Source organism: Acanthochromis polyacanthus, chromosome 10, assembly GCF_021347895.1.
Source record: "Acanthochromis polyacanthus isolate Apoly-LR-REF ecotype Palm Island chromosome 10, KAUST_Apoly_ChrSc, whole genome shotgun sequence".
NCBI classification, from domain to species: domain Eukaryota; kingdom Metazoa; phylum Chordata; class Actinopteri; family Pomacentridae; genus Acanthochromis; species Acanthochromis polyacanthus.
This window is the reverse complement of record NC_067122.1, coordinates 35,218,810-35,290,898: the sequence shown is the minus strand read 5'-3', so window position 1 is coordinate 35,290,898 and position 72,089 is coordinate 35,218,810.

Genomic DNA, 72,089 nt, shown 5'->3' with positions numbered 1-72,089 from the left:
CACAACAGTGACACAATTCATGAAAGTGGCCATACTTTAATCTGACATCCATTTTCCACTGCTTGCAGGTTTGCATTTGTGTGGCACCAACTTTTCATTTAACTTCTTACTGTCCTTCTTTTACCACAGCAAGCCATCACTCTTTTACTGTCTATCCATCTCTCTGTCGTTCTATCACCCCTTATTTCCATCCTCTGTTCTTCTAGTATTCCTCTGCAGCAGTTGGAGCTCATTTGGAGGATGGAGGTGTCGTGTTGCTCTGTCATGATCAGGATAATGCCTCTGGCATCACTTACCATTAATCACACTCTGAGGGGAATAGATGGGTTACAAACACACACTCTCTCACACACATTCGCACACACTCAAATGTGGATAAATGAGACCAACGCAGGTTGCAGTGCTTTCAAAATCACTAGAGAGGAAGGCTGTAGGGACGCTGTGAGCCTGCACAAAGGGCAACAATGACGATACATCACCACACATCATACTGTCTGAGAGCTGCTTTCTGTGGAGCTATTAGGACTCTATATGTCTGGTTTTACTGTAACGTGTATGGTGATTTTGCATATTTTTAACAAAGCAAGTGCAAAGATTGTGACTGAGGCAGAACAAAAGAAAAAAGTTGTAAAACTGTTTGCTGTTTGCCTTTACTGCTGATTCTAATGATTAAAAAGCTGTCTGTGCAGCAAACTCGGAACAAGATTTATTTTCATGCAGGAGGAGCCGTTGCAGGTCCCCTGAGCATGGTTCTTCATACAATTTATCACATCTGTAGAGGAACAGTGAAGCTAAAATATAACACTGTGTGAGACGTTTGGTGAGGACATTTTGCAGATTATTAGTTTCTGAACAGGTTGATAACTAATCAGCTGTGCTTAGAACTGCTGTCCATTTGTCAGGAGGAGTTCAAGGCTGCTCCACATAACTCTTATCTTAGATGATTTAGATGATAAATCTCAGCTGTGGTACCTGACTTTGACTGATTTCAGCAGATTACCACTGGTTATGTCTCTTCGTAATATGGTTTCTGTGCTCTGATTGCAGAGCTTTTTTCTATTTTCCTTTGAAACATGAGCTCACTCAGTATCCGTGTTCTACCAGTGGTGATGGTGTCAGGCACCACCATGTTTGGAGAAGATCCTTCAAGTTGTGTCTGCTCTACAGGTTCATGGTTTTTCTTTCCTTGGACCACTCCTGGTAGGAAGTCACCATGGTGATCTGGAGCATCCTGTAAGCCTTCCTGTTCTGGAAAGCCTCTGACCCAGTTGTCTGTCCATAACAATATGGCTTTTGTCACAAAACCTGCCCATTTCTCCCAGATCTTAACAAGAAGAACCACATGCACATTTCCAACTGGATATATTCCAAACCTTGACATAGGATTTCTTGACATGACGCCCTGCATGGAGATCTTTTGTATGGCATCATCACATCCTGAATGACAACCTTATATGTCATTTTAAAGCACAAAGCCTCATAATTTGAAATGTGTAGACCACTTTTAGATACCAATGCCACAGTGAAAATGGTTGAGTACTTTGTGCTATCATCTACAGGGACACATGCTCCTCGGCTGTGTTCAAGAACAAAATGCTGATTGGTGAAAAGGATATAAGATGGAAATTTCCCATCAAGATTTTTGCTATGGCTTGAAAATGAAGTCAGGGGATTGTGCAGAAGCGCAGAGTCGTGGAATATTTTTATTATAATGTGTTTAACTTTAACTTTAAGATGCAAATGTGGCAATTATCTCACAGAAGGTGATTTTAAATAAAAATTACAATCCAGAATTTTATATAGTTTTTCTACTATTTTGTTCTACTGTCATTGTTCGAGGAAATAAAATACACGTTTTTATGATTTTCTAAAGCATTTAAAACACACACACACACACACACACACACACACACACATGCAGAGAGAGAGAGAGAGAGAGAGAGAGAGAGAGAGAGAGAGATGAATAAATTGACAGTTAAACTTTACTAAAAGACTTTTCAGAATTGTTAGATCCCTGCCATGTGAACAAAACTTTTCATTAGTCAGACACACAAACTCTGTAATCGTTGAGGGGAAAGAAGTTGTCATACAGGAGACATTAAAATAGTATTTTTGTTGTGATGATTGTCGATCTTATAATTGGCCGACAATGTCCTGTGTTAGTGTCCCATGTTCAGGCACTGTGAGATTCACATCTTATTATTTTTATTTCATTTTGGTCCTTATCTGAGCTTCTTCCTCATTTTGCTTTGAAGCGTTGCTGGATTCTCAGCAGCAGCAGCTAAGCTCAGCATGTGTTGTTTCATAATTGATGTGTTAGCCACTCATTAACAAACAATGGGAGTTTGTGTGCAGAGCATAGCAAGCAGACGGATGCTGTCAGGAGGTGACAACCAGGACGGAGCTACTAGCTCTCCTTTCATGTTCGGTTTGTCTTTTTGTTTTGAGTTGTTTGTTTGCACTTTTCCACTGCTGTCCCTCTGTCTTTTTCAAACAGGTCACCCAGTATGACCAAACTGTTTCATCTCTGCATACACTACCAGTCCAAAGTTCGGACACATCTTCTCATTTAATGGTTTTTCTTTATTTTCATGACTGTTTACATTGCAGATTCTCATTGAAGGCATCAAAACTATCAATGAACACATCTGGAATTATGTAGTAAACGAAAAAGTGTGAAATAAGTCAAAACATGTTTTATATTTTAGATAATTTGCTTTGATTACTACTTTACACACTCTTGGCATTCTCTGGATGAGCAATCAAGTAAGTAAAGAGAAAAGACAGTCCATCATTACTTTAGGAAATGAAGGTCGATCAGTCTGGAAAACTGCAAAAAAAAAAAAAACTTGAAATGTATCCTCAAGGAACCATCTGGGAACTACCCAGGAACCTACCAAGAACCATCTAAGAACTGCCCAGGAATCATCTGAAAACTACCCAGGAATCATCTAGGAACTACTCAGGAATCATTTGGAAACTACCCAGGAACCTACCAGGAACCATCTAGGAACTAGCAAGGAACCTTCAAGGACTCTGAATGTATCCCCAAGTGCAGTCGCAAAAACCATCCAACACTAAGCCCAAACTTGCTCACATGAGGACCGCCTCAGGAAAGGAAGACCAAGAGTCGCCTCTGCTGAAGAGGATATGTTCATTCTGTCACCAATCTCAGAAACTGCAAGCTAACAGCAGAGTAGATTAGAGCCCAGATAAATGCCACACAGAGTTCTAGTAGCAGACACATCTCAACATCAACTGTTCAGAGGAGACTGACCAATAAGACCTTTATGGTCCAATAGCTGCTGAGAAACCACTACTAAGGTAACGCAACAAGCAGACGAGATTAGTTTTGGTCAAGAAACGCCAGAAATGAACATTAGATCAGTGGAAATCTGTGCTTTGGTCTGAGTCCAAATTTGAGATCTTTGTTGCCACCCACCGTGTCTTTGTGAGACCAGAAAAGGTGAAAGGATGGTCTCTGCATGCATGGTTCCCATCGTGAAGCATGGAGGAGGAGGTGTGATGGTGTGGAGGTGCTTTACTAGTGACACTGTTGGGGATTTATTCCAAACTGAAGGAACACTGAAGCAGCATGTCTACCACAGCATCCTGCAGGTTCCATATGTGTTCATTCATAGATCTGATGCCTTCAGTGTGAGTCTAGAATGTAAATAGTCAAGAAAATAAAGACAAACCATCGAGAAGGTGGTTCCAAACTTTGGACTGGTAGTGTAGAAACAGAACAAAGAATCCAGAAAATGAAAGGGAACAGTCATTTATCATGTGCTGCTTTAATATGTGATCAGTGGACTGAAACCGTTGGATCCAGGGATTCCTGAGTGGGAAGAAAAAATAATGAATAGTTTTATCTCTCTGTCGTTGAAGCTGTTCCTCAGAGCACATGGGAATAAAATGTGTAGTTCTAAGTATAAAATGAAGATAAGTGGTGCCGAAAATAAGAGAGCTATGAGGTGTGGAGGTGAGTAAGCCCACTGATTAACAAGACTTCTAACATGACATGCAAACATACAACTCTGAATTTTATTGATTGAATTTTGTTTAGCATGATGTGTATGCATATGTAGATGTATGTACATATAATTGTATGCACATGTGTGAATGTGTATACTTTGTTGTGTCTCCTGTAACCAATAACAGGCTGCTTTAAATGAACTGGTCCAAAAGGGATTATTAGGTTGTTTAAATTGAACTGAACTAAATTGAACTGAACTGAAGTCAAATGAATTCAACTCAACTAAATAGAATTCTTTGGGTCACTTCAGAACTGGAGGATATTTGGGCTTCAAAATGTTTTAAAAATAAACCTTCTTTTTCCAGTTTTCTGCTCCATATTAATCAATAATAGGTAATAAACTATCAAAGGCTTGATTGGCTCAGCTTACACATCAATGGTAGCATTTTTATTCCGTGTTTTATGTGTTGTTTGCTAACCCTACTCTAATCACAGTAACAGGGTTTCTATTCCATGCTAATGCTAGCTTTTTCTCAGCAGTAGAAGCTAGATATTTAGCTAGCTGTTACTGCTGACCAAGAGGACAAACTGACTGATGGAAAACAGTCCAAAGATTTGGTCTGATCCTGATAATATGAGGCAGAGTGAGACATTCAATCAAGGCTGACAATGTGATGAAAATTGAAGAGAGAACACAGCTTTGTTCTACCCATTCTTTAGAAAAACTGATGATGTTCATTCCAGCATTTCATAAGATTCACTGTTTTCTCCTTCTACCAGCTAAAAAGTTATGATAAGATGTTGTGGGACACACGCTCCATCGTAATAATTATTATATAAAATATTGTGTTGATAAAAATTTTTCCCACAATTACAAGAAACATCAATGAAAAAATAAAACTAAGAAAAGGAGATATTTTAACAGTTTTATTCGAGATTCAATTTGGTCATCAGATTTTTTGGAGATTTTTCTGAAGATGAGCGGAAACCTCACCAAGGATTCATTGATGAATGTTTCTGTAAGATTTTACAGCCCGCAGTGGTGGAGATATCTTAGTCTGAACCTAAACTGACAGACCTGCATCAACATCCCTTGAAACATGTTCAAAAATAATGCTCAGATTTACTGACTTCAGCTAGGAACTCCTACCTCCAACTTTGCAAGTCATATCTCCATAACTCTGATGCTCACGTCCACATTAATCAGTCTCATGTGGAAGTTTCATTCTCAAGCTGTTTCCTTTTCCTTTGTCACACAACTATTTGTTGCACTTTGCATGTGAGACTGTTTGGAAATACGTACGGTTATCCACACATCAAAGCAATTCCGAGCAAAAAATCTGCTTTTCTTGAGCAAATACCAGTCATTAACTTTTAAAGAAAGGATTTGATCAAGTTCAGCTGCTTCCAGAATGGTTCTAGATGGATAGTAAATGCTAATATTTGGTCTTTTCATTTACTTCTGATAAAATAAGCTGACAGTGAGTGCCTGTTTTCCCTTTGCTGTTGCCCTGGCAGAGACTGTATACAGAACATACCTACCTAATGCTGCTGCTGCTGCTAAGCTGCTTTTGACTCTCTACTTTACTCCACTGCTTTATTTGTGCTGTATTCATGTCTGGATGAGTCAGCAGTCATCCAGCTGATTATTATGTCTCTGAACGTCTGTTCTGTGACGTGACATCTGTCTAATGTTTTATTAGAGTGACTTTGTGACAAAAGAATTTGACAAACTGCACTATTTGCGCATTATCATTAAAGTCAGTGCTGTAATGCTGGTAAACAGTGCTGCTTTGGCCTTGAAGCGGTTTTCTGACATCTGCTTTTCTCTTTTTTTTTTTTACTACAAAATCAGTTCTAACACTTTGTGTCAGATCGTATGAGTGACACACTGCAGCGCCGTTGTCATCAGGCTTTCCTCACAGTTGAGGTCCAGAGTCTGTCAGCTTCACATGCATCACTAATCATCTCATCAACGTGGCTGCTGTGGTCTGTTAGGGATCAAGATACAGTCAAAGCAACAGCAAACACTTATTTTATGAATTTCTGGGTGGATAAATGATCAATTGGACCGCTACAGATAAATGTGATTTTCATTGCAGCAGTAACATAAATGAAGTGTTGTAGGTTATAGAGAGTAGGAGATGTGCTGTATATGCATATATGTACTGTAAGGATTGTTGTATTCATTTGAACAAACTAGACATGCCTTCTTAACCCTTATTTACACAGTAAAGTGTCAGCTCCATGATGTAAATGACAGTGCTATTTCCAATGAATGAACTGTATATACTGTTTTCATGTCTTTGCTGTGACCATTTGGACACTCGTTTGACAGCTGTAGGCCTTTTCAGTACTGAAACATTTAAAATACAGACTCATTAGATCTTATTTGTGGCTTTTAAAGTTGTAGGAGATGAAGCAGTTTACCATTCAGACCTTACATTTGGAAATGACTGAATCTGGGGTTGTGTCTTTCAAAAACGGCTCACGATACGCACCACAGCTGCCATCCATCTGTCCTGCAGTCTACAGCTCACCAGGCTATGTTTTGTTCTCATAACTTGTAACTCCAGGGGTACATCTGCTGTTTCCAAAGGAGAGAAAGATTAGTCTGGGGGCAAAAAAGATTCAATTTAACTAAAAAACTAACTGCACTGAGGCATGAAGACTAGGCACGGAAAAGGAGGAGAAGTCAAAGAGTTAAAAATAAGAAATAGATGTGTTCAGTCTAGGTTCACATGAAGAACATTATTACAGTGGTGCTTCTTTACTGAACATCTAGAGCTGGACTGTCAAACATACGGCCCACAGCCTAAAACCGGCCCACCACAGGGTTCAACCTGTCCCACAGGAAGACTTTACAAGGTATAAAAATTACAGATGTGAAAATAAATCCTTTCTGTGGGAATATTTAGAGACATTGAACATTGTGCAAAATAATGTGAGTCAGCAGCTGCAGTAGACACAGTTTGGTTTGGTGGAACCTTGTTGTTGCTCTGCCACAACTTGTATGTATTTTTATAGATAATTTTTATCCACTTACATTGCAGGACACAAACTTAACCTTCTCCTTCGTTGTTCCCTCCTTAGTTTGTCTGATGTCAGGCTCACTACACAGATGTGGAAATTAATTGGAATTTAAAAGAATTTCTAGATATTGACAAGTTGTAAAATCCTCTGTGGTTCAGTTCCAGATAGCTATGACTAAATGTTGTGTTCCCTTTGTAGTGATCTGGAAGTTGTAATGTGGAAATGGTAAGCGGAGGTTGAATGTTCACTTATTTTTAAAAACTAAAATAAAATCAGGTTGTTCATGATGTTTTGTAAAAAGATAGCTCATTAAATACAAACATTTTCAGAATGTACTTTTTGCCCTAAAGCAAAGGAAATCATTTGGAGTTGTCATTATTTACAGATTTTTATGTCATGATTTAACTTTTTAAAGTGAGCTGAATGTGGAACCTGAACTAAGATGAGTTTGACACTCCTGATCGAGAGGATGACTTTAATGAAGCATCGTCATTAAACCTGGAATTTACATGAACGATATCAGACTGAAAGTAACAACATCACCTGATTGTCACTATCAGTCACGAATACATTTAGCTCATGAATATGTTGTTTATTTCCCTAAAAAATACTAAAATTCCTGAATAGAAGGAGCCTCTAGTGTATTAACAGAAGAACAGCAGGTCAGCTGCTTCAGTATTTTGGATGGTGGAGGAAACTTTTATTGATCAGAAGCTGTAATCTGTGTTTCCATAGATGCTGCAGGTCTTTGAATTAGACTTTACACCTGTATTTTGTTCATTTGCTGATCTGTCTTCAACATTTTTCTTTATTTTTAGCTAACTGAAATAAAACAAACAAGTAAATTATAGTTCTCTATTGCAAACATTCCTTTGTCTTTAGCACTGGTTACATCTACTTTATGAGAAACATGTCAGAGTTGGCTTGTATGCAATCAGACAAACATCCAAGTGCATTTTTATCAGTCAAAAAAATTCTAGCTTGTGTAGGCTTGTTTTTTTTTGTTTTGTTTTTTCAAATAGGTGAGGGGGAAAAAAGTACAACATAAGACGACAATCATCCAAATTGTAGATCTATAACTGCACAAGGTGTATAATCCCCCCGAATGAGCCTATAGTAAGTCCACACAAATGAAACAAATGCTAAAATCATACATTTATGAAGGACAAACTGTATATATATATATATATATATATATATATATATATATATATATATATATATATATATATATATATATATACACACGTGGACAAAATTGTTGGTACCCCTCAGTTAAAGAAGGAAAAACCCACAATTCTCACTGAAATCACTTGAAACTCACAAAAGTAACAATAAATAAAAATTTATTGAAAATTAAATAATCAAAAACAGCCATTACTTTTGAATTGTTGATTAACATAATTATTTAAAAAAACAAACTAATGAAACAGGCCTGGACAAAAATGATGGTACCTCTACAAAAGATTGAAAACTATTTGACCAGAGTGACATGATTAACTCAGGTGTGTCATTTAATTGACATCACAGGTGTTTCCAAACTCATAATCAGTCAGTCTGCCTATTTAAAGGGAGACAAGTAGTCACCCTGCTGTTTGGTGAAAAGGTGTGTACCACACTGAACATGGACAACAGAAAGCGAAGGAGAGAATTGTCCCAGGACATCCGAAAAAAAATTATAGACAAACATCTTAAAGGTAAAGGCTATAAGACCATCTCTAAACAGCTTGAAGTTCCTGTGACAACAGTGGCTCATATTATTCAGAAGTTCAAGACCCACGGGACAGTAGCCAACCTCCCTGGACGTGGCCGCAAGAGGAAAATTGATGACAAATTGAAGAGACGGATCGTTGGAATTGTATCCAAAGAGCCCAGAGCAACCTCCAAAGAAATTAAAGGTGAACTCCAAGGCCAAGGTACATCAGTGTCAGATCGCACCATTCGTCGTTGTTTGAACCAAAGTGGACTTCATGGGAGACGACCAAGGAGGACACCACTGCTGAAAAAAACTCATAAAAAAGCCAGACTGGAATTTGCAAAAATGCATGTTGACAAGCCACAAAGCTTCTGGGAGAATGTCCTTTGGACAGATGAGACCAAACTGGAGCTTTTTGGTAAGGCACATCAACTCTATGTTCATAGACTCAAAAACCAAGCATACGAAGAAAAGAACACTGTCCCTACGGTGAAACATGGAGGAGGCTCAGTAATGTTTTGGGGCTGCTTTGCTGCATCTGGCACAGGGTGTCTTGAAAGTGTGCAAGGTACGATGAAATCTGAAGACTATCAAGGCATTCTGGAGAGAAATGTGCTGCCTAGTGTCAGAAAGCTTGGTCTCAGTCGCAGGTCATGGGTCTTCCAACAGGACAACGATCCAAAACACACAGCCAAAAACACCCAAGAATGGCTGAGAGAAAAGCGTTGGACTATTCTAAAGTGGCCTTCTATGAGCCCAGATCTGAATCCCATTGAACATATGTGGAAGGAGCTGAAACATGCCATTTGGAGAAGACACCCATCAAACCTGAGACAACTGGAGCTGTTTGCTCATGAGGAGTGGGCCAAAATACCTGTTGACAGCTGCAGAACGCTCATTGACAAATACAGAAATCGTTTAATTGCAGTGATTGCCTCAAAAGGTTGTGCAACAAAATATTAAGTTATGGGTACCATCATTTTTGTCCAGCCCTATTTCATTAGTTTGTTTTTTTAAATAATTATGTTAATCAACAATTCAAAAGTGATGGCTGATTTTGATTAATTTTCAATCAATTTTTATTTATTGTTACTTTTGTGAGTTTCAAGTGATTTCAGTGAGAATTGTGGGTTTTCCTTCTTTAACTGAGGGGTACCAACAATTTTGTCCACGTGTGTACATGGTCTTTACAAATGTATGTTAAGTTTTGTTCACAACTACACACGGCTAAGTAAGCCTCTTAAAAACTTTTGCAGAGTTTTTTCAACTTCCATCTTGTTTTTTTTTTTTTAATTTTATTTGCAGATGTACGTGGCAACAGGAGTGAACTGCTCTGTTTCTGCTGTGACCTTCTACGCTGGTGTTTGATAACTTTCCACAGCCGAGAGCTTTGCATTTGACATGAGTTGTTCTGTGAAAATGATCTTAGTTTATGCAGACTGGATGCTTTTTGTTTTTTTCCGATGAGGGAAAGGATGTCAAGGGAGAGTGTGAGTGTATTTGGTGGCTGTCTGAGCTTGCTGAACTCTCGCTGGTGATTTCCAGTCAGGGTGAAGCTGCGGTCAGTGAAGTCTGTTCACCTTCAGGGCTGGGATTGAGCCCTGTCAGTCATTGACCAACAACAACATCGCTGTACGGCGCATCGCACACTCAGACTGGCTTTCATATACTGATCATCACAAACACACATGTGCACAACCACTATCACACTCAGGGTCACTGGTTGTAACACTGGCAGTGATTTAATTGGTACAAATAGGCTTTAGGCAAGAATCCCTGGCCCTGATGAGAAGGAGCTCAGTGTCATATTTCGTCCCAAAACAACTGAACTAAAAATATGGACAAAGTAAACTGCCTGTAAAATAGATTAAATTAAATCATGCTACACTGTCAACAATTCTTAATATTCTCTGAATCAGTATTCTGGTCTGTAAGAGTAAGACTTCAAGGTCAGCTTAAAAAGCAACGGATTCAGTGACATCCCTGCTGCATACTGACTGCAACAGTTTCATTAATGTGTTTTGCGATCATAAACTAAACAGATGTTACACAATAAAGCTTAAACATTTAATATTTCATCACAGGACTGCTTGATAAACCATAAAGATCCCTTAGATAGAATCCTGACAAAGTCAAGAGGATGGAAGGGGGAATCTAACATGGTGTGTCTGAGACATGTTAGCTTTCATGGTGTTCTGGTCAAAGGGTTTCTGTCCTCTGAAACAGGACTAGACTTTAAAGCTAAAGACTGTTAGAATCAACAACAGCACTCAGTAACACAAGCACTTCAGATGGCACATTTTTTCAGGAAACACATTCAGATTTTGTGTATTCAGATCAACTTTAATGAAATGCTAGCACAGTTAGCATGTAGCTAACTGTCCTAACGGTGTTGATGTTGGAGAACTAAGAGGCAAAGAGTCCTAAGTGGAGAAGCTATTGCTGCACTTGGATTTATAGTGGCTCTATTATCCAACCTTACTTTTCATATGTGTCTGTTTTGTAAGATTTGTGATCTCTGATTTCTGATTTTAAATGTGTATATGGACAGTTATATACACCACTGTTCAAAATTTGGGGTCACCCAGACAATTTCATGAACACAGGAGTGATGGTTGCTGTAAATGTTCCTCTGTATCCCTATGGAGATATTCCATTAAAAATCAGCTGTTTCCAGCTAGAATAGTCATTTACCACATAACAATGTCTTGACTGGATTTATCGTTCATTTAATCTTATCTTCATTGAAAAAAAAATGGCTTTTCTTTCAACTAAAAGAGATGTTTCTAAGTGACCCCAAACTTTTGAACAGTAGTGTATATTTAGTATATATACACACGGACAAAATTGTTGGTACCCCTCAGTTAAGAAGGAAAAACCCACAATTCTCACTGAAATCACTTGAAACTCACAAAAGTAACAATAAATAAAAATTTATTGAAAATTAAATAATCAAAATCAGCCATCACTTTTGAATTGTTGATTAACATAATTATTTAAAAAAACAAACTAATGAAATAGGGCTGGACAAAAATGATGGTACCCATAACTTAATATTTTGTTGCACAACCTTTTGAGGCAATCACTGCAATTAAACGATTTCTGTATTTGTCAATGAGCGTTCTGCAGCTGTCAACAGGTATTTTGGCCCACTCCTCATGAGCAAACAGCTCCAGTTGTCTCAGGTTTGATGGGTGTCTTCTCCAAATGGCATGTTTCAGCTCCTTCCACATATGTTCAATGGGATTCAGATCTGGGCTCATAGAAGGCCACTTTAGAATAGTCCAACGCATTTCTCTCAGCCATTCTTGGCTGTTTTTGGCTGTGTGTTTGGATCGTTGTCCTGTTGGAAGACCCATGACCTGCGACTGAGACCAAGCTTTCTGACACTAGGCAGCACATTTCTCTCCAGAATGCCTTGATAGTCTTCAGATTTCATCGTACCTTGCACACTTTCAAGACACCCTGTGCCAGATGCAGCAAAGCAGCCCCCAAAACATTACTGAGCCTCCTCCATGTTTCACCGTAGGGACAGTGTTCTTTTCTTCGTATGCTTGGTTTTTGAGTCTATGAACATAGAGTTGATGTGCCTTACCAAAAAGCTCCAGTTTGGTCTCATCTGTCCAAAGGACATTCTCCCAGGAAGCTTTGTGGCTTGTCAACATGCATTTTTGCAAAATTCCAGTCTGGCTTTTTATGAGTTTTTTTCAGCAGTGGTGTCCTCCTTGGTCGTCTCCCATGAAGTCCACTTTGGCTCAAACAACGACGAATGGTGCGATCTGACACTGATGTACCTTGGCCTTGGAGTTCACCTTTAATTTCTTTGGAGGTTGCTCTGGGCTCTTTGGATACAATTCCAACGATCCGTCTCTTCAATTTGTCATCAATTTTCTCTTGCGGCCACGTCCAGGGAGGTTGGCTACTGTCCCCGTGGGTCTTGAACTTCTGAATAATATGAGCCACTGTTGTCACAGGAACTTCAAGCTGTTAGAGATGGTCTTATAGCCTTTACCTTTAAGATGTTTGTCTATAATTTTTTTTCGGATGTCCTGGGACAATTCTCTCCTTCGCTTTCTGTTGTCCATGTTCAGTGTGGTACACACCTTTTCACCAAACAGCAGGGTGACTACTTGTCTCCCTTTAAATAGGCAGACTGACTGATTATGAGTTTGGAAACACCTGTGATGTCAATTAAATGACACACCTGAGTTAATCATGTCACTCTGGTCAAATAGTTTTTCAATCTTTTGTAGAGGTACCATCATTTTTTGTCCAGGCCTGTTTCATTAGTTTGTTTTTTTAAATAATTATGTTAATCAACAATTCAAAAAGTAATGGCTGTTTTTGATTATTTTAATTTTCAATAAATTTTTATTTATGTTACTTTTGTGAGTTTCAAGTGATTTCAGTGAGAATTGTGGGTTTTTCCTTCTTTAACTGAGGGGTACAACAATTTTGTCCACGTGTGTATCATGATGGCAGCAATGAAGTCCATTGAGTCTGTATGACTGAAGCACATGTATTTTGCTTCTTTCATCCATTTTTTGCAGGTCTTTCGGAAATATGCCAAAATTTTCTGGGTAAAAAATATACAAACAGCAATACAATAATTGGTTCAATGTCCCTTTGGCCAGTTTCATCTCATTTATTATCCCTTGTGGCAGCCGTCCATAAGCTTCCAGTTGTAGCTTTAATCCTCCTCTTGACTGGATTGGTGCTGTTCAACTAAATTTGTTGTCTTTCTGACACAGACACTTCATCAGTCCACAGGTTCCTGATGGAGTTTGCGTCAGGACTTTGGGGTGACCAGTCTAAAACCTTAATTCTGCCAGATTTAACCATTTCCACCTTTAATGTGTCTAGGTCATTGTCTTGATTAAACATCAAACTGCATCCATGACCCAACCTTCTGGTTGATGGTTTTAGGATTTACTGAAGAATACAGAGGTGATCCTCCTCTTTCATTCCATTTACTTCATGTAGAGCATCAGTTCCACTGGTACCAAAACAGCTCCAGAGCATAACACTGTTGCCACTATGCCTGACAGTAGGTTTGGTGTTCTTGGGGTTTGTGGGAGCCAAAGTGTTGTTTTGCTTGTTCTTACTTGTTTTAGTCACTTGTGTTGGTGTTACTGTTTCTTTAAGAGTGGGATCGGGGAAAAGGCAGAGGCCGTTGAGGCAAGTTGAGGCTTGTCTATTGAGGGAGCTACACGGTTTTCATACCGTAGCATTTTTTGTTGATAAAAAATTTGTTTGGAATACTCCTCTAAGTTACCCTGGAAAGTTTTAGAATAAATACGTCTTTTTGTCTTACATCGGAGTCTGTGGATAATTTTTTATCATCAAGGGAAGTGCACGAGTAAAGGACGGTAGCTTCAGCTCTCGCAGGGTTGAAGGCCTCACCTTCTATACTCCAAACATATTTCTGTTCATTGTGGCCAAGTAGCTCAGTTTTTGTTGCACCTGACCACAGACATTTCCCCCAAAAGGCTTTTTCTTTGTCCATGTGATCAGCAGCAAACTTCTGTTGAGTTTTAAGGTTCTGCTTCCAGAGGAAGAACTTCTTTCTTCATGGATCCTCTCAGCTCATGTTGATGTAAACCCTGTGGACAAACCCGGTCTCACGGGGATTCGTGAAACTGTCACGTAAGTTTTAGTTTCGGTTTCGTGCGCACCAACACGATTTCGTCATGTTTTTCGTGCCGCTCACCACGAAATGTTTTTCGCTGTGGTAATCACATCTGAAAGTGGTTTATACCGGCGGATTCATGACGATCTAAGCTGTCCATCGGCGTATACTGCTTGTGTGATCGCGTTTGCGGCCGCCGACATTCTTGAAATTCCTATGCAAATTGGTAAGTGTACCACCGGCTTATGGTTAGGTTATGGTTATGGTTAGGGTTATGGTTAGGGTTATGTTTAGGGACGATGTCATGCAAAATATAGCGTTGGATTCGCCGCGGTTTTACATTAAAAATATAATATACACATTCTTTTGAAATACGTTCTGAGTGGCACGAAAAGTCCGCCGTTTAAAATACATTGGTGCGCATTTCGTGGTGAGCGGCACGAAAAACATGACGAAATCGTGTTGGTGCGCACGAAGCCGAAACAAAAATTTACGTGACAGTTTCACGAATCCTCGTGAGATCGGGCTGGTGGACACTGACAGCTGTGTTCCAGCAGCTTCTCATTCATTCAGACCCGCTTTTTCATAATTCTTGGTTGACTCTTGATCATCCTGACCAACTGTCTCTCAGCAGCAGCAAATAGTTTGTATTTTCTTTCTGTGCCTGTAACACAACTGAATCACACACTTTAGACTTGATGATTTTTGGATCTGAAACTGAAAGGACTCCAAGCCCCTTTTCTGACTTGCTCAAGTCAACGATTTGCTTCTTCAGATCTGTACTCAGCTCCTTAGACTTTCCTACTGTAGTGTTGTAACCTTATTGTCAGTACAATGAGGCTAGAAATGAAGATATAATAAAAAAAATACACCCCAGCTAGCAGCACATTTATGTTGACGTGAATATGTACGCTATGTTTTGGTTCAATAACTGTTGAGACATTTTATTGACATTATGTTGCAAACATCGGTCCGCAGTGTATTTTCAGAATCAGAATCAGAATCAGAATCGGTTTTATTGCCAAGTAGGTTTTTACACTTACAAGGAATTTTCTCTGGTGCTCTTGGTGCAAGTACAAATAACATAAAATAAAATAAAATAGTAAGTAAAGAGATGTAGGAAATACGGATAAAATAGACAAGGTATGTACAGTTACTACGCAGTAGTAATTAATATAGTCAACAGAGCTGATTAGCAGTGGCTCGGGCAGTGTTCATCAGCGATGCAGCAGAGGGGAAGAAGCTGTTCTTGTGGCGAGAGGTTTTAGTCCTGATGGACCACAGCCTCCTGCCTGAGGGGAGGGGTTCAAAAAGTTTGTGTCCAGGGTGAGAGGGGTCAGCCAGGATCTTGGTTGCACGCCATAAAAGCCTAGAGGTGTACAGATCCTGGAGGGATGGCAGGTTACATCCAATCACCTTCTCAGCAGAGCGGATGATGCGCTGCTGCCTGCTCTTGTCCTGAGCAGTGGCTGCAGGGTACCAGACGGTGATGGAGGAGGAGAGGATGGACTCTATGATGGCCGTGTAGAAGTGCACCATCATAGTCTTTGGCAGGTTGAACTTCTTCAGCTGCCTCAGGAAGTACATCCTCTGCTGTGCCTTTTTGGTTATGGAGGTGATGTTCATCTCCCACTTCAGGTCCTGGGAGATGATGGATCCCAAAAAGTGGAAAGACTCCACGGTGAGCACTGTGGAGTCAGAGAGCTTGATGGGAGCGGGGGGCTGCGTTCCTCCTGAAGTCCACCAGCATCTCCACTGTCTTCTGGGCGTTGAGCTCCAGGTTGTTCCTGCTGCACCAGGTCACCAGGTTGTCTACCTCCAGTCTGTAAGCAGACTCATCCCCATCAGAGAGGAGTCCAATGAGGGTGGTGTCATCTGCAAACTTCAGGAGTTTGACGGACTGGTGCCTGGAGGTGCAGCTGTTGGTGTACAGGGAGAACAGCAGTGGGGAAAGAACACAGCCTTGGGGGAGCCAGTACTGATGGTCCTGGTCTCAGAGACTTGCTTCCCCAGCTTCACATGCTGCTTCCTGTCAGACAGAAAGTCTGTGATCCATCTACAGGTGGAGGTAGGCACACTCAGCTAGAGGAGCTTGTCCTGGAGCAGGGCAGGGATGACCGTGTTTAAAAGCAGAACTGAAATCTACAAACAGGATCCTGGCGTAGGTTATTGCTGAGTCCAGGTGCCGCAGAATGAAGTGGATAGCCAGGTTGACGGCGTCGTCTATAGACCTGTTGGCTCTGTAGGCGAACTGCAGGGGGTCCGGAAGAGGGTTTGTGATGGCTTTTAGGTGGGGAAGCACAAGGCGCTCAAAAGACTTCATCACCACAGAGGTCAGAGCGACACTTGTGTACAGCATACAGCAGGCTATTTGTGAGTTAAAATGTTGCAAATCAGAAATAAAAATCAAATCATTAAGGAATCACAAAACTGATTAGGGCACATCATCAGGGAACCATGACTGTCTGTCATTTTAGGCATTCCTCTCAGTAAATGTTGAGCATTTTTGAGAAAAAAAAACAAATGCAAATGTTGAACAAAAGGCAGTGAATTCCAACAGTCATAGTGTTTATCCTCTGATCTGTGGATCTTTGGAACAGATTGAAAAACTTCAGAACTGGAGCAAAGTGGTGAACCATCCAACTAACATACTGACATTTACAACCCAGAGTCCCTCAGTTTTTATGGCTAAACACAGCACAGACAGACAGACAGACAGACAGACAGACAGACAGACAGACAGACAGACAGACAGACAGACAGACAGACACACACACACACACACACACACACACACACACACACACACACACACACACACACACACACACACACACACACTGTCTGTCTGTTGCATGACAGTAAGCACAGCAATCCCATTTATTTCAATGAGGAAAAAACATGCAAATCACACAGTAGGTCAGCAAAAGAAATGAATGTGGTTTAACTTTTAGGGACGATTTTGAGGTTAGCATGAACCTCAGCTCCTTTAACAAAACAATGATTTGCTTCAAAAAAACGTAAAAAACATTCAAGCAACCTATTAATGTTGAATTGACTGACATTTATGAGTGTGTTTGAGTGTTTCTGAAATTATTATATCATCATCTTGGACTGTAATTGTAGCATGTGTGCAGCAGTTTAGGGCTGTTCAGTGTGGAGGCTGACTTTCCTTCACCTCCTGACAATAGCAGCATGAAGTGACCATCTGCAGACCGTCACCACCGGAGCATATGGCTGCTGCAGGCCGAACACGAAACAAATGAAGGAGATGCAAACAGAAGGGCTGCTGCCCCCGGTGACATTTTCATTTATTTATTTTATAAATCCTCTCTTTCTGTGCTCACAATCATAAGTTTAGTTCAAAGTATGGAAGCTAAAGTGAATGTAAGTCATTCATGTGTTCTCACACTGTACTTTACTGGAGCATCCATTTAATGATCTTTATTCCATGTCATTGGAATGTACTGCTGTAGGAACTCACATAAACCTTACAGCTGAGAGCACTGTGTCAACATGTCCACTTTAAATAACAAGCTCAGAGAATTTAAGGTAAATTTTAAGGCAAAGTAATACCTCCACTGTTCAATAGCAGCATTTATTGTATTTTTAACCAACATAAACAGCCTCTGAGAATGACTGAATGATTTCTTTTAAAGTACTGAGCTAATTTAAGGCTCATGAACACACAACAAACCCCACCATGATTTACAAACCCAACCTAACTGACCTTCCTCCACAGCGCCTTAGCTTTGGTCTGACTGCACCTTGTTATGACTCTGCTGTAGGAAATGGGAAAAATCTCTGGTTTGTTGGATTTTATTTATTAAATCAATCATAAGTGTGCAAAGCCTGGGATGCAGTGATGATGCCCCCACAAAATAGTGTGTTTTTCTAAGAAAAGAAAAAAAGAAAGAAAACAGGCACAGTAGCCTCATTAATCTAAAACTTGAAATCTCCAGCGTTTAAGTTGCTATTCAGAGGCTGCTGTTGTTTCCTGTAGTTCAGGGGATTTTAAAAAAGACTGCAGAAGAGGAGGAAAGTTTCAATGTGGAAATGTTCGGCTAATGAAACTCCTAAATCATCATGTGCTGCTGCTTTTAACCTGTTAGCTTTCTCAGGACAGACATATAGAAGTCTAAAAATGTCAGAAACTGAGGGCATAAGTCCATGTCCATTTTTTAGTATGTTTCCAGTTGTTCTAGTACTGTTTTTGAAGTCATTGGAAGCACCCTTCTATTGTTATCATGAAGTTGTGGGAATATTTTACAGAAGAACTTTCTCAACAGCAACATCCTCAGATTAGAGGAAAGTTTTATGAAGAAGATTATGTCAACTGAGGCCTTCAGAACATCTTGCAAACATTTCTTTAAATGTTGGCTTTTCATTGTTTAATCATAATCTAACAACATCTGGATGTCCATAACAATGTCTCCTAGTTTACTCTAAACCTCAGAGGAACAACATAAAAAGAAAATTATCCTTAAAATATTCTTTAAACATCTGATTAACATGTTTTCTTTAAAACGTTGCTAAACCTGTTGGTAACCAGTGCTGTGGAAGCATTTCCTGCTTGCTGTTGCTGTTGCTGTGGCTCCTTTTCAATAATGAGAAGTTTGCAGAGTAACATGAGCTGAATGCTGTAAAATTGCACCTTTCTGTCCAAACTCTGACCTTTTTTAAGCCGAACCAGGTAGTTCTGGCTCCGCAAACTAAAACAAGACTGACATCACAAAATAAAAAGAAGCTAAGTGAAAAAATAATGATCTGAAACAGGAAATAAACCCTCTCTGTTGCTCTATTGAGCATTAGATACTGCATCTGATGGCACCAATGCTAAAGAACATTTGTAAGCATCACAGAGATGAACGCACTTGTCGTGAGCAGCCAGCTGAATGAGCAGGAAGAGGAACAGAGGTTTGTCCTGACACGATGTCAGAAATGATTACATAATAACAGTAACACAAGTGTTCATGTGCTCAGCTGTGTGTGCGTAAAAGTGTCTGGATGTGTGCATCTTTATTGTGTATGTGTGTGTGTTCAGTCCCATGTCAAGCTCCAATGCCTGCTCTCCAGCTGTGAGAGAGATTTTGATCCTAAGACGCTCTGAAAAGGTTTTCTCACCGAGTGGTTTCCTTCACTCTGAGAGGAGAAATGTGCTGCGTGGAGCTTCGTCTACATCATTCATCCTCCACGTTTAGCAGCTGCAAAAATACTCTGTTTAACTGTGTTAACCTCAAACCTTCTGAAAGTCCAAATGAAACGTTAGTGGTTTGAAGCAACAGCAGCTGGCGAGGTGTGTTCACGCCTGTGTTCATGGTTGGCGTGATCCTGCAAGGAGAAGACACAGATTCATATTATTTCACTGAGAAACTTCCGCTGTAGCTGCTTGTTATTGTCAGACAGCGAGCTCTTAGTTAAAGAGTTTTATTGTTCTCTCGTCACGGTTTTCAGCTTTTGCTATTAACTTACGACCTTCTTTTTTTCATTTTTATCTCCTGTTTTTTCACTTTTCCTGTCTCATTTCTTTGGATTTCTTTTTTCCCCATCAAGTTTTTGCATCATTTGTGTTTCATTATCCATCCAGCATCCCAATGTTGTCCTTTAAATGGACTTAGTTCATGTTTTTCAATAATGAGTACATTCTGCTGTATATGTAGCCCTGTGACAGACTGGTGACCTGTCCAGGGTGTCTCCTGTCTTCACCCGAGTCAGCTGGGATAGACTCCAGCACCCCCCATGACCCTAGTGAGGATAAAGCGGTGGATAGAGAATGGATGGAAGGATTCTGTCAGCTGAGTCCTTCTGCTGCTAAATCACTGTCTACATCTCGTTTGTCATCTTTTTCTTGAAATACTTAATCATTTGTTCCAATTTATATTCTTCCACATTCTTGTCTGCACAAAAGCTTAAAAGTCCCCATCTGAGGAAACTACAGCTGAAAGTTTTACTTTTGTCGACCTGGGTGGAGTATGGCAGCCCTGTCTTTCATTTCTGAGTTCCCATTTTAATTTCAGCTCTGTGTAAAGCTCTTCCATAAATAGAATTCCACTTCAGTTTTTTGCAGAAACACCACTGTTACATCCCGACACCTTTAATGTTGTGCTAACCCTGTCAGCCCTCCACCTCACCTACCAGGTAGTGGCAGATCTTCCTTCCCTTCCCTCATCTCTTCCTCTCCTAGGTGAGCGTGGGCGTGCGGAAAGGTGCAGCCAATCACAATCAGCAGAATTTGTGGGCGTGATCACCACACATCACCCTCTTTCCATAAAGCCAGACACTGCCACGACTCATCGTCAGATTATGAACTGCTCCAGTCAGTGTTGGCCCTGGTTCAGTCTAGCTTCCTTCTGTTGTTGCTCATGCTCATAGTTCTCTCTCTGTTCTAGTTGAGTTCCTGCCTGGGTTCCCCTTCAGTCACCTTAACAGTCCAGATTCCTCCAAACCACCATCAGTCTTTGTCCTCCATCACAGCTCCAGCTAACACACCAGCCCTTCTGCTCATCACACAGAGATCTCTGCAGCACTGACCACCACCTGGCCACTCATCGCCTCTCCTGCCCTTCCTTCCTGACTCCTGTCCCCAATCTTGGACAGTTAAGTCCATCACAGACTTCTTCTGCAACTTGATGGCAACACCTTTGACCAATCACACTTGAAGCACTCTTTGCACTTACTACAGGTTTTTCCTTGTGTCTGAATTCTTGCTTGTGTTGTACGTCGCTTTGGACAAAAGCGTCTGCTATGAAATTGTAGAATTGTAGAATTGTAGTTGCTTACAGAGAACAGTCCAGTCTGTTCCATAGATGGACTGAGTCTGAGCCTCTTGCAGTTAATATGAGGATTAATGAAATATTTAGGATCCTTTCTCTGGATGGATGATCTGCAGGCCTGAGATCATGAAATCTAGTCAGATGTAGAGTTCTGCTATAAATCATGCACAGTGTGGAAACACCTCGCTCACAGGATTAACTGTCACCTATTAAATGCAGCAGAGAGTTAATAATACGAGAAAAGTATGTCAGCTGATTAATAGTGAGCATATGCTGTTGAGATAAGGGATATTTATTCTCTGTTCTCTGTAGTTTGGATAGACACTTTTTTTGTTTTTATTGCTTTATTCTGCTTTAGGATGATTTTTCTTCTTGCACAGGATTGGGATTATTTGTATTTTTGCAGAGGATGGACTGGACATGTTAGGTTCTTGTCAATATCTGTCTGTCTTTGTCCATTTTGTTCAGTTGTTAATAAAAACAAACCTGTTGAATGTTGAAACGCTCCCTGTCTCTCAGTGACATTATTAAAAACCTCAGACTGTCGTACAGCAGCAGGACTTCATTCGTGGTTCAAATCTTCTGGCATGTTTTTATGTGTAACTCTCTTCATGACCACAGACGCAGGTAGCTCTTTTGAAACGGGCATTTATTCTTCACAATCTTTGGAGTAATTTCATTGTTAAACGCACGTCAGACTAACACCGTGAGAACTGCAATGTGCAGAAATAATAGACGCATTTTCAGAACAGACTTCACAATAACAATAACTGTTAAAAGAAAGCATATACACAAACGATACCTGGCTGCACTGCCTGTCATGAAAGAGTGTCTTTATGAAAGCCCTTTAAGTCCATGAAGTCTCTCAAACACGTCCAGATCGACTTGGGAAGTGAACTTGTTCTCCCGTCTGTGCTGTCCATCACTCACATCTGTAGCAGAACCAAAACATGCAACCCGAGTTCCTACATGGGAATTTAACCCTTTTTACTGTTTTTAACTTATTGTACAATTACATAAATGATTTATTAACTTTTTCAAGTCATTATATTACAACCCACGAAATACCGCGTTTATTACATGAAACTATAACCATATGAAGTTATTTATTTCTATGATTTTAGCCGTATTAACCTGAATACTTTCCTGCTCAGCAAACAGTCGAGTCTCTGCTCATCAATGAACACAAACAAAGCAGCCGGACGAATCCTGCGTTTTAGCTAAAGTCCAAATTTTGTTTCCGTTTTCAGTTGTCAAGCAGTTTATTACAAGAGGGTGTTTAGTTTTTACTTAGACTGAATACTTATTAGTGATTTACGGAATTAAATAACAGGTAGGCCAAAAAAGATGTTTGGATTGAAAAAAATCAATAACGACAAGAAAGGATTGAAAATGTGAACTCAGACTTATGGACTCCAGTGTGCATTAGTTCAGTGTTTTCTAAAGCATAAATTAAACTAAATGATAAAAACTAAAGTCATCTGGCACTCTTCTGCCTACACACCCAACTTCATCATCAGCTCCTTCTTATGAATCCCATTCAAAGTATTCCAAAACTACAAAGCTTGTTCAGCTCTGCAGGTTATTTACTGGTAAAGGTTGGAACTTTTCCTTATAAGCAACTCTTCACTGATAAAGCACCAGAGCAGCTTCAGTTCCTGCTGCTGGGCCTTTGGACAGTAGCTGAGAGTGATGGACGTTCTGTGTCCTCAGCTGGAGGTCAAATCTAATGTAATTTTCATTCAGAAAGAGACCAAAGGAGGTGAAGCCGTGCAAACACCCAGAAACAGGCGCTGAGGGCAGCTGGAAGTGCATGAATTACTCCACTGATGTATGTGGCGAAGGAATTCTCTGTTTGTCTTTTCCCTGCAGGAAGAGATGCAGGCGGACAGCAGAGAAACAGAGCGAATGTTTAAACACTGAGATCAGAGTGTGGTTCTGGGAAAGTGTCTCCTCTTTGTGTGAGAGCTGCTCTGATTACTGAGTCCACTCCGGTTTTCTTTAGTGAAGCAGACAGATGGATTTAGCCACGAGTCTCCGACACCTCCGACTTCACACTGGCTGAGCTGCAGCGCTAAACACTGGGAGCTCATGTGTGAATTCTTCATATTTTTTTGTCTGTTCACATCAATTTAAAACCAGTTAGCTTTTTTTCCGTCATTTTTTTGATGCCTGCTTTGTGCAATTTGAATTCATAACAATTTATTTTTGTTTGCAAAATAGAGTTCAGTTACCCCGAGCTCAGTTCAGGCTCAGCAGCCAAATGGAGCGACTGAACAGCAGGGCTGAGAGTAAGATTACAACAGGCCATTATGAGGCGCCGTTACACAGACAAGTTTGTACACAGAATAATAGTCACCGATTATTAATAAAGACCTGCACAATTTAACCAGTCAGCGGGGAAAAAACACTAGACAAAAAGTCAATAAACACTGATTAACACTGAAAAACAGCTTTATAAGTATGTTTTGGTGTCAGTGGAATAAATATCACTTGTTTGCCATATTCTGGGTCATGTTCGGCCAAGAATAAAGGACATATCTGTTAAATATTTCCAATATGCTTCAGCAAAAACCATCTTAATTCAGACTTTAGACCTTGACAACCAGAGATAATGAAATAACTCTAAATGGTTCACATCTGATTCAACATCACACCATCATCTATTTATACAAATCAATATAAACCGCACATTTATTAAAACACAAGGTTGTTTAGTAGACCATAGTCAAGAGTTCATAATCTTCACAATGATAATATGTGCAGTATTAATGCTTCTCTGTTTGTATTTCTACTTCTGAAAGAATCTGTGCAGGACCATTCATTTATGCATTATTGTTATTTCCACTTCCAGAAGTATGTGGACCATCTGGTGTTTTTGTATATTTTTGGTTTGTTTATATCTTCTATCCTCATCAATGCTCATCAATGAACACAAACAAAGCAGCCGGACGAATATCTTCTATCCCCTTTGCTGCTGAAACGATGCAAATGTCTCCGCTATGGGAATAAGAAAGGCTTAGAAATGATCAAACCTCTGGATGTGAAGCACAGGTTCATCCAAAAGTGACTGAAAACCACGAAAATGAAACAATGAATCTAAATATCCATAGAATAAAAGAAAAGCAGAAATAAAATAAATAAAAAAATAAAATATGGGGCAAGCAATGCAAAATAAATGTAATGATTGGTTATCATAAACGTCATGTCTAAAAACGTGTTGCACACGACACACAGTCCTGGAACTGTTTATGTATTCTCAGCAGGTATTCATGCTGTTTCTAGAAATCCATTCTGTTGAGCTCCAGCATATAACATGTGACATACAGAACATTTTGATGACAGAATTACATTTCTGAATTGAGATCTTGAGTTACAACAAAAAATAAACCTCTTGTTTGACATTTCCTGCTTAGTGTTTTTTTTCTGCATGCAGCACAGAAAAGAGTCACACATAGACAGTAGGATGGATACTTTGATCACAATCATGCTCATTGTTTCCTGAGCTGTTCCTGCAGTGTTGTAGGGTGTACCGTCCTGCCCGGGGTTTACTCTACCGGCTGGAAGTGCTGTGGGACTGTGACAGTGTTTAGGAAGCTGGCTCATGTCAAATTAACATCCACATAAATACCAGGACCCAGAGATTCACAGCAAACCACTGCAGCCATGCATGATGATCTCTGTCTGATTGTGTGTTTCACCCAGATTTGTGCATGTTCTTGTGTGTTTGTTTACTGTGTTAACCACCATCCTGCGTGGATACAAGCAAATACAAGCAAGACGAACCCGATTACTGAACTCGGTTTATTGCTGAAATGTTAACAGTTTTACACAAAAACAGATCAGACAGTAGCTAAAGAGGTGCAGTAAACTGGTTCAGGTCAGTTCACTGATCACTGGAGTGTGTGTGGATGGTTCAGTTTTAAAGATGAACGTGTCAGAATTAATAAAGAACATGGGTTTGATCACTGCTATTCATTAAAACAGCACAAATGAGATTTGTTTCTTTCTTTTATTCCAGTGGTAACTAAACTAGATTTCACCTGGAGATAGAAAAGGCTGGCATACTTACTTTTCTTTGTACTTTTAGTCACAGTTTGTCCAAGATAAGATCAATCTGAAACTAATAAAGGAGCCACTGGGCCCACAGAGGAAACGTGTCCTTCATTTTACTTTAAATGAAACAGTAAAAGGTTGGAGCAGATGGGGTAAAAGCTTACTCTATTACACTCTTAGGACTAGTTTAACATTGAAGTTTGGTGCAAAGTTAAGGTTCTGTCTGGACAACTTCATCTCAGATCATCCTGCATCCAGATATAATGTCATTGCCTGTGTTATAGGAATACAGCAGTGAGAGAACACCTCTCCTTCTAGCAGACCACAGGTTGGAGGACAGAGCAGGAAAAGACTAACTCCTGGTGTTAACGTCTTAACATTATAGTAACTCTAATTCATAACTCTACATTTCCATTGGTAGATGCTTTTGGAAAAGTGTGGATAGCAAAGCACCAAAGTGTCGAAAGCTGCATAGCAATGCACTAAAACATCAAAACATGGATATTAACTCATGTAATGAGAATGTCACACACACAAATTAACTCATAAAAGATTCAAAATGACAACAAATTCATGGAAAATGACTGCAAAGAGACATTAAATGACTGTATACATAACCTCAAATTACTACAATAGACACAAAATTACTACAAATAAATGCAAAACATCTAAAAAAACAAAAAAGCAAAACACCAAATCACTAGCAGCAGCAAAATGACAACACAGACATGCCCAACAACTGCAAAAACATACAGATTAGCTCCAGCAAATCTAAAAGACTAGAAAGAAACACAAACTTACTGCAGAAGATTCTAAATAACTACAAAAAGATACAAATTGACGATAAAGAGATTCAAAACAACAACAAAAATATGCACAATGAATGCTTTGTGTCTCTTTACATACACTACCAGGATCACTTAGAAATGTGCTTATTTCTGAAAGAAAAGCCGTTTTTTTCAATGAAGATAACATTATATTAATCATAAATCCGGTGTAGACATTGTTAATGTGGTAAATGACTATTCTATCTGTAAACGGCTGATTTTAATGGAATATCTCCATAGGGGTACAGAGGAACATTTCCAGCAACCATCACTCCTGTGTTCTAATGCTACATTGTGTTAGCTAATGGTGTGAAAGGCTCATTGATGATTAGAAAACCCTTGTAGTTATGTTAGCACATGATAAAAGTGTGAGTTTTCATGGAAAACAGATTCCCAAACCTTTGAACAGTAGTGTTCAAGAAGACACAAAACAACTGCAAAAAATCACTAATCTAACACCGGCTGTACAAAACTACAGCATCAATATGCTTCGACATCTTAACAGTTCTTGACTGGAAGACCATGAAATTTGGTGCAAATATCATCTATTTTATAAACTTATTTATACAGGTAACCTCACTGAGACAGGGGGTCGCATTCTCAAGAGAGACCTGTCCTCAAAACAACAAAACAGCATGAGTCACTGACAAACAACTCTAAGGGACCTGAACTAGACCATATAACACTGAGCTACAGACTGACAGGTTCACTGCAGAACACAACATGGACATCAGAATAGATGTGCAGAAGAGCCAAGCCATGTCCCAGTGGAGGAATTTGGAGAATTTGGAGAATCTGATGATTGCTAATTCACATCCACTGCCAAAAACAGGTCAGAGTTCAGTCTTACAATCAATTTTCTTCTGATTTGAGTCTGAATTTCCATAACATCAGGTCAAAATCAGCCTCAGCTCAAATGTTAGCATTTCAAATGATTGAGTGAATACAGTGAACATCATACCTGTGAAAAATAAGCCTGTTCATGAGCATGCAAGCATGTAACCTCTGATTGTTATTCAATTTAACTGAACTGTGCAGACCAAAATCTTTTAATTTAAAAAAGTGAGGATCTGAAGAAAACATTCACTTGAAAAAAAAAAGGAAAATTGCACAATTGTCCACACATTGCAACAGGATTGATTGAAGTTGTGTTATTTACACCCACTATGATATGTACAATCTTTGAGGAAATTTTCATCTTGCAATCCGAATAAATAAGAGTTTTCCTGCATATGCATTGGAATCTGACCACATTTCATTACCTTTATATGAGGCCAGGCTGTGCTTACAAATTACAACAAAATCCTAAATAGCATCATACTGAGGTGGACAACACTGGAAATGACCCTTCCACTGTTAAGGTGGTGTTTAGTTTTTAAAAACGTATAAAATTAAAAAAATAAAGATTGTTAGTTTTGTTTCATACTGGTTGCTTTCCTTAGCTATTAAACTAAACAGGAATCCACATTAAAAACTGAAACATGAGGGATGTGTTGATATTCTTGAATAATTGAATTGGTTCAGTCAGATCTTCATCCTCCATCCAGTGTCTCTGTGGTTAGAACCAGCTGAGTGTCTGTCAGACAGCAGCTAACTGACTGATTTACTAGAGAAAAAATTATTCTCATGTTGGCTCAGCTGCAAGAATTCAGCAAGGTTTTCTAATGTACGGATACATCGAGCTTTATGGATTCCACTGCCTGCTGCACAGAGGATACAAAGTTCACAGCAGCACCGGGAAACTGATCAATCGCTACGGATAGCGTTCATCAGGTCAGAACATAAATAGATTTTTGTGATTTAAACAGAAGTCTGTGGAGGTCACACTTCACTCAGCCATCAGAGGAAGGAAAAATGATTTGAAGTATTTGAAAGAAGAGGTGGAGGTCACTGGGTGGAGGTACAGAGTCAGTCTAGACCCTCAGAGCTTCAGCAGAAGGAAACCGGATGTTTCATTTTTCATCCAAGAGGCTTCTTCAGTTCTGAGAAACAGACATTTTTTTGGTCATTTTGCATCTTTTTGTAGTCATTTTATATTTTTCTGAAGTATACCTGACCGGTTAAAAATTAAAGTCAGTTGTATATCCAAAATGTAGCCTTTGTGCATTCTTGTTGATACTGAGACATGCCAGTATGCAAAGGGTTCTTATACGAGACGGTTGCTAATCAATGACTTAAAAGCAGCTATACAGTAATGGTGGAGCAGGCCACAGCATGAAGATGAAGCTGGTTGGATCAGCCTCTGGAGTATTTGTATCATGTTTGGTTGGGTAGTGACTGGATTCAAGAATTCTTTAATGGACAAAGAGGTTGGAGAAAGTTGTAAAAGGTTCTCTGAACCAGTAACTGACTGGTGGAGCTCAATAAACTGGATTCTGAGGGAGCCTTGGAGTTAAAATGAGTGTGGTCAGTTCAGCCTAAGCAGATAGAATGCAGGCATGCATAATTTGGTGTCTTTGAGTTACACACAGAGGCATATATTTGTTTTGATGTTTTTCACAGTCATTGCACAATTTACACAATAAAATGTAAAAAAAAAAAAAAAAAAGAAAGAAAGAAAAAAGTGTCGCATTCAGCCCACAGAGACAATTAAATTTCAGAAAAACAAGTTCTGACCTCGGCCCAGGGTCTGAATTTAAATTCGCCAAGCAGTCTGCTATTTTTACCCTTTTAGCTACACAAGCTGAATGCTGACTGTATGAATTAGCAGCACTGGTTGGCTGAAACAATTATTCACTGAAGATCATTAAATTTAGGAGACATTCATTTTCCAGACAGTGAATCCTGAAGATGACTGACTTCCTCACTTCACATCCACTCTGAACAACAGACCGGAGTCCAGACTTACAATCGGTTTTAGAGGGATTTGAGAATGATTTCCACGTAGCATCAGTTATCTGAGCTGGGGTCAGTTTGGTCTGAGCAGACATAATGCAGGTAGAAGATGTGGACTAACTCCTACTTTCACTTAAGTCAAGAGTTGAGAAAGGCAGCTCAGTTCAGTCGACGCTAGATAATGGTTTTCCCCATCATGAGGCCAAGTAGATTTATTGTAGCACAACTTAATACCCTCTGTAGGGCTTGGCAGTGGGGCAAAACTCTCTGACATGAATGTTGAGCTTCCACAGGAATCCTCACCAGAAGTGACAGCAGCAAGAAAAATAGAGGCAATATTTAACCTGCTGCTTTAAATAAGAAGTTCTGCTCATTTCAGTGTGTCAGAGGACGCTCAGACGTTACCAGGCTCGCCTCGGGTCTGCGGCTGTTTAATCACTTCCACTGCCTTCCTGTGCCATTACATCAGAGTTTCATCATTTTTTTGGAAGATCCCGACAGAGATCTTTTTTATTTGATCTTAAAGGGGCGAAGGATGGGCTGTGCTTTTCCACCAAATCACCCCAGGAAATACGAGTCATCAGAGGATTTTCTGGATGTTACACATTTGTTTCCAAAACTGGGAAAAGAAGACAGACGTCTGAAAGAAGCTGGCTTGTTTCTGGAAGAGGTTTGATTGTTCAGTGTTTCTGACACAGATGCCACTTGTTAGTCATAGCGTCTTAAATTTAGCCACATTTACGCAAGAAGGAAATGCATCTGTGGCTCATTTTACACACACACATTCAATTTCTGTTTTCAGATCATCGTTTCACTTAATTGGTGCAATAAATTATCTTCTTCCCTTATTCATTATTCATGCACTGTTTCATCTCAAAGACAAAGAATTTGTTCATATCAAGTCAAACCTGCAATTTAATCTATCAGGAGCAGTATCAAATTTAAATGTACTTAAAAAGAGTTTTATCTGGGACTTGAAATAAGAAGTCAGGGAAAGAATTAGTAAGATTCCCTGTGAACCCTGCATGAGAGTCTCTTTGTGTAATCACAATTACATCTAATTAGCCTTTCGCATGGGACCAAAACTCAATTCTGATGTAAGCCCTAAACTTTCAGAAAACTGAACAAAGTTTTACTGGTTGCTTAAAACAGCAACATCATATACTATGAATGGAATAAGGAACACAGAAAATTTGCTTTGCGACTACTCTCTACCAAACATTTTAGCATCCTAAAGGTAACTTTAATGTTGTTCTGGTACTGTGTTTTCCACATAATGGTCACTGTGTACAGTGCACCTTACATACTGGGCCAATACCAAAAATACAAAAAGACAACCCTTTTCAATGTGGCATCAATTTCAACATTCTGGGGTATAAAAAGTTGCTCTTCTGAGGAAGTCATTCCCAGTTCATCATTCAAGTAGCCATGAACACGCGATGTCACTTAACGGACGAGCAGCACCACCTGGCCATAGCACACCTTTAGGTCGGTGGCAGGCAGTCACTACTGGCAGTATTCGTGACAGACCCAGGAGTGGAGCCCCATGAGTGATGGACCACAATGATGACCAGTGCCTAAGGAGCTATGAACTCAGACACCGTTATGCAACTGCCACACAGCTGCAGGCCTGTTTACAAGAAGCAAGGGTTACTAGGGCTTCCAGACAAACCATTCACAACTGACTCCACTGCTTTGGCTTTCATGCCAGACGACCGTTGCAGGTGACTCCACTGACACCAAGACACCACCGTGACCGTTTGCAATGGACACAAGACCATGTGACCTGGACTAAGCAGCAGTGGTCTACCGTCCTGTTCACTGATGAGTGTCGGGTCACCTTGCACAGAAATGATGGTTGTCAGCGTTGCTGGAGAAGTCAAGGTGATCGACACGCCAAGGTCAGCATGGTCGCCAGGGCTGTTGCCAGGAGGTGCAACAGTCTGGGTAGGCATCACCAGTCAGAACAAAACAGATTTGGTGATTGTAGATGACTCAGTCACTTCACGTCCTTACCTCAGAGACATCATAAACCCATCATCATCCCCCAGTTCCACCAGCACACCCCCAATTTTCTGTTCGTGGATGATAAAGCTCCACTACATGGTGCCAGAATTATCACAGCTCGATTTCAGGAAGTTGGGAGTGCCTCATACGGTATGGCCAGCAATGTCCCCGACTTGAACTCCATAGAGCACGTCTGGGACCAGCTGAAGCATCAACTGGATGCTCATACCCCACCCCCATGTGACCTGGCAGAGCTGTGTGTAGCATTTGTGGAGGAGTGGAACGCATTGCCTCAGTACAACATCATGAGGCTAATTTGGACCATGAGACATCGCCGTCGAGCTGTCATTGCAGCAGATGGTGGAAACACCCTACTGACATTGTCAGTTTTGGTTATTTGGGGCTATCTTTGTTTTTGTCTAAATGGTTGTTTCCCTCCTCCTTTGACCTCCCTGATTTTGTGTTTTTTTTTTTTTTAAAGAATTATTTCTAGGAGTTCTTTTTACCCTGGAATAGTTTTTATGCTTTGGATCTTGCGTGTTACCTAGATTCTTAAGCCATTTTATGTTTTCTCACCACCTTTGGTATAGTGGTTTTGCTTAATTTGAACTTCATTTCTGTCTGCCATCTGTATCTGCACTTGGGTCCTCACTTAAACAGTCTCTGAAACTTTGAGGTCTGGTCCTACACCCCTCTCTTTCGCTAAAAACCTGAAGAAGAATGTTTCATATCAACTGATGCTTATAATGAATATTAAACTCCAAGCAGGTGAGTGATGTTCATCAGTTAATGAAGTTCTACTCCACCTCTCCAGCCTGGTTTTGTTGACTGGACTCCAGACTAACCAGTGGTTTTTGGTGCCTCTGGTTACCTAAAGGGCTTTGCAGGTATAAACATGTTTTGTGTATTGTTATTTAACAGTTTTGTTTGTTCATTACTGTATCTTGGAGGAAGATCTGAATGAAAATCAAAGTTAGGACACATAAAGGCAGATCATTTCAAAAGAGTTCAATTACTTTTTCTTGACACTGTAGCTCAGTAGCTTTGAATCCAGGTAGATTATCCTTCTGTACTGATTTTCCTTTTCTGCTTTTGCTGAAAAATTGGGCAAAACGCATCAGTGCACCAGTAAAACTTTTTCATCTTTATCACCACAAAAAGTGCTGTTCCCAACACTTTTTGACTATTGGAGTTATTACATTATTCTGGATAGATGGTTTTTATATTTCTGATAAGTTTCCCAAAAGCACCTTAAAGGACCTCAGCTCATTCATACACACTCGCTCATTTCCTGTCTGCTTACCGGCTCTGTTAGGGCCTCTCTGTGCCTGCAGTGTTCTTTAATCAGGAGGAATAAAAAGAGTCGGTGCTGAAGAGAGTTAAAGGAAGGAGGAGCGTGACCCAGATAGTGGAAAGTGCAGCACATTGATCAATATTTCCCTATGTTTGGAGGCCTGACACACACTAAAATAGTACACAGCAATGAACTTTAGAAAAGCAGAGAAGGAGGGGAAGGCAGTTATTTTAGGAACACTAAAACAAAAGATGTGAACTTTCTGATGCTGAAAGAGAGATTGTGAATTGCTCACACCAACTAATGCAGTGGTGTGTCTTGTTTTAGGCTGTCGATGTAAACGTAATCCCTAATGTTACGCCATTTGTCCTCATTAAAACGAGGAAACAACGGCTTTCAAAGCCAAATCAGATTATCCAGTCGTCTCCAGAAACAAATTTGTATTGATTTTATAATGTCTTTCTCAAGTTCTGCAATGTATGCTGATGTATGTGGAGAAGTAGAGGCAGTGAGTCTTAAGAAAGCAATGATGGTGTTTGTTTATTGGCTATTATACAGCCACAACATTAAAACCACCTAAAGCTATGTTGGCAGCAGATTCTTGTGCAATGGGAACTCCATGGATCGGTGCATTGTGTGGATACAAAATCGGATTGGGATTGAAAGAGTACGGAGACACTTTGGGTTTTTTGTTGTGTTTCTTAAGGCGTCCAACTGATGGATGTCACTCCTGTTTGGAAGTACCAATGTTAAGGAAGGTGGTACATGTCAAACTAACATCCACATAAATGCCAAGACTCATAGTTTCCCAGAAGAACATTTTATTGTAAAGAGCTGATCAATATTATTCACTTAACCTGTCAGTGGTTTATTGTTGTGGCTGACCAGTCCATACTTTATTTCACATGGTGGGAAACTGTAACCCACTAGCATTAAAGGAATAGGAAATCAACAACATCAGCATGTTGAAAAAAGTTTAAACTAGAAAAGCACTCAGAGAGTGCAGACCTCCGCCAAGGATAGAGAGGAAAACAGGAAACCCATGCAGTAAAGGATCATGAGCTGGAATCGAACCTGCATCTCTGACACAGTTCTGTTTATGAATCACCATCTCAACCAGTTGAGCTATCTGGACACCTTGCTCCAACTTGTTGGACAACATACTAACCTATGATGTTTTGTCATATTTTGGAGCACATACTAAAACATACAAAAAAATTCAAAGTGATCCAGAATCCAGGATCCTTTCCTGATTGCCACCAAAATTAAATCAGCTCTTCCTCTTACCATAGTCTACATCCCCTCAAAATTTTATCTTAATCTGCCCACGCGTTTTTGAGTTATCTTGCTAACAGAAGGACGGACGGACGGACGGACGGACGGACGGACGCCGGGTGTCACATAACCTCCTTGGCGGAGGTAAAAATATCCTGCTGTGTAGGATGTAAAGATACCTTCCCAAATCACTAATTTTCCTCCTCCAGTCGTCAGATAGGCGACGATGTTACGAGTTACGAGTCATATCGGACCAACCACTCAACCAATGATGCAATCGCCACTGCCCTCCACTCAGCCCTCACACACCTGGAAAACAAGGAGTCTTATGTTAGAATGCTGCTCATAGACTTTAGTTCAGCATTTAACACCATCATCCCCCAGCAGCTCATCCACAACTGGACAACTGGACCAGCTTGGGCTCAACACCTCACTGTGCAACTGGCTACTGGACTTCCTGACAAGAGACCACAGGCAGTACAGGTCGGCAGCAAGACATCGAGTACCATCATCCTGAACATGGGGGCCCCCAGGGATGTGTGCTGAGCCCTTACTCTTCACCCTGCTGACCCATGACTGCACACCGGCGCACAGCTCAGTCTTTTTACAAAGTTTGTGGATGACACAACTGTGGTGGGTCTCATCAGCAACAGGAATGAGACAACATACAGGAGTGAGGTGAGGAACCTGGTGAGGTGGTGCAGCACCAACAACCTCTCTCTGAACATGGAGAAGACAAAGGAGATCATTGTTGACTTCAGGAGAGGACACACCCAGCATGCTTCTCTCACCATCAACGATGTGGCTGTGGAGAGGGTGAGCAGCACCAAGTTCCTGGGTGTGTACGACTCAGAAAATCTCTCCTGGACCAGAAACACAACATCACTGGTCAGAAGGCACAACAACGTCTCTACTTCCTGCGTAAGCTGAGAAGAGCCAGCGCCCCGGCCTCCATCATGGCCACCTTCTACAGAGACACCATCGAGAGCATCCTGTCCAGCAGCATCACAGCGTGGTACGGCTCCTGGACCTCTTCCTGCCACAGGACCCTCCAGCATGTCGTGAAAGCAGCAGAAAGGATTGTCGGTCTCTCTCTCCACTCCCTCCAGGACATCTACTACAGCACCCGCCTCACTTGCAAAGCACTAAGCATTGCGGGTGACCCCACACACCCGTCCCACAACCTCTCCAGCCTGCTGCCATCAGGGAGGAGACTGAAGAGTCTGAGGGAAAGGACCAGCCGACTGAACAACAGCGTCATCCACCAGGCTGTCAGGAAGCTCCCCTCTGTACCACCCCTTCCCCCACATACACAAACTCTGGTCAATAAATGCACTGTAACAGCACATGGTTGGTTTGACACTAAGTCACTTTAATGCCAATTTGCACTCCAATTTGCACTTGTCTTGTCTTCCATTCTACTTCAACACTCAGGTTCTGAATAATAGAATCTAAATCTGTGCCTTATGGAGATTAGGATATTGTCGTCTTTTGTTTTTCTCTTATGTTTGATGGTATTTCACCTTTTAGGGTTAGAGAGAAATGCGATTTCAGTTCTCTGTATCGTACGCATGTAGCAGAACCGACAATAAAGCAGACTTTGACTTGAATTTGACTTAATTGTAACAGCAACAAGAATGTCTTGGCTCTGAGCTTCACTTCTTGGTGCCCAATGGAAGCGTTTAATTGTGTAGCTACTCAAAGCTCAGTCTGCTCAGTCTTATAACTGGTCGTGTTTTTAACATATATGCGTTATTTTTTGACATAGTTCAAATGTGGGGTTTTTTGTAACCTTAAATTTGCACTGATTTGAATCCACTTCATTCATTGATTTTGTTTGGTTACCCCGTTATAGTTGGTGTATTTTTGGTTTCTGTGGTGATAAATATGTAATGATCAACGTCACACCAATTTGAAATCTTTGTTGTGTGTTTATTTTCTTGTACTACTCCAGTTTTTCTGCAGCCTGCTAACTGCAAACATGAACAGCCCCGGAGTTAGCGTCTAGGAGATAACCACATGAATATATAGTAGTAATTTAGAACTCTTTCTTGCATTTGTAAGCGCTCGATGTCCTATGGGGGTTATCTTCTAAAACTGGTCCCTGATAAATATACCAGCAGGAGGTTTTACATGTTTGAGTGGAAAACACAGTAAACAACTCATGGTGCATCTTTCTCGATTCCCGAAAAATGTGGAGCCGGACCTGTAATTAACAGAATGAATAACAGTTGAGTTGAATCAAAAATAAGATTTTAAAAACAATGAAGAAAAATGAAGCACTGTCTTCCTGTGCAGTTGTGTTTACTAGAGGAGAAAGATGAAGAATCAAGGGAAGTCAAATCAGCAGCACTGGAGCTGAGCAAAGGGGGTAAAAACAGGCCCAGAAGGGGACCAAAAGAGAAGAAGGGATGGTGAAATAGAGGATAGTCGAGGTGTAGAGGTGCGAGATGAGCAGAGGAGACAGAAACGACTGCAGAAAGGCATTAACAAGTCAGATGTGGGGCGGCATCCGAACAGAACGTGTCATAGCTTAGTCATCTGCGAACACATGGGGGGAGGCAATCACAGCGAACACCACGGTAAAACACACACGGTAAAAACACACACAGTCACCCCACAAGCACCGCTGTGACTTCATCTGATTTCACAAACAATCCAAGTCAAACAGCGTTGTGTGCGTGTCAGAGCCGGCACTAAAGCTTTGCATGTGTCTGCATCTGCTTTTCTTCATGTGTTTGTGTACCATAATGAAATTCTCTTTTCCCCATGTCACTCTCAACAACAACAACAAAACAGAGTACCTGTTTTTGAAAACGCTTCCTCACAGCCATGTGAGGCGAGGATGTGTTGAACACAGCATTTTCGAATCCCTTGCTGAGAACAAACATGGAGGAAAGATGCTCATAAATGAAACGTGGTGAAGCGTCACGGTCTTCTTGATGAATCCTGACAGCAGTAATTCACTCTGGCGTATTTAAACATGTAGAGTGATGATTAAATAATTGCCAGTGGGAACGAGTGAGTGTGTCGTGTCTCCTACTTCCTGTAACCTTTTCCTTCCTGTCACTTGTTCGTGTCTTCCTCAAGATAGAATCTACATAGAACATGGACCTAACAGCCCTCACTGTCTGAACATGGAAGACCAAAGCTCCCTCACTTCAAACTCTTATCTTCCTGTACAACCATATTGGTGGTTTGTTCTCTCTTACACCCACTCCCCACAAAATGATGTTCTTGTACAACTAAACTGCATCCGTTTGAAAAAAAAAAAAGTGAATTGTGGCCCCTGACGTGGTGGGTAGTTTCATTTTCTCTCATCAGTCTTTACTTCCTGATTCGCTTTAGGAATCAACACTGGTTAGGTTTAGGAAAATATCAAGCTTTGTAAGACACATTTTAGGCACTCGGTTAAGGTTTGGCACCAATTGGGTTGGGTTCAGAACATCATGGTTTGGGTTTGAACCTTCTCTCCATTTTCTGGGTTATTATGGTGACAAGTCCCATCCCATCTAAGATATGTGTTACAACTTCCTTGAGGCTCAAGAAACGAGATGAGAACGAGTTGTGTAAAACAAAGGTTTTTATTTGCAGAGTTGCAATGAAAATACAGACTACAAAACTGAACCAGAAAACTACAAGTGGAAGTTGTTTACAGGAAATGGATTCAACAGACAGATTATTTACATAAATGGGACAGTTTGTATTAATGTACATTTCCACATAAATACGAGAGATTGTAGCCTTATGGCTAAGTTCCATCTCCAACTCAGGAGAGCCCCTAGATTGCTGGCAGTGATATGAATACAAGTTACTAACCCACAGAAGGTAATACCTAGACAGGAAAGACAGGCTCAGAAGAGTGACTACACTCACTAGAAACTCGAGATCAAGAATTTACCAAGAAACAAATACTGACCTGAAGTTACAGCAAAAACACTACAGTAGAACTAGACAAGAGTACAAAGACTATAAGTGCTGAACAGTGACTACACTCAGAGGAAATTCTGAACTACTAAGCTTTACTAACATGGACGATTTATAATAGACAAATTACCATGAGAATGTCAAACTCAGAATTACACTCACAAGAATACAACATTACTCTAACAACTAGAGAGCTTCGCTAATCTGGGATGTTCAGTATGGGACTTAGCTGAACTGTATGGAGGGGAATGGGGCAGGTGGACCAGAGAGTTTTCTTGCCAAAGTGGAGTGGGCAGGAGCAGCTGAGGAAGACATGGTGTGCGGCTGGTGGTGAGGACCTCGGTGATCGGAGGTTGCAGCGACAGGCTCATGTCGGTGAGACGTCAAGGAAGGAGGTAGAGGGAGAGTAATGGACCAGGTGAGTGAAATCCAGAAGGACAGGCGGTCGAGGAGCAGTAGCTGGGGTGGCGTGCAGGTGAGCCAATAACTGCCAGGAAAACAGGTGATCCAGGAGGACGAGGGACAGGCTGAGCACAAGCAGGTGGCAATCCAGCCTAGGAAGAAACAAAACACAAGTTATCAGAAGTTCAGGAACCTGAGGCTGGATAACACGATACATAGAAGTGACTATATTAGTCCAGCAATGAGTGAAGTCTGACTTTATAGCAGCAGAGGTGAGTCTGGATTGGCCAAGCTCCACCTGCTCGTGCATCTGCTGATGCTGATTAGTGATCAGAATCATCTGCCGCCGCGGCCTCTGTGCCAAACGCACCTAGAGAAAACAGAAAGGGCGAGGGGAGGGGAGAGCACTATGTGGAGTCCACAGCATCAGGCCTAACACTATGATTGGTTGGCTAAAAAGGGGCAACAGTGTAGCAGTAAAATAAACAGCATTGATTAGTGATATGTTACAAACAAAACCAGCAGAAAGTACATTCCCTTCAAAACATGCTTAACAATGCATTTGAGTTGTGAGTTTTGTGGCAACTCGGTTGGAGAGTTAAAAACACTGATGGAAGAAGTTGCGAGGAGGTAAATGAGAAATAAGAGTGGTCCCAACACGACAACATTCTGTGGCGACACGTGGAGCTTTCTGAATCTGTGCCACAGACTCCAAAATATGTCAGACAACCCAAGAGGAACTATGCATTCTCATCTGAGTAACCGTCCAGCATTTTCTTTACTTAAACCCTCCTTCGTCTGTGTATGTATTCTACAAATATCTTTTTCTATTTTATTGTTATTTGTATGTCTTTTAATATCAAAGCTTTAGAACAGTGCATTATTTTTTGGGAACACATTTCATTCATTTGCTGCAGATTCTATCAGTATATAGAATCTGCAGCAAATGAATGAAATGTGTTCCCAAAAAATTGAGAACATGATTTAGGTCTGGAGTGTGTTTGTGTGCACATATACACATTCTAATACGTTTAACTGAGCTGCCATTAAGTAATAATAGTGTTTTTGCAAAGTCTGCCCATGTGTGTTCACTTGCAATGATTAAACAGCAGAGAGAGAGAGAGAGAGAGAGAGAGAGAGAGAGAGAGAGAGAGAGAGAGAGAGAGAGAGTGTGTGTGTACAAGTTGTAGCGATGATTAAATCATGACCAGTTTGAAGGCTCCTTTATAAATGTCAGAATATATAAGAGTCAGTTTTTCTACTCGGGGGTTTTGCCTGTCTGATGGCGCATTCATCTTCCTCAACAACACGACGAGGTTGTGTGTGTGTGAGTCGAGGAGAGAGCGTCCAGGAAAGAATGATTGCTGAATACAAATGGGAATTGCGGTATTTTTGAAAAATGTACACAACTCATACCAAACTATTCCCAGTTTGTGTTCAAGGAGAGTTTCAGCCTGGTACAGAGACATATACCCAGAGTTCTGATCAAGTCTGAACACTGTTCCGTCCCCACAATGACACAAAAGTCATTTCAGTTCATTTACAAACAGCCGATATTCCCTCGCAGGCAGAAACAAAGATGATACAGTTATTATTAAATTGAAATCAACAGGCTCAGCCAGAAAACGAGTAACAGTGTCACTGTACTTGAGACAACACAGAATGGCAACTGAAAAGTCACTGGTTCTTCTTCAACTTTTGATCATTTCTCTTCTTATCTTGACTATGTTCTCTGATGCTTGTAAGTGTCCTCTGGTAAAGATGATTTGTGAGATTTATTTTATGGGGAAAGTGATGAATGAAAGCATTCATTTCATTTCTGTCCAACATGGTGTTCTGGCAGGAGTCCACCAGAGCTCCGGGCTTAATGGATCTGCTACCAAGGTGTTATTTGCAGAGACCACAAGATGACTTGTTTTCCCTCGAACCAACCCATCCATCTAACCCTAACCCAACCAAGACCTTGATAGGAGATCCATTAAGTCCTAGAAATTAGAGTTGGAACACATCAACCAACACCCTGTTGTGAGCTCCTGGTTTGTCCCTCCTCAGTCCACTGCTGACCTGGGTAACCCTACAAACTGTGTAGTTTCTGAGATGTTCTGATCCAGAAGTGTTTCTAGTCAGAGCTGCTTCTTTCTTCCAAATCAACATGTTGACAACGACAACCGACTTAACGTCTGACACAGCCCTAAAAAGGCCTTGGACCATTTTCTAACATTATCAGTGTCATCAACCCACAAAATTACCTCTCTATACACAACTAAACAGCATTCTCAATCCGATTTTGAAGCAACATCATTTACGGTGACTGTTTTGTGCTCACTTCTTTCCACTTCTGACAGATCTGTGCATTTTTTACCTCCTACTCTGATTAAAAGGGAAGTACAATTCTTGTGCATTATCTATGTTGCATTGAATTCAGTTCATCTGGTTCATTTAGTCGTTTATTAAAATAAGCCAGCCAGTCTCCAGTTTACAGTTTGATCAGGCAGAGTGAAAATGGCCAAATCTTGTAGTTTTGAAATGTCACTTCAATGTGATGACGGGGACAAAAAGATTTAATGTTTTGATCCACAGAATCCAAAGATTATTTTAAATGATTTTTTCCTCATAGTTGTGCAGCTGAATTACAACTTTAAATTAAAAACAACAAAAACAAACAGCCTTGGGGTTAAAGTTTTATCATCAGTCACCAGTCACACAAGGTTCGTGGAAAGGACTAGATGTTGTTGAGTTCTTGATGTTCTGCTATCAGGCTTTACCAGCAGGACACATCACCGGTTGTGTACCTCAGCATCACGGGGTGTTTTGGCCAGTTATCACAGTGCACCCTCAGCTGAGTTAGGCCCACCACAGGTTGATCAATTCTGGGGGTGTGTCCCGTAGTTAGCTGTCACTCCTCTTCAGCTGCAGCCAATGGCTCATCCTCTCGCCATTGGCACCTCTTTGATGGCTTTTATGCGAGCCTGTCCCCTGACTCTGACCTCCTAAAGGAGTTCTGCTGTTGTGCTGGCTACCAAGCACCTACACCTCACCTCCACCCATGTCTTCCAGCCTCTGTCCTCTGCCTCAGCTGCTAGGTTGGAGAAGCGCAGCTTCTTACATTCATGTGCTTCTTCGATGGCCTCCTCCCAGGGAACTGTCAGTTCTGTGATGTAGGCGAGCTGGTGGGAATTAGACCAGAGGACGAGGTCTGGTTACAGGGTGGTTGTGGTGATCAGGGTTTGAGGGGCTAACCCTCGGCTTGTCCCCCTTCTGAAAAAACGATGGTGGGAGTCAGTGCACATCCTGGTTGTTGAAGGGTTAGCCGTTGATGAATACCCTCTTGCACTTGAGTTTATAGACACCTGAGGATCTGGTCATGTCTCCATGTGTATCAGCCTTGGATGCACTTGAGTGTTGCAGGGGTTGTACACAGGTCACAAAATGGGTCCTTTCCAAGCTTCAGCTGCAGATTTGCGGGAGAGGGCAGCACATCATATGGAATGATGAACCTTGTTATCTTGTGCTAAGGTGCTTGTGCTTTGGAGTGTCTGGCTGCTTCCTCCTGTCGCTGCACCTCCTCTACCACCATAGTTCAACGTTTGGTTGCAGACGCCCTTTGCCAAATGACTGTTACAGTTCCAAGGCTAAAGCCACTACATCACGATGGAAGAGAACAGATTTGGCCTGTAGGACAGCTGAGTTAAACCTCGCTCCACGCTGGTGCAGATTAAAATCCTTTGTGGTTCCAGAACAGATAATTCAGTGTAGTGATCTTAAGAGCTTAATAATACCTCTGATCTGAGTTTTTCTGAGTTTTACCTATGATAATAGCTATTTATTTGTCTATTAGTATTTATTTGTGTTTCCCTCCAACCTTGTTTACAATAATGTAAAGGAGCAGCCTTCATAGTTCTGTTTGTTTCCCTTCTGGGTGATTAATGGGAGCTTCTGGCCTCCTTTTAATCTCAAAATGTTGTAAAAAAAAATAATAATTGAGACATACGGCTGATTATTTACACCCAAACTCAGCTCGTTCATATCTGAGAGTTCAGAGTGAAATACTGATAACATTTAGCAAAGATATGAGCCAGTCCGACTTTTCCTGAAATACAGACTGGAATTTACAGTTTCTCTCTCTGTTTTTTTTTTATTCTACACCTTTTTCTGCAGTACTTTGATTTACTTTGATCAGAATAAAATGGAAATCCTAAGAAGAAAAGGAAAACAAACCCAACAGCCTAAAGCTGACTTGTAGGTTTTGCAAATTAGCTTGTTTTAATGATTCACTTCATTCTAATTCATGAAACAATCAGGAGGCTTTTTGTCTTTCCTTTTTCTCTTTCAGCTCCACAGTAATTAATGAAAGGTCCCGACTACTGATTAAGTTTAGCTGAAGCGTAATAAAGAGGGAGGACAGGCACAGAGCTCTGAGCTGCTTATTTCCATTAAAGCTAAATCTAAAACACCGCTCAGGCCGCATTAAACTTATTGTCAAACCAACCGTTCGAGCCAGATCTTAAAAACACACACATAGGAATGAACCCTCCTCGACAAACACGGAGTCTCTCCAACACGGTGAGATTAAGATCTGGACTGAAGTTGATAAATATGTGTGGCCATTTTAAATTGTTCTTTTTATTGAATGACTAACCAGGTTGCTAATTCGGTGTGACATAATTAATTACAGTCAATTAGGTAAACAGATGGCGCAGAGGAAATGAGCGTGAGGATCATTAGATGGTGTGGGCGGCTGGATCGGGCTTCACCAGTCGCCCACCAAAGTAACCGTGAAGAGGCTTTAGTTAGGAGAAAACAGAGATGTAACAGATGAAGACGGAGGCTCAGATTGGGTTATGCTGACAGTAAACAGTTGATATTGGCTTTAAAGAAATCTTCTGCTGCACTCAGTTAATATTAACGTCTGTTTCGCTGCTTCCTGCTGAGGAAGTGAATCCCTACATGATTACTGAAGATTTTGCACTTTGGAGAACAGTTTTTGGTGTATTTGGTTAAAACTTCTATCTACAAAAGCCTCAGCTGATCAAAAACCGGTGAACCTCCTGTAAGGCTGACATGTAGACGAGGAGAAAAACATCCAGTAATAACTGTAGGAGCTAACCTAAGCTGCTGCTTCAACCAATGTGTCCTATGACTTCACCGGTGCTCAACATTAACTAACATCAGAAGCAGGTTATGAACATCATGTTCTAATAATGTTTTAGCTGAAATGTTTTAATATAATGTTCAGAGGCAGTTTTAGAAATGTTTGTCATTTCAAGTACACTGTAAAACTGTCAAACTGCTATTTTACAGACAATAATCACAGGAAAACAATTCTATATTAATTTACTAGTTAACCATTAAAAAAACAGTCACAATTACATTTTATATCAGCAAAAAGAATGTACATATATTTGATGTTATTTGAAAGAAAAACTTTGCATATTAAGGATTGAAAGTTGTTAATAAATCATTTAAAAAAATACAAATGTCCTGGAAAACAACAGTCTTAATGTTTTAAATGATAAAAAAAAAAACAGTTCAGATCTATCCTCTCTTAAATTACAAAGAAATATTTTCCTGAACTAATGAACTGGGAAAAAACATTACAATCACCAAAGTCAATTTGTACAAATATTTGCTGTTCTTTGACTGAAAAAAATATGTTACATATTTATAAAAATGGTATAAAACAGTCTTCTGTTGAGATTTTCAGAAAACATTTCATAAAATCATAAACTTTTTTTTTTTTTTACCAAAATGACATGTATTACAGTTTTTAAATCAGGGAAAAAAAATGCTATTTTAAAGATTTTTCCTGTTTTATTAAATTACAGATATCTAATAAAATCACAGGAGAATTTACTAGTTAACTGTAAAATAGCAGAACAAAATCCAATATTTTATCGAATCTATGGTAGCAAAAAACATTTAAAAAACAATTTTTGCTGTTATTTGATAGAAAAAGTAAGTATATTACAGACTGAGACACAGTAAATAATGTTTGTCAACTGTCATTTTACAGATTTACCCTGATGTGTTAAATGACCAAAAACAACTATAAAGATCCAGAGAAATATTTTCATTTGTTAGTTAACTGAATAAAAACAGGACAAAATGACTGTCTGATTGCACTGTAAAACAGCAAAGCATATTACTTTACAGATATTTGCTGTTAATTGAAACATTAAATCAACACAAACTAACTCATTTCCTCAAAGTTGTAGAAACCGACCAACTTGATTTGTAGCTTTTAGCCTCACTGTTGTGGCAATTCCTTGTTTAAAGCACATTAAAGGCAGCAAATGTGCAGCCACATAAAGGTCCATTGATAACTCAGTCATAAATAATACATTGTTGAACCTCTGTATGTACCCAGCCAGTCCAGACTGAATGAACTACTGACTCAGAAACACTGAAGAGCATCACTTGAGTTTGTTGAAGTGCACTTGAATGGCGACACACTCATACTGTTGTAAAACCTGAAGTCCATGAGATGTGAGGATCTTCAGACAGACGTGGTTTCTGTGAATCAGACCTTAACACTCACCTTGAATACATGAAAGCAAGAAAAAAAAGATAGAATTTACTGCAGTGAACAAAAATATGATAAAACCAGACAGAAAAGTGAGTACTGAGAAGTAATTCATGGATTTCCATCTCCACTTCCTGCAGCTTTTTTAATGAGCATCATTTTTACATGAATCATTGTCCGACTCGACAGCAGAAACAGGAAGTAGTCGACCAGAACATTCTGGTTTCAACGGTGACTTTAATGAAAAAATAAAAACATGCTGACACTGATAAATCCGGACAAACCACTGACTAAAACATAATGCGTCGTGCTTTCCAAAACCTGGCCTGGCGCCTCCCTCGTCCCGCTGCTGCTCCACATGCTGACTGAAGCTCCAGTGCAACAGAGAGTCCATGTTACCGGGCTGATGCATAATCAATAGGACAAGCACTCTCCAAATAGGGTTTTAACTTTTATTGAGCTCTCTGAAGAATGAGCGAATACGTGCACGGCTCGGCCCCTCGCAGACCCAACAGCGTTTTGTTTGAGATTCAGGCATTTTTTACTGCTGACTTCTGCTGCTGTGATGAAAACGGTGGGTAAGGGAGTGTAGCGCTGCCCGATCAATACACGACAGAGGTCTTAAAACAGAGAAATCAATCTGCTGCGCCTTTAAAACCGAACAGGCATCCTGAAGGAGAAATAAAAGATGCTGATTTAAACATGCCCCGAGAATAGCGTGGTGTCATTTCGCTTTTTATTTATTCTTTGGTGAAAATGCAGAATCCATCAGTTCGCAGCTCTGATCTTGCATTATTTAATTTAGACTTTAGAAAATGGCCTCGCTGCAACTGCTGAATGTTGCATTTGAGAGAAAAAAAAACAGGCTGCACTGCAGTGAGAAATGTAGGACATGATGCTACTACTGGAGTTGAAGCATTTTAAAACACAAGTTTTAGCAAAATCCAAGTTTTATAAAATATAAATCAAAGCCTGATAGTTGATTTGACAACCTCAGCCTATCTTGAATTAATCTTCTTTTTTTTTTTTTTGGCAAAGCCACTGTTTGTTGGCTCCAAAATGGTTGGAAAAATACTCTACGATTTTAAAGCCTCACTATCAACATTAATCCTGGAATTTTATTCCTGCAGACACAAAACAATGACACAACATGCAAGACAATAAAAATGATGTTGACAAACATGCAGTAGCTTATTTTAAATCAGAAAAGTACTCAGAGAGAGAGAGCACTACTTCAACAAGGCTGCTCAGTCCTTGTGTCATTTCCAATGGATAAGTCCTGATAAGTCCTCAGCGGTGGATCTGTAGTGGGATCACAATCATGTGATCGTCAGCAGGCAGCTGACAGTGTTCACTTGTTGTCATGGTTACAGTGATGCCATGCTGCTATCTCACAATGATACAGAAATCTTTAACAAATCCGTGGATCCAGACTATAAGCTGCATCACTGCCAAAATCTAATCACTTGGTCCTTGTGTCATTTCTGACCTCTCAAAATTTCATCCAAATTCATTATTCTGTTTTTGAGTAATGTTGCTAACAGACAGACAAACTTACATTGATCATCACATAATTCCACCATGTTCCTTGGAGCAGTAGGAAAGGGTTCAATAAATCTAACTGTAGTGTTAAAGCTGCTGTCCGGAGTTTCCGTTTGTTTTCAATTTATGTATCATTTTTTAACAAAGCTTAAATGTGTTAGTCTAGTTCGATACTATAATATGAAGTTAGTATAACACGATATGAAAATTTATTCCTGAGCTCCGCCTTCCTCTCATAGACCCCCATGTTATTCCAAAAAGCGCCGGTCGCTGCCGACCAATCAAGTTCGAGCTTCAGCTTTGTCATGCTGTCAATCAACGGTTACGCGCACAGCAAGCAAGCCCATGCAGAGGTGGGCGAGCTACGCACTACGCAACCGCACGCACATTTGTTTTGCTTGTGGAGGAGAGAGCATCAGGGCTCAGCAACTTCCAGAAAAGTTACCAATCCCACGGCTTGTCAGGCCAAGAGACTGCAGGACGTTTTTTGGCTCGGGGTGCTCGCCTCGCTCCCCGACCACGGCCTCCATAGCCCAGCTGACGGCTTCGTTTAGATGCCCGACCTCTGGAGGAAGATGTTGGGGCGTCTGGGACATACTCTTCGTCAGAGGAGTCATGCAATTCTGAACTCTAGATAGAAATAAATAAACAATCTAACACATATACACGCGTAAATGCACTAAGTTTGATAAACAACGTCATCGAGAGGGATACACGAGTGTAATCACATATTGAAACTTTACTCGTTCGTCCTAGCAGATTCATGTTATTTTGGTATTAGGACAAGTTAGACTCAATACAGCATTCTAACGTAATTCCTTTATTATTTACTAAATGTACTAAATGTAGAAGAGGGGAAAACAGCAAAACAGGCGAGATGCTGCAGCACTCCGGGCACTTCTCTCATGTACTGCGCTTGTGCACAAATAAAGGGGCAAAATCAGAGGGACGGAGGGTGGGACCAACAGTGTTCTGGGAGACGCTGCGATTCAAACTCCGGACAGCAGCTTTAAATATTATAATATTTCTTGCCTAATTTTCAGGGCATCGTGGATTTGTTTTGTCCAGAAACTCGTTCCTTCTGATGAATTCTAATAAAAAAAAACGAGAAACAAATCTCAGAAATAATCTGCTGGGCCAGTTGACGTTCACAGACTTCAATAATTTCAGCTAATAAATGACGCTGGGATGCTACCAGTTTTGTTGTTTTAAAAGCAGTGGTTGGAAATAACTAAATGTGTTTATCCAACTACTGTATTTGAGGTACATTTTCAGGTATTTTCATTTTGTGCTATTTGATGCTTAAAATCTAGAAGGAATACTTTTTACTCCTTGTGTGTATTCTTAAGCTTTACTTGCTCAGATTCTGTTATCAACATATAAATTATAATATATTTAAATGTATTTATTGATCACTGCAATGGGATCTAAATCCATATAGAAGAGAACAGAATAGAATCGAATAACTATTTTTTTTGCACAGTGGACAGTCACAAAATCATGTGACTTTTTTTTAAAGTACAGCAATAATTGTGCAAATATGAAATACACAAATCAAGCAGAAGACTAGTACGCACCAGTAACTTCTCTGAAAACGCTCTATTGGAACACTGTACAAACAGTAATTGTTGTTGTACTTCTGCATATTGCACACTGCTGATCATACATGAAAATATCGTGACTTGAAGTAGCGCAGAAAGTACATTAAAGGTGCAGTTGTATGCAAATATATGTAAACGTGCAAACTCAGTGTGTAAAGAGAAGGTGCAAAAGGATGCAGATTCTGTACATGTATCAGAAATGAAATGAAATGAAATGAAACTGAAATGCTAGTGGACAGTTAATGTCAGCCTGACAGACACATGAAGATCCAGGAATCCAGACGAGCTCCACCTTTACCTTCAGTTTAAATTATTCCAGTTTAATTTCTATACAGTCAGACCTGAACATGCCGTGTGTGGAGGTGCCTTACAATATTAAAGAGAGAAACTCAGCTCCACCAAGTATCTGGAGAAAGTGGAGAGGAAATACTCGTAATACTTTAATGAAAAGTACTGAGTAGGTTTATGGAGCCAGTAATCAGAGATACTGTAAAATATTCTAAAACAGGACATTAAGGATGACAAATTCTTTCCCTTTTACATTTTATGTTATTACTCTATTTTAATGACTTTAACTTGACTAAAATATTGATTGACGATTTTACTCCTAACAGAGACTCTCAACGTGGCGGTATTCCTGTTTTTCTTAAATAAAGAATCTGAAACTGTTCATCAGCATGTTGGAGGCTCTAATATAAACATGAAGGTTCTAAACTCATATCTGGAGGCTACAGAAGCACTCACACCAAGGAAACAGAATATAATTAGTCGTGGAAGTGAACAGATAATTCTTACCTGATAAACACAAAATGAATAGTAGCCTTTGCTCAAAACAACATAAAAGACTTTATAAAGACAGTTTTTAAGCTTCTCATAGCAGAAAGTCAGTAGTCGGTTGATTTGATTTCCATTGTTGTCATAGTAGGAACATAGATGTCAGTTTCTTTTTTATCTTTTATGTTAGAATGCTTAACCCTGTAAAACCCTCTGTTGCAAAAATACAACATCAGTTTCATTTATTTGTTTTTTGCTCCTTTTTTCTATATTTGTCAGATTTATTGATTTATTATATTTTGTTATTATTAATAATATTACTATTATTATTATTATTATTATTATTAATGTTTTCTAATCTTAAAGTCGATTTAAATTACATTTCACAGATTTTGCCATGAAAGAGGACAGTTGTGTCAGTGTGGTCATTTTACCTTCTATTTACTGACATTCATTTTAAGATTGCACTTTAAATAAACTTATATTCAATATCCTCAAAGCATAAATTCACTTTGTTTCCAGTCCAAGCAGAATTACAGGCAGAGGCTTTTGTGAGATCTATGAAATCATTTTAATGTTTGTTTTCATGATGTTTGGTATATTTTTTGCCAGTGGTTTTTACAGTGCAGACCAGAACTAAATGAGAACCTGTAGACTTGTAGAACCACGGTGCTTTTAAAAACAGGAAGTCTGTGTGTGGATGTGTACATTGGACTGTATGGTGTCGCCAATGAGAGCAGCATGAAAGCCAGTGAGGCAGCAATAAACCACAGTGCTAAAAATGGCCATAACAATACCATAATATCACATTTTCATTTGCATTGCTAGTTGGAAACAGGATGTAGAAAAGGTCATTTTGTGTTAATGTAGCAGTCCTCCTCTTCCACTGTCTCCTAATGCAGCGTATGTTAAAAGGCTGCTGCCGCGCTAATGATGCAGGCTAATTATACAGCGCCCCTTAAAACGAAAATTAAAAATAGATTTCAGACCGGGAACAGTGTTTTTCATAGCCAGAAGTCTGGCTGCTGTTTTAGGTTGCTCTGGTTCTGCTCTCATTATTCAAATGTGATTTTTTTTTAACACTGAAGAGAAACTTAACGCAGCACTGATGGTTCAGGATTGTTCACCTGGAGAAGGCTTCTGGCTTCTGGGTTCTGAGGAGTTCTGGTTCCACACTGACAAAGTTTCAGCTGAGCTCAGTGATGTTAGAACTTTTAAATCAAAGTGGACGATTACATTTTGGTTTTGACTGAATCAGGAAAGCAAACCCTCTTTTCTCCTCAACTTCTAGAAACCAAATCAACACCTGGACTTGAACAGCTTCAGTGTAAAAGTTTAAATTTGACTCCAATACTAAGCAGAAATTAATTCCCATTTTTCACAAGACCATGAACTGTGATGTTGCATTTTTATCACTTTTTAATCCTTCTCTGATGCTCTGTTGTTGCTCTTTTTATACTGCACTTCTGAATGTGTTCTATTTATCCATTTTTATTTTCATACTGTTTTTTAATCTTTTGTAACTCCAGTTTTGAAAGGTGCCATAGAAATAAAGAGCATTATTATTATTTCACGCTGTCATTTTCACCAGCGCCAAAACTACTCCAGAAACCTCCTCGATTCTTCTTTCAGCTCTGGTTCCTGTCACTAAAACTGTTGGTATGATGTTCACAAAGCCACCATCAGACATCTTGATATATGTTTTGATATATATTTGTAAGGGTTTTCTCCACCAATTATAACCGTAAGATTATAATAACGTTCCTCCACCAATATTAGGGTCAATGTTTGCTCAAATGGGGTTAGAGTTTCATACAGAATTATTATATAGTCTACCTGATATTCGACCAGCGAAGTATTTAGATTAGACAAATAACATAATTAGCATATGAAACACTTCTTGTTGCGCTGTCAAGAAGAGCTTCAGGAATCATAAGGGGAATTATTTAGCTTGAAAGGTTATGTATAAAATTGAGGTAGCTGGAATCTGTACAAGTTAGAGACAAAATGTGAACAACAAAACAATTGAGGCACTGAACTTATATTTATGTACATTAATTAAACTAAGCTAAACAATAACAACAACAACAATAACACACATTAGCATTTGGCAGTGACTCAATGTTGTCTTATGTTATTTAAGGACAGGCCTCTCTTGAGAAAAGGATTCAGTCTCTCAATGAGCCTACCTGTATAAATAAAGGCAAAATATTTTTTTTTAAATTTAATTAATTAATGGATGTTCATTAATGTGTGCTTCCCATATCAAATAATTCAATTTTCAATTCAATTCAGTTTTATTTATATAGCGTCAATTACAGTCAAATTGTCTCAAGACGCTTTACAGAACCCATATGCCTGACCCCCAGAGCTGCCCAAAGGCGACAGTGGCAAGGAAAACACCCTTTTAACAGGGAAGAAACCTCGAGCAGAACCCGGCTCTATATAGGGGGGACCCATCTGCCTGCTGGCCGGGCGGGTTGAGAAGGACAGAAGAGGGCAAGGGGGAGGGATGGGAGAAGAGGGAGGGGTGGGAAAGCAAGGAAAACACAACACACATTTGGATACATGCATGACAGGATATGTGACACAAACAAAGTATAAGCTAACATTGAAAACTGACTCATAATTTACTCTTATGATGTACGGCTCTGACATTAAACATACTCCATATATAACTAGCAGTAAAATTCAAACAGTATGTAAGTTAGCATAACAAGTATAGTGAAGGCGATGCAGAGTTGACTGGTGGAAAAGGGGAGTTGGAAGTGGAGGGCTGGAGGAAGGTCAGCAGCAGCATCCCACAGTGGACATGATGGAGACTGGACCAGCTGGTGGAAATAAAGAAATAAATAAAATATTAAAGGCCTACTGCTTGTGTGACAGTTATACTAATAATATACAAAATGAAATATACTGTGTATACTAATCAGTCACAATGTAAAAACCATCTGCTGCCAAAGAAGCTCTGAACTCACAGACGTTGATCTCTGGGGGTCTTGTGGTTCCTGGTGGACCCTCTGAGTCCTGTGGGTTGCAGTATGAGGTCTCCAGGTCTCTCTTGTACTTTTATTTCAGTTATTTATTCCTCTTTCCTTCCCTTTTGATTGGGCTGAGTAGTTTCATCTGAGTCTTGCCTTCCTGTTCTCCCGCTCTCATGTTCTCCTGACAGCTCTTTTTCTTGCACCTCTGGTTTGTGTTTTTGTTCTTTTTATTTCTGTGGATTTTTGGGTTTAGACTGCTCCTTGTTTTGGATGTATTTTTGTCTGGATTACCAGACAAAGTTCTTTTTTTTTCTACATGTATGCCCTAGTAAGTTCCTATATTTCAGATGCAGAACTAATTTGGGATCAGTTAGATGCTTCACTGATTGCAATGCATGGTGGGTAATAATCTGAACTTCTGAAGTGCCTAAACCTTTATATTTATAGTATAGTATAGTTATGATCACTATTCTTTTTCCACCATCTGCTGGACTGAATATTGCCATAAAGACTGTATCGTGGTGTCGACATGACTGCCATTCTGCAAGCAGAAGCTGAGTAACATCAGAACTACTGACACAGAAGCGCTAGTTTACACTTCATTTATTAAAAGCACTGTTTACAGTTTCTGCTTCTGTGACAATAAGCTACAATTATCAATCCAGTTGTTTTGAAATACAAACAAGAACAGCCTCCTTTGTGTGAGGTGTTGATTAGCTACTCGACCAATTATTTCATTCTTAAGAGGTTTCTGTGCTGATTTTACTTTCATTTATTTGTGTTTAGATGGAGACCAGATTACAACGGCGCTCAATAGGAAACTTGCTTAATTTATTACAATATCAAATTCCTTTAAAAGTAGAGATACGTTTTACATATGTGCCCCCTATGGTCTGAATGCTTTTCATGAGCAACATCATGCTTCATCACTTCCTTCCAAATTTTTCATCAGTCACTGAATTATTATTTTTTCTGTCATTTTTCATAGCAGGCTTTTCTTCATTGCAACACAGAGGCAGATGCAGTGAAGTGCTCCATATTTCCAGACCTTGTGACATCACTGTACCTACAACATGCTTAAACCTGGTGAGACTTGCACAGATCACATCAGGAATCAGTCCTCTAAGCAGGGCAATATCCTGTATCTCCTCTCTTTCTATCAGCGCTGTCCGTTCAGCTATCCAAGAGGATAAGCATCAGGGATCGGACACACAAACACACGCACACACTCATTGATGTGGGCCTGAAAAAATCATACAGAACCATGACAGCTAAGTTAGAGTGCAGTGATCTGGTTGCAGGTAGACAGCAGTCGTATGCAGAATGGACAGCTTTGTGGTTGAGGTGAATACACGACGGAGTGTGACAGAGTGACAGAAAGAGACAGACACTTGATAAGAATCAGACCTTTACTGAGCAGGCAGACTGTCATATCGAATACACTTATTACAGAAGAAGGCTTGTAGTTTTACAGGTGTCTGGGTCAGAACTGGGATTTCCAAAACAGTAAAATCAGACTCATGTTGTTTTTTTTAGTGGGGATTAGCTGGAGAAAGAATCCTGCCAGATGCTCTGCCAGATGTACTCCAATAACAATTGCGATTTCTGAAAATGACATCTAAATGTAGACTAACACTGCATGAAATGAAAGCTGCTGTCAGCAGGAGAAGCTATGAAACTTCCTCTGAAAACACATTATTCTACACTGTGTCCCAGCAGTCAACGCTCTGCGCTAATTCAAGAAGATTTTAATCACGATGCATATTGAATTCATGAATATGACTTCACAAGGGATGTGTGAAGATGACTCGCTGTGTTCCAACAAAGAAAGTAGTCGCCTTAAAGGATTAAGCCAATGCAATAAGAGTTTGACTTATTTTTTCCCATTTGTTACCTTCAGACTAATGGCACCAAAATCAGCTCTGTGCTTTCACTAGGAAAAAAATGAGATGCTACAGCAATGTTAGCAGCTGTCAGGCAGCCCGATCTCACGAGGATTCGTGAAACTGTCACGTAAATTTTTGTTTCGGTTTCGTGCGCACCAACACGATTTCGTCGTGTTTTTCGTGCCGCTCACCACGAAATGCACACCAATGTATTTTAAACGGCGGACTTTTCGTGCCACTCAGAACGTATTTCAAAAGAATGGCTATATTATATTTTTAATGTAAAACCGTGGCGAATCCAACGCTATATTTTGCATGACATCGTCCCTAAACATAACCCTAACCATAACCTAACCATAACCTAACCATAAGCCGGTGCTACACTTACCAATTTGCATAGGAATTTCAAGAATGTCCGGCGGCCGGCGGCCGCAAACGCGATCACACAAGCAGTATACGCCGATGGACAGCTTAGATCGTCATGAATCTGCCGGTATAAACCACTTTCAGATGTGATTACCACAGCGAAAAACATTTCGTGGTGAGCGGCACGAAAAACATGACGAAATCGTGTTGGTGCGCACGAAACCGAAACTAAAACTTACGTGACAGTTTCACGAATCCCCGTGAGACCGGGTTGTGTCAGGATACTATCAAGCTCAGGGTTGATTGAAGATAGTAATTTTTACCAATTCTAATGTGCTCATAGTGCCAACGCTACATGTTGAAGTAATCCATCTTAGCATGCTAACATTTGCTAATTCAAACTAAGTGCAAAGTTGGGCTTGGGTTGATGTAAATGTCGTTAGTTTAGCGAGTATTTGATGATAAATTGAAGGAGTGAACAACATAAACTGTGATGGTGGTGGAGGAAGACTCAGAGTACGATACGTTTTGAGGGGAGCATCAACGCCTGCAGCAAATTTAAATGAAAATCCATTTCATAATTACTTTGCCTCTGCAGGAACTAGCTGTATTAGGGCCTTTATATTCCAACTGCAAGACCTGCCTCTGTGGATGCTGTTAAAAGGGCTTTTCTTCTTCTTCCCATAAATCTTCTTCAAATCTTGACACTTGTTTAAACTTGGAGTGCCATTTGTTTCTTCTCTCTGATGAGGCCATCTTCCAACACAAAATATAGATGAACAAAGCAAATCCTTTGTTGTTCAGTTTCCTGCAAACTCACAGAAGTGAAAATAAGTCCAGTAGCTACTATTTGCTGCAATTTATGGTGCACTCTAAGTTTACGTTATGGTTGAAACAGATTTTACACAATGAAAAGGGCCAATCATGGGGTCTTTCATATATATAAGTATTTGAGAACGTCATGATGAAAAAATTATGAAAAAATGTTTGGTCAGATTCACACAGCAATAACAGAAGAAATGATTGTTTGGCCCACATTATTTGGTAATGTAGGAGGTCTACAGATGCAGTTTGAAACCTCCTGAACAGCTCAAAGACTCACCTGGGCACTACAATAAAATCAAACGTGAGATTTTTTTTTTGCCTTGTTTGTCTTTTATTGAGTTAAATTGGGAGGGGTAAAATTATGACAAGTGCATTCGCTGCAAACCCAGAGTTCTCTTACTGTGAGGTGACAGTGCCAGTCTGCATCCACTGCCATTCATATGTAGGATCCACCAGCCATTATCAACAGTGAAACAGAACCAGGACAGGGTTTTGTTTATTACTCCCTCTAATACTTGGTGCATTCCTCTAAATTCTTAGATTCCCTAAAACCATTCATTTGGCAAACTTTCACATTGGCATTTCCCAAAAGTTACGGCTGCTGTCAGGTGTGGTCTTCTAATTCCTTCCTCCCAGAGCGCGATATTATAACATAATATTCTCCCAATTTTGCGTCGTAATACTGTACTCTATTCCTTTCCTTCCCTGTCATTCACATTCCGCTTATTGTTTGTTTTGTGTTAGTGTTTTGTGTTGTATGTGTAGTGTTGTGCTCTTAGTTGATAGACATCATTAATCATAGTTAGTTGTTGTTGTCTTGTTGTTGTTGTTGTTAGTAAATAAATGTTTTAGTAACTAAATCCAGTTGACTCAATTGTTTATTGTTCACATTTTGGTCCCTAACTTGTATTTGATTCCAGCTACCAAAATTCTACTCATAATCTTATTTAGCTAAAATAATTCCCTTGATTACTTTATGAGGTTTTTCTTGTCTGCAGCAAGAGATGTTTCAGATGCTGCATTATTATTTTTAGGCTAACTCAAATATTTCGCTGGCCGAAAGCTAGTTAGACTACTTAATAATTCTGCACAAAGTAATCTTAATCCCATTTACCGTAACATTTCATTATTTGGTGGAGAAAACAATTTAAACTTTACAAACACATATTAACAAATCCTACACTTACTTGCATTTCAATAAATTGCGGACACTGAAACATCCCAAGAACACTCTGTTAAAACAGTAAGAGCAGAACAAACCTCATCATTTTTTATGATGGTTGGTAATCACTGACAAACTGAAGAATTAGTGCTGATATTGTTTTTTCTCCCACATGCACGTTGTAGACCAAGAAGAAGAATTCCGCTGCTGCCATCTGTCTTGTCCTGCAGCATCAGAAGCATCCAGAGCCTCCGATCATCGGGTACTTTTCATTCTCATCCTGTTCTGTATGATAGCTGGACTGGTTCTGCAGGCACCAGATGCTGTTTTTGTTGTCGCTGTGTCCCCAGATGTCAACAGCTGTAGAACATCATCACAACAAAAAGACATTGTTCTAGGATAGGAATGTGATGCTAAATGTACAAAAGTGTCATTTTCCTTTGGACCAGTCACTTGACATTTAAAAAAAACAAAACATTCAAGTAGTGCTCGATTATCTAAAGTTTGTTTTGTCCAATGCATTGATTTAGATTTGGATATTGTACTGTAATCACACCAGTACTTCCAGATGCTATGATGCCCCATTAGCATTACGTTAACTTTTGCAGGTTCTGTACCACATAAATAATCATAATCTGTTTCACAGGATGTAGAGATGACCTCAGAGAGCAGGACGAGACATGATTTGAAATAGCTGACAGCAATGTTCTGTTTCACATCGACTTTTAGACCTCGAATAAATCACTAGACTGTTTCCTTCCCTGTACATTGACAGAAAATATGTGCATAAGAATGCTGTGATGTTGTGAATTCAGTCTAGTAAAGGTGACTAGAGAGGACAACAGAGCCAGGTTTAAGAGGGTTCTACAGCCAGACAGGGCGTTCATTTTTCCTTATCCTGGATTTATCATGTTTTTGGACTGTGCTGCTAACCACCAATCCACTGCGCAACTCTAGACTTAATAAAAAGAAAAAATGATGAAAGACAGATTTTCTATGCAGATTCAGAATAGTCTATGTTTGTAGAAATTGTTCATACAACAGCTCACACTTTCATTTCCATCCAAAATGAGGAGGTCATGTAAAGTTCTATTTTCACATTTTACTTGGACATTTCAGCTCCTTTGTCATTACTTTAAGTAGAACTCTGCAACTTAAGGTAAAATTCTCATAACTGGAGGCGAAAACTAAAAGCCGGCTTCACTTCTGTTGAACTGAAAAATGGTTTAATCCAGTTAGAACAAACGTATCATCCTTAATGCTTCTGGACTGCAGGCTCCATCAAAGCTGATCACGGGACTCTTTTTTTTTCTTTCCTTTGGGAGAAGGTTTGGAAGCTGTCAGCAGAGGTTAGGAATAATACCAGGTAATCCATTCTCTCAAATGAGCCAGATGGACAGAACCGGGCCGTAAGTTCTCTTTAATAATCTAAGTTACGGCAGCTGAAGCCAAGATGTCTTATTCTAGCCAGCTGGCGGCGAATCCAGAGTGGGGTCAGACGGGGCGGCTTTAAAATGCTGTGACCTGCAGGAGGCTGCTCAGCTGGAGAGAAGACACCGAGAGGAGGCTAAAGATAAGGAGACAAGCACAGCTGGCAAGACCCATTTGTTTTTCAAATCAGATCTTTCAGCCCGACTTCAAGTAGTTGGATGTGATTTGTGTGTCTAAAAGCATTTGTGTTTGGACAAATGTGTCCGCAGCAACTAAAACACTGGAAAACACTGGCTGCTGAGGTAAAGTCAAGCAGAGGGCAGGTTTTTAAAGCAACGACAGATGACTGGTGTGAAGAAAACTCGTGGTATTTTCTTGTTCATATTTACTGCCCGGAAAAACCTCGTTTTCCGGAAGGTATTGTTTTGAGCTGCATGGTCTTGCTTGCTTGTTTGTCTGTAACACTTTGGTTTCCGTGCGATAACTCGATAAAATATTGATGTAGCCTCACCATATTTGGTACACAGGTGTACCATAATAAGATACAGGTCACGTTCGCATTTGGTGACCTTGACCCAATTTTCAAGGTCACAGGGGTCATCTTTGTAAATGTGGTGTCTGATGTCACTGGCTCATGTCCATGACATACAGATGACTTCGCCGGGCGGTCCAAGTTTGGTAAAACTTCTTGTTTTTGACTTCAGTGTTTTGGCCAGAAGTTTCTGAACTGTGAGGGGCCTTGCCAGTGTATGTACTGAAGTGTTTAAATATTTAACTTTGAAAAAAAGGTGCTTCTTGGAGCACAGCTATACTGTAAACTGCTCCAAGCATTAACATTGTCCTGTCATATTTATGCTTTTATTTTATACTTTAAACTCTGATCCAAATGAAGGCATCATTTACATCATTTACTTAAACAATTCTAGTTCCACCTCACAACATTTAGTTCCACTTTTAGGAAGCTTCTACATTTTCAGTTTTTGCTGACATCAAAATGTGAGAATTCTTCTGCATTTATCATTGAGGTCATAGTGGCAGGTGTTGGCAGGCTGGTCTGCAGTGAATCTAAACATATTCTTAATATTCTGCCAGTGTCACCTAAGTATGAAAGCATTCAGAACTGTACCACCTTACAGGAAGTGTTAAATGAAAGGGTGTCTGCGATGAGACAGTTTACATTTAATAGAATCAAAGACATTTTAATGTTTGTTATTTAATACTTTCTATTTCCACCTAGATTTTTGATGACAGACTCAACTCTTCTTGATGTAGAAGATGCCAGTTTTGCACAGCTATCTGGAGAGATGTTCTGCCATTCTTCATAGATTACTCATCCAAGCTGCTCTTTGCTGGAGAGGAAGGTCTGCTCTAGTTTCCTCTTTCAAAACACCCCAAAGTTTTAAGGCCCGGTCACACCGTCCGAACTTTGCTGGAGCGTTTCCTTGAACGGTAGGGAGGGGGGGCTGAATTTCGACAACGCTCGTCACTGCACACAAAATGGGAAAAAAATCGAAAACACAGGCGTTGGCTTAGCGGTGCACCGGTGAAGCCGGCGTTGCTTTAGCGTTGCTTTAGCGGTAGCGAGCGTTGGTATAGCAGCGTTCTGCGCATGCGGGCGTTGGCTCGGCGGGGATATAAAGTTGGTTTAGCGGCATACTACTTGTGACTACGGAGCTGAACAGATTGTTCATCAAACATGGCTGGTGGCATCCTCATGAAGTGCTGGAAGGCTCGTGGATCCTCATTCCTCAGCTCCACCATCAGCTTGTCATACAGTCCATGTTCAGGCCTTCTCAGTATCCACTGTCTGACCCACACAACTCTGTCCGTCCTTCTTCTCTCTCTTCTCCTTCTGTCAACAGCTTGTTGCAATCTGAGGAGGTTCTGATTCTGCTGCTGGACTAGTGCACCAATCATAGCAAGTGTCTCAGCATCCATGGTGATACAGTTTTACTGTAACTTTGAGCAAATTCAATATAGATGAGGTCTGAACTCAACAGCAGCTTGATTCCAAATGAGCTCCTGGTCCATTTCTCCCCGTATTTATAGCCAAATTCTGGTCACACTCCCACACCTCTATACCAACGCCAAACCAAAGTTCATCGCCGCCATGGATAGCTGCTTCAACGCCCGACACCGTTCCAGCAACCCCGTGTCTGCTCGTAAAACGCTTACAACCGCTCCACCGAAGTTTGTGCAACGTTTAATCGTCGCACGGGCAATGCTGGCAAAGCAGCAGTGGTCCAGTGTTCAAGATTTCTGCGTTGGCGTAGCGGACCCAAGCGTCCACGAACTTGCGTCTAGCGGTGCCAAACTTTGACTGGGCGTTGGTGGAGCAGGGGTGAACTTTGCCGGGGCGGAAAATTGCCCCCTCCTCACCGCTCACAACATTTTGTGCAGCTCAAAACTTTCGGAGTGGTAGGAGGGCCCCTCCAGAAAGATCAGCGGTGGCCGAGCGTATACGGCGTTGCTTTAACGGGGGCCAACGTCTGTTAAACGGTGGTGAACGGTTACGAGCGGTGATGAATTTTTTTCACCGTTCAAGGAACGCTCCAGCAAAGTTCGGGCGGTGTGACCGGGCCTTTGCTAGGTTAAAGTCAGATGATGTTCTTGTTTATTCACTTCTGTAGAAACTCTTTCTTTGGATGGCTCTCATGCTGGGATATTCTTCTCCTGCCAAATGTCTGTAGAATGGGAGTCATCTTGTCAGCCAGTGTTGTGATTTATCCACAGACATTTATGGTGCATCTATAAATATCATCTCCTTTTGCACTCACCCAGCCTCATCAAACTCCCACCTCTGTGCTTCACTGTCAGGACGATGCATTCGCTGTGGTAGTCCTGGTAAGACTCACACCAAACATGCTGGACTCCATCTGAGAGCAACAACTTCATCTGACCAAAGAATGTTCTCCCATCATTCATCATCCTTCTTTTCATGTTCTTTAGAAAGCTTTCATCTTGCCTTTTTTTTCGTCAAAGAGCAAGGCAGTATTCTGACATTCTGTCCATAGAGGTGGCTGTTCTGAGGTGTCCGTCACACTGCCTGAACTTCACAGAAACTTTTATTTCCATTCATTAAACTATACCAAGTCTAAAGCAGCTGTCGTCTGTTTTATGTTTATGGTGATATTTTAAGAACACGACCTCTGTGACACTGATTAGTGGTACTATGGTTCCTTCTAAATCTCCTGATTACTGCTGCAACTGTGTTTAAATGCTTTTCGTGCTTTGTCTCACACCCAGATCTTTCATTTGTTCTGGTAGTTGTTTTCCGTGTGGAGCCATGATGCAGAAAGAAGCAGCCTGTTGGTCTAAAACTGAGAAGGTTCTGTTCATTTTAGAACCATGTTCATGCAGTTAGACTGACTGGAAATCAAAGTAGACTCAGCTCTTCTGACTTATGTGTCAGTAATCACAGCTGGATTCACTTTTGCTGCATAAGAGGTGAGAGGAAATACTGTACTTGTTAACTAGAAATTAACACAAAGGGCTGAGACAGCTTTCAACTCTCTGACATTTAGATGTGATTCACAGCAGTGTGCTTACTTCTTTCTATACAATGTGTTAATGTAATGAGCAGAATTGGAGGGACAATATAGCCCAGTTCATTACACCAACAGCGTCTGATAGGTTTACAGATTTATTTACATTTACCTTCAGAGAAATACAAATGTATCTTGACTCTTTACGTGGCCAGTTGGGGCTTTCCAGGGGTCAGTGAGTTCAGATCTGACTCAAACTCACCACCTTCATTTTCTTGTCGTTTATTCAGTCTCAGTGGTCTCTGCCGGAGCCAGAACACGACCGAGTCATTTCTCTGTCTGAAAACTCTTCGTGTTGTGACAAGCTAATAGTTTGACTGATGCTTACTCCGAATGTTCTCCGAGGCTTTTGTCGTCATTCTGCAGACTGAAACTACATTTGTGCAGTGGAGGCATGAAGCTGCACCTCAGATGATTTTTCTGTCTCACTTCTAGATGTGCTGTCTGTCTTCCCTGTTATTCACTTTTACTTGACTTGGCGTCACAAGGTTTCATGTCAAATCAGAGCCTGACTGGAATCAAAAAGGTGCCAGAACTCTAAACCAGCAGTCTGCACAGTGTGACCATGCAGGAACAAACCAGTAACAACCCGCTGATTATGTGAAGTTCTGTGGTTGGGATTATACTGTTAGAACATTTAAATGTCTCTTTCAAGTGCAATCAGATAAGGGTAGGTAACTGCAGGAGGAGATGCAGATTCCTTGTTGAGAGGCACATTTGTCATGTATGAATAATATTCTCAGAATCTCTAACACATCCAGACATGCATTTTTCTTTTACCATCCTCCATTTGCAAGTTGTAAATGTGCACCTTGACTAAACATGTCCCAGCATATACTAGGTAATCATGCACAGAACAAGACAGTTACCTTCCACACACTGTGACATACTTCACCTCACACAACAGCAGGACCGTCTCCTAGTGCAGAGCTGTTCTATTCTGTGATACTAAATTGCAACACACATGTACTGACACACAGAGAAGCACTGAGATAAACACCAAACCACAAAATCTCCACAAACTACATTCCAATACCACCAATGCTACTATTCAGCCAGCTAATCAAATATGAGATAAGAGAGACTTTCACCATGATAACTTAGAAAATGGGAGGGAAAAAGTGGGGATTCTAATCATAATCAAGTAATTTGGTGTTGAACCTTTGCCAAGCCTCTAATATGTAAAAATTGTTGTAACAAGGCGCGAACCACATTTTTGTGGCTAAACTTAACTGGAAAGTGAGTGAAAAAATTAATGTCAGAAAAAATGTCAGAGACAGATGGTCAATCATCCCTCATGGGATGTGAACTCAGGTTTTCTGGGTGAAAGTCTAGCTGCTGGTTTATGGCCTTTGATGCCTCTTCCTAACTTGAACTTTGTTGCTCTTTCACTCTGGAATGAGCTTGTATGTCCTGTCTGTTGTGAGTTAGAGCCTCCATGGAGCCAGAGCAGACTTTATTTCCTGTCAGCAGATACTCACCACGTTTGACAGGGAGCACCCCGTTGGTCCTACCAAGTCATCTGGTCATAATTATTCAATATGGTGACTGACTGTTGAGATGACTCCTGAGGTCCCCTTGAGGGTGGTTCTAGTTTTCCATTGGTTTGGGGAGTGGTTGATGAGTCTAATCTGGAACACCTGTGGGCCCCAGTGTGTTCCCAGGTTAGTTAAGAGCTGGCTGAACTGTGATCATTCCTTCTGTTTCCCTCCACAGGTAATACACACTTGGTTTGGTTATGGTGTTTCAGTTTTCCTCTTCAGGTTTTGGTTTTGAGTTACAACACTCGGACAGACTGATTCATGCACACACCACTGAGTTCTTGACAGCGGTGACAGTAGTAAGCTGGTCAGAAACTTGATGTTCCAGGACTTTAAACAGCGGAGGACAGAAAATAACTTCCATATTCATGTGTGTCATTACTCCATCAAGGAAAGCAGCAAAGCTATGTGATGATCGGCATCTGTCTGTCTGTCTGCCTGTTAGCAACATTAATCTAGAACAGACTAACAGACTTGGATGAAATGTTCAGGGAAGGTCAGAAATGGCACAAGGACCAAGTGATTAGATGTTGGCAGTGATGTGGCTTGTAGTCTGGATTGATGGATTTGTTAAAGATTTCTGTATCATTGCTAGATAGCGGCACGGCGTCACTGTAACCATGACAACAAGTGAACGCTACGTCAGCTGCACTGCTGAAGATCACGATTGTGATTCTACTACAAATCAACACTGATGACCACGAAATGTATATAAAACTGTAACTGTGAATAATTTCTACTTGTTAAAATAAAAAAAAAGACATTTTAAAGTAATTTGGACCCTTTTTTAGTTCGTTTTTAACCCTTCTCAGCCATCCTAGCCATCAACTCATGTTGGACAGATTTTGAACAGAATAGGAGGATTTTTTTGAGCAAGTTCTGGGACAAATTTTAATAGATTTCTTTGTCCATTTTGTACATATTTTGGGTCATTTTTGACAAATTTTGACAACATTTATTAGGTCAAATTTGAGTCATTTTGGACATGATTTTATTGCGTGTTTGGAACCCTTCTAAGTCTATTATAGATGTCTAACTCATTTTGAGCAAGACTGAACAGGGAAAAGAGGATTTCTTTGAGTAAGTTCTGGACAAATTTCTAATCATTTTGGACAATGAGAGATAGTGACACGGCGTCACCGAAACTATGACAAACAAGGGTGAACGCCACTATCAGCTGCCTGTCTGATTAGTGATCCTACTTACAAAACCAGCCCTGAGGACTTATCAGGACTTATCCGTTGGAAGTGATTCAGTGACTGAGCAGCCTTGAAAAGAATGCTGCGTTCTCTGAGTACGTTTCTTTTTAAAAGTGCTGTACTTTGACTGTGATGCACTACCTTTCTTTTTCTATAGTCAGCAATGTGTGATCATGAGTCTGTTAACAAGGGAATAAATGATAAAAACGACGCTATTTATGTTGATAAACAAACAGATATTATATATTTTAAACGAAGACATTTCAGCAAAGTTTTGTTTGCAGGTTTGTAATTTTAGATTTAGGGTTAGTTAGTTACTTTTATTACATATGTGACTATTAGTTTCCTTGATTTCTAATAATCTACTCTGACAAAAGCATCTGTGCTGAAGAGACAAAGACCAGCAATCAGAGACAGACAGGAAATGAGACAGAGACACATTCCAGAGTAACAGCGACTTGTAGAGAAGACAGACAGAGAGAGATGTTCTCCTATTAGTTTGTTCTTTGCTGGAAGTGGGGTCACAAAGGGCCGGAGGTTAAAACTGTGACAACAGCACTCTGCTCGTTCCTGTAAAACCTGTTCTTCTTCTTTTTTAGCAGATTTTTTTTTTTTTTTTTTCGTGAAATTGATTTGCTGAGGCCAAAGTGAGAGTGACAGAGTCAAACAGAGTGAAAGTGGAGCACAGGGAAGGAAAGTGGCTGGAGAGACAAAGCATCAGAGTTAAATATAATAGGTATAATAGGGAGAAGAACGGGAGGAGCGCAGACATTATGCAAATGAAATAGTTTCAGTTTGTGGAATAACTTGAATGAATTATGCTTTGCTAACCCGCCGGCACTCTGATACCTTTTCTCTCTGGAATTATTAACTATGTTTATATAACTTTCCTTTTGTGCAGGTGTGGGTCAAATAATCTGCCAAAGCAGCTTTTTCAACACCTGCAAATTTAGCTTTCTTGAAATTTTATATTATTGAGGAAAGTAATCATATGCAGTAAAGAATATACCCCTTGAGGTAATGCACTTTAAATGGGAAGCCTATTTCTATAGACTACTCATTACCTGCCAGATAATTAAACTGAGAAGTGGTTAGAAATCAAAAGAGTGGGTGTTTCACTGCTGCAGGAAACTTCTTGAGAAATGAAAAACAACTTGGTAAGAAATGAATTTAGAGTCCTTGATGCTGAAGTCATTGGTTACAGTCAAACACGGAACCCTGGAGCGGAAATGAGAGTCTGGTCTTATCAGGAGGAGACTCTTCAGTTCTTACAGCTTTGTGAGGGTAGCACTAGGTGCTTTCTGACTTTAACATGGTGGCATACTAACAAATAGATCCACACAAAGCTGACGTTGATATAAGTGTCTTCAGTTTAGGAGATTCTTTGTCACAAATCAAACTACTGGACAAAATGTAATGCTGCAGAATTTAAGGTCAGCAAAGTAACTTCAGGTTCAACAGTGGGTTTTCAGGGATGGTGGTTCTTCTTACCTGTGTACATAAACACGGTAATGGATTTTAAAAAATGCTACCCACTGACTAATCAGACGTTTTGGAAAATGGCATCACAATTCCTTTAAGACCCCTTAAGCTACGTGTTGTATCTTTTGTGGGAAGAGTTTCTAGACGTCAGTGAAACCCTTTTCTTTCCCTACGTGTACTCCAGTCTTAGAACTTTAGTGTTTGTTTTTTTTGTTGACTTTAAACAGTTTTAAAGCTGTTTTCATCCTAAAACACAGATTGATTAAAGGGCTAAAGCCTTGTACTTACTTTAACATCACCAGGCAAAGAATGAGGCTAAGATTGTCAGACATGCCATAAAAAACTGCATCTAAGCAGTATATTTAATGAAATAGTATATAATGAGATCTATTTGTGTCTTAATGATGGATTCACCAGCTCTGCTTCTTGCTTCAGCTGCAGAAACTATATCTGATGAGTTGAAAATCTGAGATGTCCACAGTTTCCAGTTGATGGACCCTAATTCAACTTAGCGACACCAACAGTTTACCATTTGCTGATTCTTTTCTGATATCAGTAAAAAAAAAAAAAAATTGCATTAACTGCATTTAAATTACAACATAAATTAAATTACTACAAATATTTGTGCTCCTGACATCTGTTCTTTTCTACCATTAGGTTAAAATTTTGGTTTGGCCAATGCTTCACAGAACAAAGCACCTGACTGATGTTCCCACCATCCTTAGCTCTTCTTTGGTTAGTAGCGGTCTGTGAATAGTTTGAACTTACAACAGCACCTTTTAACTTTAGCCCGAGCTTATTGTTAGCTAGCATGCTGACATGCCTAAACACAATGTTGACAATAGCAAACATTTTACATTCTGCAATGCCCCAACAAAAGAGCATACTCTCTCATTTTTACTTTTTCATACCAGAGAGCTTCATTGAATCTACACAACTGGTCTCAAGACTTAAAAATACCAGTTTGGGTTATGGGTGGCATTTCTCCACCTCCCCATGTTGTCAGGTTCGACAGATGAGATTTAAACCCTCAAATCCTGGTTCAGGTTTTCTCCTCAGAGCCCATGGGCTTCAATGTCCCTATTCAAACCCATACATTGTCCTTGCTGGTGTTTTAAAATGCATTTTAAATTGATTTGGTTCGGTCCAAGTATCAGGAGACCTCAGCTATGGGGCAGGTAAAAACATCTGTTTCTGAAAGAAGGAAAAATGTAAATGTGATACCTGCAGGAGGAAAAATGAGACAGCAGCAGGGTGGTGGAAAGTAAAAGGCTGCATCCTGCATCTAAATGATTCCAGATAGCATGCATGAGTCTTTGTCCTGCTTGTTAGTGTTTGACGAATGTTGTCACGGTGAGTGGATGACATTCACAGCCTCAGGTAATCAATGACTGGCTCCCTCATTACCACTGCTGTAGACTATAATGGCTCAGATCTCAAATACAAATTTACAAACGTGAAATTTCAGTCACATGTGCACACACTCACCCAGTCTGGCGGCTGCTGTAATTACACAAAGTGTAATCATTCACGGTGGCCAAGCCAGAGCTAAACCTTCCTCCAATTAATTCAAAAACAATTAATTAAGGTGATAAACATTTAAATTGCTTCTGGGAGATCCGTATTGTATTTTACTCTGCCTGCCATCTCAGCTGTCTCCCTCTATCATCTCTTTTGCATTCGGACTGCTCTTTTCCTCTTCATCTCTTTCATCTGTCCTTCTTGCTCATGCCCAATCTTCCTCTTTCGTCTCCATCGTCGCCTTCATGTCTGTCTCCAAGTCTTTTGGGGATAAGGATTACATCTCAGCCAGCCAGCACAGTATTTCCCTTGTGGAAAAGTGACTCATTCAGTGCTTCAATTAGCCCACTCCTGTTAATTCAAATTTGAAGTCCTTTTCCCATTCTTTGGCTCTCGACCCTCTTTTCCAACGTCGGCGGTGGCGAGCCTCCCGGGCAGTTGCCCAAACGCTCTCTGGGAGCTCACAAATGCTGCATATGTCCTCATGCTCCGGAGCATTAGAGAGAAAATTGCATTTGTGTCGAGAGGGATGATCCGTCTGAGGCCCTGTTGTTCCTCCTCCCATTCATGAAACACATCTCCATCGATTGCCAGTGTGTTTACTGTAAGGCCAATTGTGCTCACGCTCCAGTGCTTCCAGTAATAAGCAGGAATGTGTCCCATTACGTGGCCCTCTCAGACTGTAGATTTTTAAAAAGCCTGGCTGCAGTTTTGGAAATCAGAATGACAGATGAGAGGTGGTTTTGCAGCCAAGGCTCTCAGTGTTACAGTTCCACCGAGCCATGATCTTCTAAAGTTACAGCAACCATTAAAGAACTTTTGAAGCACACCCTGTGAGAAAAAAAATAGTTGCTTTTTGATGTGACACACATAAAAATGTTTAATGGTTATGATGTAAGTTGTTAAAACTCAACTGTTTTTAAAAATATGTGCTGATGACATTCCTGCCTGTGATGGAGAGTAGTTCAGCACTAATATACTTACTGTTGTGTTTATACACTGCATGTTCTTCTCTTGCCCTGCACAGTGGCTCGTGGGTTAGCATAGTTGCCTTGCAGCTAGAAGATCCCCGGTTTGCCTCCCTGCCTGGACTTAGGATCTTTCTGCATGGAGTCTCCATCTTATCTCTGTGCATGTGTGGGTTTTCTCCAGGTTCTCCGGCTTCCTCCCACAGTCCAGAAACATGCTGACGTTAATTGGTGATTCTAAATTGTCCGTAGGTGTGAATGTGAGTGTGATTGTTTGTCTTTATGTGTAACCCTGTGACAGACTGTTACCTGTACAGGTGTTCCCTGCATTCACCCTCAGTCAGCTGGGATGGATTCCAGTTCCCTGCCACCCTGATGAGGATTAAGCGGTGTACAGATGGAGGTTCTTCTATTGAGAAATGTTCATCAGGCCATTGGGATACTTCAGCAGCAACTTATTCGCAGCAGAAGTCATGTAGAACAATCTACAGCAGATTCAGTTGGTCACTGTAGTTAAAGTTTTTGCTACGTTTGCTAAAGCTGTGCAGATAAATCAACTAATTCATAGGAAATAGGCCAAACACAAATCAATGGCACCTTAAATGGAAACCTCAGATGTGGTAGGAAGTGAGAAAGGATGAGACTAACTGCTAAAAATGTCTGAAGATGTACAGCAAAGGGAATGGTAGAGGCAGGAAGCCCATGGTAGCTAGAATGAGACCTGGTGGAGTCAACCAGTGGAGGATTCAGAATGAGTGTTCTGTTGGTTACTGTTACCAGATCAGTGAGATATATATTAGTTGAGTGAGTGTTCATATTATCTTTGGAAGAATTGTGTAGAGGTAGGTTTAAATTGTTGTTCAAATCACATGACCGTTCCATCCTGGATGTAGTGGTGCATCCAAGCATGTGTGAAAGTGTATTTATAGCAAAGCTAAGGCAGAGAGAATGCTATTGATATCCAGAGGTCAACAGCCATGGCTCTCTGTACTGCTAAATACAACATCCCAGAATCACTCCGACTCCGGTGTCCAATCTGCTTCTGTTTGAGTTTGTGTGTCAGCTGTGATGTGAAACCTCTGAGTTACAGAGTGCCTCTCTGCTGCTGTCTTCTCTGAGCTTTGAGTGAACGTGATCAAACTTTAATTGTTTATTGCCAGAGTCACCGACCTGAGGGGAGATAGTGGCTTTGGAGAGAAGACAGCAGCGATTTGTATTCCCCAACATGGGAGAGTGGAGTCGCTGTCACTGCTTCATCCTGACTGAGGAAGGTTGTACATGCGAGGGAGTACACTTGCACATTCCAGCTTGTCATTTGGTTTTACCCAGAGGCAAAGATGCTTCTGTCTGTGTTTAAAAGTGTGCATGTTTGGAGGACAGCGCTGGAAAATGGAAAGATTGAACACGTGCACAGATTGTGACAGAGACATTCAAAGAGCTACAGTATGAAGTGTATGAAGCCTTTTGTGACTCCAGAGAGAGTCTGATTAAAGTTCTTAGGTGACGTTCTCAATTGATGCTGACTCAAATGACAGTTATGAAAATGAAAAAGTATTGGAATGTGCAGTTAGAAAATAGTGAACTTATTAAATCTCTGCAGCCTGCTTCTTATATCTGGTGAAAGCAAGCGGCTCAAAGCTACATCAGCTAACACTAGCAAAACACACCAGAATCTCCCACTGAGTCGTCAGTGGAGAAGCTGCTTTGTTGATAGTTTAGGTGGCAGGTTTCGTCCAGGTTGAGGTTGAAATCAGTGCAGAAGACCCATTTAGTCCAAAAAGGCCCTGGCTATTGTTGTTCATAAGTTATGTTGTGGGATTTGGGCTCAAATCTTGAAAATCCATCCATCCTTCCATCCATTCTCTATACACCGCTTTATCTTCGCGAGGGTTGTGGGGGGTGCTGGAGCCTATCCCAGCTGACTCGGGTGAAGGCAGGGGACACCCTGGACAGGTCACCAGTCTGTCACAGGGCTACATATACAGACACACAATCACACTCACATTCACACCTACGGACAATTTAGAGTAACCAGTTAACCTCAGCATATTTTTGGACTGTGGGAGGAAGTCAGAGTACCCGGAGAAAACCCACGCATGTACAGGGAGAACATGCAAACTCCATGCAGGAAGATCCTGGAAAAGCCGGGACACGAAGTAGGGATCTTCTCGCTGCAAGCCGAACATGCTAACCACTACTCCACTGTGCAGCCCCTCAAATCTTGAAAATGATTTCCTAAAACAGAAGAAAAAAAAAGGTTTCTGATATCTGCTTAGATCACATAATCCAGTCTAGACTTTTATCTGGATCAAACCTTCAGCGTGACTTAAGAACTATTTCGTAGGATTTGGATACCTATGATCTAAAAAAAAAATCTGGGTTATCCTGATCCCAGCAGAAGGCTGGTTTACGGTGGATTTCAGGAATAAATTTTATCCTGTTAAGTTACAGGTTAGACGATGTTTAGACACCAGAAAACTTATAGTTTTTTCTCAAGTAAAGCACATAAATTGCATCAATTTCAGATTAATGGAAGACACTAAAAGATCAAAGCCAAGATTAGTTGGAGGTCAGTGATTGGTGATCTTTTTCCTCTCTGTCTACTTCCTTCTGTCTTCACACCTCTTCCAGCTCACCTCCTCACCACCTCTTGTCTCAGTAGGAGTCTCTGTTTGAATATTCCCTCTCTTCTTCCTTCTGACGTCCCTCCCTGCCTCACCTCATTCGGGGGTCAGATTCGTTGCTTAAAGGACTTTTAACCTTTCTCTGATCTGCTTTTCCCTTTGATTCCTCTTTCTCCTTTTTGATTCTTTGATGTCGCCTGTGAGGCGGGTGGTCGGGGTAAAACGGGAAGGCGGCTGAAGGGATTTCACCTGGAACACAACACGAGTACTGCTAGGTGTAAATATGAGACAAGAAGTGCTGGATTTTCAACTTTTGCGTTAAGATTTTTAGAATGTATTCATTGTGTGTGGGAATTTCGTACACAAGAGTGCCGGAGAGAAATGCTGAGAGGAGGAAAAACAAATAAAAGAGAATATAGAAACCCAGGACTTCCAGCACGGAGAGGATTTTTCTGGCTGTGCATTCAGATGTTCGGTACAAGATGTTCCACCTGAACAAGTTTGACTTACAACATGTATTTGGGTCTCTGAGCTCGGCATGTGTTTGTGTGTATTTGGATAATTTTGGATGTCTGACAGGGAAGAGGAAATGATTCCAAATTACATTCATTTGCCTGTTTGTCACAGGAACGCGATGCTGCAAGGTTGTGCTTTAGAAGTAAGAATAGATGCTTTTTGGATGCAGCTCTGAGTTTTTAGAATTGTTGAAGCTTCTTTAAGGGGAATCATAATACAGGAAGGCACTGCATTTCTCTGCTTAATCTCCTGTCCATCATGTTAATGTAAGAACTTGTGGCTTTTTAGATGAATGTAAAGGGAGAGCACAAAGTTTATCTTAGACCTGCCAGATTCTATGACCTGTAGTAGTGCAACAATGATTACATCCAGGGGTTAAACTGAGCCGTGTCCAGCTCGGTTCTTAAATGTTTGGCCTTTCCCACACTCTCTTCGAGTGAGCCAATAACTGCAGAACATGACTCTTTTCTTTGACTTTATGACCAGCTGACCACACAGTAACTAGATCAACACTTTGTCTACAGATTGAAATAACTTCAGGAATTATTTACAACCTCTGACATTGCTGTAAATACTATAGTCACCAAAGATATGTCATTTCTCAAAATTGTGAACCAACAATTCAATGAACCTGTCTGCTACTGCAGTGTTTGTGGATAAAGGAATGCATTTTTGGGGATGGTATATTAGTGGTCCTTTAGAAAACATTGGTTTCAGTTTGGTTGTATCTGCATTTTGTCAGTATACTAACAAAACACACCAGAATCTCATTGGATTTAGACTCAAATGAAAATGAGTCCAAGAATAAAATGTCCTAAGATTTACCTCAGGTTTCACATAAAAATGTTGAGATTGCATCAAGAGTCAGTAATGTTGAAATGCCAGTACCAGAAGGCCAGCAATGTAATAATGGCATGTTTCAGCATATCTCTAATTAAAGTGCTTCATATCAGAAGGTGAAGACAGAATTACAGAATTATATACCCAACAGAACCAAAGGATTTCCTTTGAGCAAGCACTCAGCAGCAGCCCATCCCTGGTGGTGTCTGTTCGTTTACATTAGATTAGATGGGAAATAAATTTAGTTTGTGGTACAGATACGCTGAACCAAGATACATGGTTCAGTGTGATTTCAGAAGAAAATTGTCCCTGTTTACTGACTTTTAATTCAGAAACATTCTCATACACTGTGTTATTGTGTAGACCATTAGTTTGATGCACGGCTTCTGTTCAAACAGATATTATCCAGTGAAAGTTGTGTTCACATCATCCTGTGGGGGACATTATGCAGTTTTCCCAGTGAGTAGGCAGACTTTCTGTATGTTTGGAGACTGTAGCATAAATACAAACAGCTACGTTACCATGGTGATGCATTACAATCTCATGAGACCAGAACAACAGAGCTTAGCCTAAAGTTGGGACTTTAATGGACAAATCTTCATGAGAGAGGCAATGAAAAGTAACCTCAGAGTCAATTATTGAACAGCAACATACATCTCACAGCTGTATAGAATATATTTTCTGTTTTTGCTGGGGGCCGGTAAAGACTGAGGCTGAATAGTTTGAAATATTACACACGTCTTGGCTTTGTACAATCTATGAAACATAGTAAAGTCCCTATAGATAGCTGGATATAAACATGGGATCCACTAAATAGAAGCATACGCTGATCAGGCAAACATTATGACCGCTTGTCTAATATTGTGTGGCCCTTTTTGCTGCCAAAACAGACTCCAATATGTAGACTCCTGAAGGTGTGCTGTAGTATAATGTTAGCAGCAGATCCTTTAAGTCGTGTAAGTTGCGAGGTGGATCCTCCATGTATCAGACTTGCCCAGCATGCCCCACAGATGCTCCGTGAGATCTGGG